We start from the raw sequence: 71,382 nt of genomic DNA, 5'->3' as shown, positions 1-71,382 counted from the left end.
TATTTTATTTTACTTCATTTTTTGAGACAGTCTTTCTATGCAGACTAGGCTGGCATCAAACTCACAGAGTCCCGCCTGCCTCTGTCTTTCAAATGCTGGCATTAAAGACGAGTTGTCCTTAATCCTGCCCCAGGATGCTCTGAGGAGAAAAAATTTGAGGAAACAGTGTAGAAGAGACCACTGAGGTAATTCCAAAGAGCAGTCAATGATGGTGGTCCAGATAGGACATGGGGCAGAGGAAGAGTGGATGCAGGGTGTTCCCAGTTGAGCTTAAATTCACTGATTTAGTACAATTGTTCTGTGATATAACACACACACCCTTCCTCAAGTTTGTCATCTGTGAGACAGGACCTTGTTGTCTGTGAAACAGCCAAAAAGCAGCTAAAAGTTTGGACTCCCTGGGAAGTGGTGCAGTGGCAGTTCATGGTGACTGTTGACCGGGAAGATGCAGCGAGGACGGGAACCATTGTGGGTGCCTTCAGTGGGAGAGTCTGTGGGTCATCTGGGTGAAGCTACCACTCAGTTTCTCACCCTTTACAAATTAGTCTAGACGAAGCTGGAACTACTGGACTGTACATGGTATCCCCAAAGCTATGGGAAAGGAGGAGCTGGCCTGGGTAGAGAGTGCAGTATGAAACACACAGGTGTCCAATTGAGCACAATGCTTTTTGTGGCATCCTGGGCCAGAGGAGGGATCTGAGACTTGCTTCCGGAACCTAGGGAAAATACTAGAGATGACAGTAGCTTTGGCAGTGCCCCTGGAGATATGGAGCAATTCATCCTGCCTGACCCCAGTGGCCTTGGCTGCTGGCCTCTCCCGGATTCCCTGGGGGAGCCAGGCCTGAGTCAGCTCCTCTGGACCCTGAACCTGTCTGAGCCTTCAGACCCAGGCTTAGGCAGCTAAGCCCCAGCTCGTGCTGACAAATCCCTTCTAATAGAGAGATCAACTTTTCAATACTACCATTGCTGCTCTGGAGACATCCCAGGGCAGCAGACAGCAGGCTGGGCCCAGGTCCTTGAGCTGCAGGGACTGGCACCCCAGCACTGGAGACTCTCCTCGAATGACCTCGATGGCTTGTCACCACCCACTCCAGCAGCTGCAGGGACCCCTGGTGCTCTGGTTTAGCGATCCCACTCACTGGAGCTCCATGGAGAGACACGGGGTACAAACAGGGAGTCCCTGGGGGAGCTTATGGACCAAATCACATCATGGCTTCTTGAGAAGTACAGCAGTTTATCTTGCTACCTCAGGACCTTTAAACTTATTCTTCCCTCTGCTGGAAGTTCTTCCTCTCAGTACTGGTGGGGTTTCTCTATCATCTCTCTCAAGTTTTTATCATGCTTCCGCGGAGTCAGATTCTACTAATCTGCTTGAAATGGCAGACATGGCCCCTTTGTGCTGACTTTACTTCCCCTGCCTGTTTTTATTTTCTCTGTAATGTTTTACTTCTCATTGTAATTGCTCACATCTCCCATCCCTGACCAAAGAGAAGCTCCATGAAGGCAGAAATCCTGCTTCTGCTGTCTCTGATGAATCCTCAAAGCCTGGAACTGAGTCTAGCGTGACAGACAACCAAATGTTTGTCTATGAAGGGACTGATTGAAGATGGGTAACTGGACATGAAATCAGAGTCCAGAGCTTGCATTCTAATTCCCTCTCCATCTTTAGTCTCCATATTCATAGGACAAGGAATACAACACCTGCTTGAATTTGAAAACCATCACTAAGGATGGGAAGCAGGAGCAGATAGGCAAGGCAGGGACTGTGGAGCTAGAGTGTGGAGGGGGGACTCATGGGAAGCTGGCCTATGAGGCTAAATCTGAAGTGTGTGGCTGTGAGTTGCTAGAGGACCCATTTGATCTTGAGTCCCCAGCTTCTACCTCCAGATGCTTCCTTCCCAGGCAGACCTAAGTCTTCTGGAAGGCCAGTGTTTCCAGCTTCCAGAGTTATCCTTCAGGAAGGGCCCCCTCAGCTTCCATGAGAAAGTTCCTAAGAAGTCAAGAGAGCTTAGAGAACACACCCAGATGGTTCCAGGTGCCACGGATGGGAAAACTTTAAATGACTGCTTGGAACGCAGGAAGGAGTGGCTACTCCCTACACTGAATAGCTAAGGAGACAAGCCTTGGGAGACCTGCCCACCACCCTGCTCTCAGCCTGACAAGCGCCCTGACCTCTAAAGCCGACTCTAGCATAGCCTCCTCTGGGAAGCCTTCACTGATGGCTCCGTACCATTCAGTTCACCATAAAGAGGCCCAACTGCTTCCTCACTTGAACACCCTGTACCCCACCGAGGCATTCACCCTTGGAGATCAGGGTGTAAGGTGTTGTTGTTACAACTATGTAAGTGCGTATATGTGTGAGAATACACACGTGTGTGTGAGTGAACACGTGGAATGTGTGTGGAAGTCAGAAGATAACTTCGTAGAGTTGATTTTTTTTTCACTTTAATACGGTTCCAAGGACAGAACTCAGATTGTCAAGCTTACACAGCAAGCCCTTTTACCTGTTGAGCCATGTCACCGGGCCTGGGGGTGAGTTCTCAGATGATGCTATTGCAAAGGCTGCACCCTGGGGGTACATGGTGAAGGGATCTTGTGACTGCAATGTCACGGTCTCCTGAGTTCACGGCTCCCACAGGCTTTTGGCCTCTCTTGTCAGAGTCTGTTTCTCCTGCTGTTCTGAAGCTGGTGTAGACTATGGAGACTATGTGCTAATCCTCCTCACTCCATCCCCATCTGCCTGGCTACCCTCTCTCTCCCTGGGAGCTGCAGACAAGCTTCCATCCAGCCTGGGAGCACATTATCTGATACATATGTTTACTGCCGCTCATTCCTACACATAGAAAGAGTTGGCCTATGTGAGTCTCTCTCAGTGTCCTTGTTGTTGTCTAAGTTCTCTGGGGTTGTGGTTTGTAGGCTGGTTTTCTTTGCTTTATGTTTAAAAACCACCTATGAGCGGGTACATGTGATAATTGTCTTTCTATGTCTGGGTTACCTCACTCAAAATAATGTTTTCTAGCTCCATCCATTTTCCTACATGGGAAGTAGAAAAAGACAAGATCTCCTGAGTAAATTGGGAGTGTAGAGATCTTGGGGGAGGGTTGAAGAGGAGAGGGGAGAGGCAGGGAGGGGAGCAGAGAAAAATGTAGAGCTCAATAAAAATTAATTTTAAAAAAGTTAAAAGAAAAGAAAGTTAGTCTATAGTGAGGACTTGCTTGGTGCTTGTAGGAAAAAAAGGTAAGGGGAGGAATAAAGGGAGCATTCTGACACCCAGTCCACTCATCTCCGCTCTCTCAGATCTGTCACTCACCCTTCTGAGATCCAAGGCCTCAAGCCGCTCATCCCATTACTTCAGTGTGGTCCATGGATCTGCAGCAAAACCTCAGGCCAGTTCCAGACGGGCTGAATCTGAATGCGCACATCAGCAAGATCCCCAGGTGCTGGACATGCACTTGAATACTAAGGAAACACAGTGCCCAGATCTAAGGAAGATGCTGCCAGCCTCGCCGACCTCCCAGGAGAGTGAAGAGTGCTAAATGGTGACTAATGAGAAAACAGTTTGAATCCTGGAATACACTGGGCAGATGAGATAAATTGCTATGACTATTCTTATGATTAATAATAGTCCTCACCAAAAAAACCACTTTATAGTTTTGTTTCTGAAACCTCATTAAACTCTGTTCAAATGTGCCATTAAGAGTTACGTTCTAGTCCACTGAGTTTTGTAAACGCCAAGCCTTCAAAACAGATTGGAGCCTGGGCTTGGGGACAGGAACATGGGCCTCGCTTGTGATGGTCGCCATGGGCCTGATTGAATGCAAATTTTTTTCCCACAACACCCTGCCAACTGATTGATCCTGGGGAAGCAGGAGATGTTGGGAACTAGTTCCTCAGAGAAAGGAAAAACTAAGTAAAGACAGAGAGTGGAAAAAGACAAGCATGGGGTTTCACGCTGGTTTGCGGGGTTGTACTGCATGCCTGTAATCTTCTGCCTTTCAGCCTTTGCCAAACCATGTGGAAGGAAAAGAAGAGAGCAGAAGAGAAGGGAGCAGACGCTGGTGGGGATTACCTCAGCCGCAGGCCGGGCCTCAGGCTGCTGCCAACAGCCTTTCAGGAGAGAACCACACGCGCAGCTGTGAGGCTCTTCGGGCTTTTGATGCCCTGACCGCACTGGGCCCATCAGCTCTCATCCCCAAGATAAAGGCGAAGAGTGAGTTGGGGAGAAACATCTTGGATGTAAATTTAGGGTGAAGCAGTAGAGTCAAAAACATGATCGAATATGGTAACAATTGATAGCCAGTATATGCAAGAAAAGTAGTAAGTGCCCAGTGTCCAAGGCAGGACCTCTGGAGGGAGGTCCACCTATGCTGAGATCTGAAGGACCAGCAGCTTCCCTGACATTTCCACTGAGCCAAGTCTGTGTGAGCTCCAGAGATGGGGAAAGGAATTAGACCTGGAAAAGTCTTCAGCCCAGAGCAGAGGAAACACTGAGTAAGCTCTTTCATGGGGGAGATCAGGGTAGCAGAGAACATGGACACAACAGTGTCAGGGAAGGACTTCGGGGAGGAGGTACTTCTCTGTACTGAGACCTGAAGGACCAGTAGCTTCATGGATAAGAGGGAGTCACAGGCATTGGAGCCTCTAGAAACTCAAATTCAGAGGTACTCAGTTAACACGGTGAGGTCCGACCCTGAGTCCATCATCACCCTGTACATATTGTAGTTGAACACCTGAACCCCTAGTGTGCTGTCCAGACCCAATCAGCCAGAGCTCGGGGGACCTCTAGAGCCCTTGGAACTCTCCTCTGCTTGGGGACAGATGTCTAACAAAGACGCATGCCCCGACTCCTGGGAGAAAGGTGTGAAAGCACTTACTGAGGCACTGTTTGGGAAAGAAGAGGCATTACGTGGTTACAGCACATCCGGCTGAGAAGTGACTGACTAGGCCAGAGAAGAATATGGTGTGATACGGACAGACCTTAAAAATGTGTCAAATGAGAAAAAAATCAGAACCAGAAGGTGCAGTAAAGGAAAATGCCAGTTGCATAAATTAAAAACACACGTAAAGAAAACAACACCCTATATTTTTTCAGAACTACGTGCATTTTCAATGACATGCACCAATACAATCTGATAGAGGACAGAGAAGTGGGGGGAGGCGGGAGCCGTGGGGGAGGGGAGCAGGAAACACAGTGAACTGAAGCAAGACATGCAGGAAAGATGAGGACCCTGTGTTGGCACACAGAGGAGGGAACAGAGTACATTCATTGGAACTACCCACGACCATTTAAAAAAGAAAAGTAACAGGAACAACCTGGAGAGAAGCAAAAATCAAGGGGTGCAGGACAACCTTGAGGCCACAGAGTCATCTGCAGATGGAAAAGAACATAAGTAGTTCCCTGAGAGCAGGATGATGAAGCAGAGGGAGGAGGTCATGACGTGACTCCTGGGCCAGTAAGGGTCCCTGTGCCATTGGAAGGATTCGGAATTTTATTCTATGTCCACCGAGCTCCCCTGAAAACACCTTTAACCAGGGAGCGCATGCACGCATTTGGGTCCTCAGGATTTCTAGAGAGCCACAGATATGTGGGATGTCAGGAACAGATGTGACCTTGCAGCTCCAAGGACAGGAAGGTCACCTCCGTCTTCGTTGCGTAGAAAGATCTTTCCCACTCAGACTGTCAGTGGACTCCCACCACACCTGTGGAAGAGGTAAGGTCAATGTTTCTTTAATGTAGAGGAGGTCACTGAGGTTTGGGGAGTCAAAGAGACTAAAATTCTGGCAGGGGGGGGGGGGAATCAATCATCCTTCAGCAGCTGTGAAACCCAAACACATCCTGTCGATGAGCTGAATTCAAATATGTCAAGTGAAATTATGCTAACTCAGTTAAAACTAATTTGCATGGTGCTCAGTTGAATCCATTCATTCACTGAAGAAAAACAAGTTTCGTGCCTACTGTACATCAGGCTGTGCCAAAAGTGAGGGCTCCAGCTGTGGGAAAGACAGTCCTGACTGCCCAAGGCTAACAAGAGCAAAGGGAGACCAGCTTTACACAATTCTCTTGGATCTCACCCTGTTCTAGAACATTCCTGCCTCCCAGTCCTTGAGCACACCAGCCTCGTTGCTGCCCCAAAGCCTTGGGACTTGTTTGCTCTTCTGGGAAAACATCGGCCCTAGAAAACCAGAGAGCCTTCTCCTTCACTTTGTTCAAATGTGTGCGCAGCATCATCTTGAGGAGGTTTTTTCTGTGACCACCATATTCTTCAATGGCCACCACCCTTTACCCTGATTTGGCCACAGTATTCTGACCACTGTCTTATATAAAGTACCTATGAAGTGTAAGGTCAAGCAGGGTAGAGATCTCCAGCCCAGTACTGTAACATTCTCAGCACTGGTACTCCTGGCACAGAGCTGAACATGTCGCATGGTTGATAGTAATGAACTTGAAAATTCAATCAAACTGAGTTAGAGTTGGGTCGAGTAAGTATGGAGTAGGTCACAGGAACTGGGGTTATTAGATGAAGTGGGGAACAAAGCAAGGCTTCACCAGGCTGGTTGAAGTAGGAAGGCTTTGTTCGACACGCCTGTTCATAAGTATATACTGAGCTTCCACTATGGAAAGCATAGGTGTTACATATGCACTTGGGATACAGAATAACTTAAACAGATAAAGCTGTTGTAGCGCTCATATTGTCTTTTGAATCAATTATTAAAGATCTACATAATCTTTAATTGTGTGTATATGCGTGTGGGCAGGGTGAGTATGTGCATTTATCAAGCACAGGTGTATGCAGAGTCCAGAAGAAGATATCCAATCCCCTGGAGCTGGTGTTACAGGCAGTTATGAACTACCCAACCTAGATGCTAGGAACTGAACTCCGGTCTTCCGTAAGAGTAGTGCATGCCCTTAACCCCTGAGCCATCCCTAGACTCTGTATTCTCAGGAAAGGTATTGAAGGGTTAAGATAAATCCAAGTGAGGAAACCTCAAGTAAGTTTCATGGTGTTAACCCTGCCAACACCTGATAGACTAAATTGGTAGGCATGGTTGGATGTTCCACCTCCACAGCACAACCAGTCTGTGCAAGCTGAGCCACACCGAGCACTCTTCAGTGGAGTGAAACAGCCTGCACACAGCTGAACCAAATTGACTGGAATCAGGTGGAACTAAGGAAAGAATGGGATGGAGCTGAAGGCATCGTGTGTGCTCTGAAAGTGCTTTGCTCTTTCAGGAATGGAGTGGGAGTGGGGTAGGTCGGAGGGGCTGGGCTTACATTAGAATGGATAGCCTAAGGAGGCAGGGGAATGAGGCAGAACTTCACTGAGCTGGGCTGAAGAGAAGTTAGGCTGAGTTTCTCAGATGGCTCAGGTCAAATCAGGGCACAGGCCCCTTTCTCTAGAGCAGAGATGGGGGGACTTGAAATTAGAGGGACCAGGATCAGAGCTCTTGTAAAACGTCCTCTGAGCCAAGTGAATCTGCTCTGGGTTAGCTTGCCCACACTTGCAGGGTCTGACGTGGGTAGCACAACCGGCAACAGAGCCCAGGCTCAGGCGGCTCAGAGGATGCCATGGTCCTTGGATGTTACCCTTCCACTATAGGCTGGGACAGCCCACGCCTTCTGGCTCCCCAGCCTCAATGATAGCTAAGGACTATCCTTTTGAGAAAGGGGAATAGTGGGACCCAAGATGCAAGAAAAGTCCTGTTGGGTCTTCAAGACAAGAAAACATTTCCCTCCCAGCCACTTTCTTCTGCTCCTACTCCACATGAACAAATAGGAGAAAGCAGGATGGGAGCACCTTGTCCTCTGGGAGAGATCTTTGCACACATCCAATGAGATGGGGAGGACGTGGCAGGGCACTTGAGTGGCAGAGCCTTGTCAAGCACTTGTGCTCGCTCTTCCTTCCTCAGGACCCTTGTACACATAACTTTCTGCCAAGAGTGCTCCCTCGTCTTTCTGTATACATCGTCTAATCAATTCCTACATATTCTTCAGGGCTCACTTAGGTGTCACGCTCCCCGGTGCCTTCCTGACCCTCTCAACCATCTAGTGGACCTCAGAGCACCTTGCACTGCCCTGCCATGCTCTCATGACACATTGTGCACCTCTCTCATCAAAATGGAAGCTCTGCAAGGGTTGTTGCCTGCTCTCCACCACATTCCAGCACCTTGTACATAGAAAGTGTTCAGTTCGTATCAGAGAATACATAAATGCAGTCGATACGCACGTGTGCATTACACAGAGGGTTTACAGATTCCAGAGTTAGGGAGGGCCACTCTTCACACTCAGAGCAGCTCTAGACAAGGTGCTATGATCTTCAAGGAGTGGGCTAATACCAACAGAGAGGCTGCTGGCGTGAATTAGGTTGTTCTCTCTACTCCGCCATCCTGAACATCTATCTTTCTCTTCAAAGTGCTGCCAAGGACCAGGCTTGGAAACTCTGCCCAGCCCTAATCCACTACATCTGCCTTCAAAACCTGTCTTGATTTATGCAGAGCAGAGACATGGGCTCAGAATGAAGAGGAGGGAGCCATGTGTGCCTCAGAAGCAACTGTCTGGCAATCACCCCTGAGCCTTGCGCTGTAGTAGGCAGGCAGCCTCTCAGCCCTTAGAAACTGTCTTTCTCTCCTCTTGTCCTAAGAGGCATCCATCCAGTGTGTGCCAGGTCTCCAAGGGCATCTTACCTTCTCAAGAATGTGCAGAAGTACTATAGTAATATCCCACTAGACAAATTAAAAAACTGGGACTCAAAACAATCCTGTACAATAAAGGAACCTCTGAAGATGTCATCTTACACCAGTCAGAATGGCTAAGATCAAAAGAATCACTGACATCAAGCTCTGTTATAGAGCTACAGTCATGAAAACAGCTTGATATTGGCATAAAAACAGACAAGAGGACCAATCGAATCAAATCGAAGACCCCGATATTAATCCACACATATGAACACCTGATTTTTAACAAAGAAACTAAAATTATACCATGGAAAAAAGAAAGCATCTCCAAAAAAGTGGTGCTGGCATAACTGGATATCAACATGTAGAAGAATGCAAATAGATTCATATCTATCCTCATGCACAAAACTCAAGTCCAAATGGATCAAAGACCTCAAAATAAATCCAACCATACTGAACCTCACAGAAGAGAAAGTGGGAAGTAGACTTGAACGTATGGGCACAGGAGATCACTTCCTAAATATAACACCAATAGCACAGCCACTGAGAGCAATAAATAAATAGGACCTCCTGAAACTGAAAAGCTTCTGTAAGGCAAAGGGCACAGTCAATAGGGCAAAATGGCAGCCAACTGAATGAGAAAAAAAATCTTCACCAACCCCACATTGGACAGAGGATTGATCTCTAAAATATATAAAAAACTCAAGAAAGTAGACACCAAAATACCAAATAATCCAATTAAAAAATGTAGTACAGTTCTAAACAGAATTCTCAACAGAAAAACCCCCAAATGGTAGAAAGACACTTAAGAAAATGCCCAACATCCTTAGCCATCAGGGAAAGGCAAATCAAAATGACTCTGAGATATCATCTTACACCAGTCAGAATGGCTAAGATCAAAAACATCAATGACAGCTTATAAATGGAGAGGATGTGGAGTAAGGGGAACACTCCTCCATTGCTGGTGGGAGTGCAAACTTGTATAGCCACTTTGGAAACAAATATGATGACTTATCAGAAAACTGGAAATCAATCTACCTCAGGACCCAGTAATACCACTCTTGGGCATATGCCCAAAGGATGCTCAACCGTACCACAAGGACATTTGTTCAGCTATGTTCATAGCAGCATTATTCATAATAACCAGAACCTGAAAACAACCTAGATGCCCCTCAACTGAAGAATGGTTAAAGAAAATGTAGTACGTTTACACAATGGAGTACTACTCAGGGATTTAAAAAAAAGACATCTTGAAATTTGCAGGCAAATGGAAAGAACTAGAAAAAATATACTGAGTGAGTAATCCAGACCCAGAAAGACAAAAGAAAGACAATTATACTATGTACTCACTCGTAAGTGGATATTAGACATAAAGCAAAGGATAGTCATCCTACAGTCCACGGTCCCAGAGAAACTAGGTAAAAAAGAAGAATCCTAAGAGAGAGATACATGGATCCCCCCTGGGAAGGGGAAATAGACAAGATCTCCTGAGAAAATTGGGAGCATGCGAGGGGCGGGGGGGATAAGGGAAAACAAAAAGGAAGGTGAGAGGAGAGGCGAACATGAAGGAACTGGATAGCCGAGATGGAGGAAGGACAGAGAATGAGAGAAAGAGCTCTTAATTGAGGGAGCCCTTATGAGGCTAGCAAGAAACCTGACAGCAGCTAAAACCCTGAGCAGTAGTGGAGAGGGTACCTGAACTGGCTTTCCCCTGGAATCAGATTGATGACTACCTTAACTGTTATCATAGAAACTTCGTCCAGCAGCTGATGGAAGCAGATGCAGAGATCCATAACTAGCACTGGGCCATGCTCCCAGAGTTCCAGAGAGGGAGGAGCAATAATTTGAACAAAGGGGTCAAGACCATGATGGTCATACCCACAAACACAGCTGACCTGAGCTAGTGGGAGCTCACTGACTCCAGACTGACAGCAGGGGAACCTGCATGACCCAAATTAGGTCCGCTGAGTGTGGGTGGCAGTTGTATGTCTGGGGCAGTCTACAGGGCCACTGGCAGTGAGTGGGACCAGGATTTATCCCTAGTGCTTGAACTGACTTTTTGGAGCCCATTCCCTATGGAGGGATACCTTGCTCAGCCCAGATATAGGTGGGAGGGCCTTGGTCCTGCCTCAGAGTGATGTGCCAGACTTTGTTGACTTGAGAGCCTTACCCTTTCTGAGGAGTGGATGGGAAGTGGGGTGGGTGGAAGGTGGGGGAGTAGGGGAAGGTGAGGCAGAGGGAACTGGGATTGGTATGTAAAATGAGGAAAGATTGTTTTTGTAAAAATTTAAAATGTAAAAATAAGTAGATAGGTAAATAGATAGATAAAATTTTAAAAATGGAAAAAAAAAAAAGAAACTGGAATCAAAGAGGTCAACCCCCCTTACCCAGAATCACGCAGCAGGAAGAAGCAGGGTAAGATCCACCTGCCTGCAAAGCCACCTGTCATGCTGCTGTGACCCCACCCCTCTTCCCCTAGAGCTAACCCACGCAGTCCATATCTTGGATGTCTGTGGAGTTCTTCCAACCAGTTGGCCCCAGGGACTCCAAGAAAGTCTCCAGGGAACTGTCAGGAACAGGGGGAGTCTGAGAGACAGAGATCAGAGCTTAAAGCACAAGAAGATATGGGGGGGGGGCGTACAGGCACATACACCACACATGGACAGAAGCACACACACACACACACACACACACACACATGCATCACACACAGCACCCTTCTGTGAGGGCAGTCTCTGTCGCTTTGCCTCATCAGACAGGTCTCAGGAGAGGCTCTGCTGCTCCAGCTGTCTGAGGTGCACCACAGCCTCAGAGCCTCAGAAGGTGCAGGTCCACAGGTAGCTGAGGAGCCATTCTAGAGGACATGTCGCTGTCCTGGCTCCTCTGATTCAGTCCCTTGATGCCAGAGCAGGACTTTCTGCCCTCCAGAGCACGAGACTGGACGGGGCAGAGCAGGTCCAGCACTAATGAAAGCCAGAAAAAGCTTGGGGGGGGGGTGCTAGAAGGAATTATCTAGAAAAACAGATGCCAGAGTCAGAGGGTAGCTCTGCCCACGGTCACTCTCAGCCTGTTCTCCAGGAAGCATGCAAGTTCACATCCAGAGGTGTTTTTGCTAAATAACCGAGCTAGGCTCCTCACACCTGCCACTGTCAGGAAAAAAAACAGAAAACACAAACAAAAACTGGGAGAGTGTTTGCGATTAAAGGAAACTGAAGAGACAAGGTAACTAGAATGGATTGTTTTAGAAGGTATTATTTCATAAATTGAAAATTTTGAAGGATATATATCAGATGATTGCATAATGTCAGAGTTACAATTTTCAGAAAATCGCTGTGTCGTGGTAATGGAGAAGCATGCTTTTTGTCAAGAGACATGTGCCAGAGTTGGGAGATAGAACAAAGAGAGAGAGAAGGAGAGAGAGAGAGAGTACTGGGGAGAGATGAGGGAGGAAAGGAAAGAAAAGGCAAACTATATTAAGCATTACTAACTCTAGAAAAAGGGCAAAAAAGTACTGATTTGATGATTTTATAATTCTTCTGTTCTTCACCCTTCCCCCACCACAAAAGTCAAAGACGGTCTAAGATGTGTGTGTGTGTGTCTGTGTGTGTGTCTGTGTGTGTGTGTGTATTTGTGCACGCATGTGCATGTGTGTTGGTAAAAAGGTAAGCCAGGAAAGCAAAAGGATGCTGATGAAGAGGATCCAGGCTGGCCCAAGAAGCAAACCAAGGATGGCAGAAGAGGGTAGGGCAGCAGGTGTGGCCAACCTTTCCAGAATCACTCTGCTCCAAAGCTGACACAGATTGACAGAACTCAGGTTGAACTCCCTAATAATCCCAGCATGAGATGAAACATACGGCCTCAGCTGACAGCAGTGAAGGCCAAAGAGAGGTTGAATAGTAGATTGTTTCCCCTTTTGGGGACAGTCTCAGCATGTTGCCTAGGCTGACCTCAGCTCCAAGGCTCAACTGACCGTCCAGCCAATGTCTCCAGTAACCGAGGCCACAGCAGTGTCAGCACGCCTGACAGAGGAATACATTTTTTGAGGCAGAACCTGAATGGACAGAGGTTCCTATGGAAGCATATGGCTGTCTTTCCTGGTTCTTCCGAAGTCTAAGGCAATCTTCGTGAAAGGTCACCAGTGTGTGGCAGGGCAGGAGACACGTGGAACCTTTCCAGGGCAGCATGGAAAGCTATAGATGAAATCTTCTGCCTTGCAGGTCTCCCCAGAGCCCATGGCCCCTCCCCAACCACTCCCTGCCCAGATGGGCCCGCAGAGGCCACAGGTTACAGAGAGGGAGTGCACACCCCGGCAAAGATTGATGCCTTTTAAACAGACCCAGAGCGAGAAGGACAGAGAAAGTCAATATTTGTCCGAGCAAGCCAAACAGGCGGGCTCGCCCAGGAATGTGAGGGAGGGGGAGGCCAGCGCCCAGAGAACATTATTTCAACAGACAGATATTTGGAGACCGTCGCTGTCCTGGAGGTGGGGGAGGGGCTGGTCTTCCAACTCTGTTCCAACTGGGAAATGGATGGGCCCAGGCCAGGTGGCCAGAGGCTGGCAGAAGAGCTGACGCACCGTTTCCCAGGCCTGGAAACAAGGAAAGGGGGTTGGAGCAAGATCCACAGCTTCAATTGTCCAGCATCTTCCAACCTTTCAAGATGAGCTTAGGTCACGCTGACTGCCATCCATGCTACTGGAGCCGAATCCTGCCTAGCTGTCCCATCTTATCTGGCTTTGTACACCAGCCAATCTTGGCAACCCCACCCCACCCCCAGCAGGTGTTAAGCCACTCTTCACCATGCTTTTGCTTGAACCAGTCCTCAAGATACACCTTCAAACCCTGGTTCAAAGTTCACCCACAACCATCTTCCATGCCCAACACACATACACAGCCTCCTGGTTTTAGGATTAGAACTTTGGGGCTGAGCTCAAGAAGGACTAAATTTACCAGTTTCTGGTTGATGATTTGAACATGTTCCTCCATCCTCCTGAGCCCTAATACTTTCATCTATGAGTTACATAGACCCACACACACACCCGGGATGCCTAGGCCCTTCCCCCTAAAGCCAGGGTGTGACCAGTGGGATCTTGCAGATGTGATTCTGCCAGGGACATTGAGATGGGGAGATGATCCTGGGACATCAAGGCAGATCCAGCATCATCATAAAGGCTCCAGGAGAGGGAGCAGAAAGATTACCGTGAGCGTAGGGATGGCAGAGGCAGAGACTGGAGTGTGCAGGGCCCAAGAGAAGAGGACACAGGTGGCCACTAGAAGCTTTAAAAGGCTCCCTCCAGCAGCCCTTGCCAACGGGATCCTAATCTGGTGAGATGTGTTGTAGACTCTGACCCCGAGGACTGTTAAGGTGGTAAACTTGTTCTGATCTACACTGCAGCTCCGGAACTGCAGGTCGCAACCTTATATGGGGTCATATAACTCAAGGTTGAGGTTGTGAAATTTTTGGCAACATTAAAGGTTTCTGAATCCACAACCAACAATTAATTCAAAATGATGTTTCCAGCAGTGCTAATCATGCTACATCATGTGACTTTGCTGCAGCCCTGACTGCACACATGTACTGCACATGCTCCCATACCAAGAAATGCCAACCAGTGCTGTCTGCAACACCTCAGCAGAGACTACCATGGGATAAGAACTGCAGAGTTTGTATTGTGTGTACACATTCCCTTTTGCTTTTATAGACATAGTGGTTATACATGAAAAACAAAAACTTATGACATTTTCCTATCATCATTTTTTAACATGTAAGTATCAGACTAGTATATCTTTGGATTGCATTGTGTTAGAATATTTGAGTTTTTAAAATACTGTTTTCAGGCAAGTGAGATGGTTCTATGGGTAAAAGTTGCTGCCAAGCCAGAGGACCTGAGTTTGATTCCTAGAATCCACATGGCAGAAGGAAAGAGTAACAGATCCAGGTTTACAGTAAAGAGTAAATATTTTTATTTATTTATTTTGGTTTTTCGAGACAGGGTTTTTCTGTAGCTTTGGTGCCTGTCCTGGAACTAGCTCTTGTAGACCAGGCTGGCCTCGAACTCTCAGAGATCCACCTGCCTCTGCCTCCTGAGTGCTGGGATTAAAGGCGTGCGCCACCACTGCCCGGCTGTAAATATAATTTTAAAAACTTTAATTGTTTCCATTGCTGGCTTAGATTTCATTTTTTAAAATTGTTAGATAAATTCAGTTTGGGATTAGGACATAATTTCTAACAACCTCTAAAATGATCCAAAACATATTTTTGCTGTTTCATGTTATGTATTTATGCAAAAAACATTCTCAGCATTGACAATTATTAAATCAAAATATCGGTCAACTCTGAAAAACACTGGAGAAGGTCTTCATCCTACATGATAAAATATTCAGCTAAGCTTTAATTGTTTTTCTTTCTTTAGTTCTAATGTGTGTATGTGCAGGTGTGTGTGCAGGTGTGTGCATGCACATGTGTGTGCATATGTATGTGTGTACATATGCATGTGTACACATGAGCATGTGTGTGCATGAGCATGTGTGCATGTATGTGTGTGCGTGTGTGTGTGTGCATGTGCATGTGTGGGCCACAAGACAACCTTAGGTATTGTCCTTCCTCAGGCACTACCCATCTTGTCTCTTACTGAGACCTGGGGCTCACCAATTAGACTAGGCTATCTGGTCAGCAAGCCCCCGGGATATGCCTGATCCTGTCTCCCTGCTTTGGGATTATAAGCTTGCACCACCACACTCAATTTCTTACATAGGTGCTGGGGGTTGAACTCATGTTCTTATTCTCAGAGGGCAAGCACTTTACTAACTTAGCCATTTCCCCTGCCCAAAATTTAATTATTTTTTTAAATATTCTGGCTCTTATCTTCCCTCTAAATAGCCTAATCCCCTTTCCAATATTTTTTTTCCCCTTCCACCTCCATAGCCTTATTTTATCTCTAGCCCACTGAATTTGATTAGTGCTGCCCACATACGCAAGGTTGTGGGTCATCCACTGAGGCACAGACAAACTACAGCAACCAAACTCCCTGAGAAAGATGAGTTCCCTTATTCCAACAGCTGTTAACAACAACAGCTCTTGTGCCAGAGGCAGAATCTCATGAGCATCTCTCCCATCCATGCTGAATGTTGCCTGGTTTGATCTTATGCGAGTAACCAGAGTTGCTGAGTGTTCATAAAACGCAGCAGTGCTGTGGTATCCATAAGACAGCATTTCATAACACTCCTCTCCACCCTCCAGCTCTCACACTCTTCCTGCCCTCGTCTTCCATTATGTTCCCATAGCCTTGAGAGGATGGGTAATGTAAGTGTCCCATTTAGGACTGGGCACTCAACAATCACATCTTCCCAGCACGTTGATCATCTGAGTCTCTGCATCAAATGCCCACTGCAAAGAAGTTTCTGTGACCAATGCTGAGAAGAGCACTAATCTATTTATATAAAATGAGCATTTAGAAGGCAGTTAGATGCGTACATTTAACAAAACAATAGCTCCTTCTAGAGCCTATGACCTCCTCAGTCATGGGCTTTTGGCAAGTTATCAAGCATAAATTTTCTCCTTTGGAGCACATTTCAAATTCAATCTGAAAGCAACTGGTTACCCCTATAACAGTCATGCCATTATTACACCAATAGGTACTTACTTGCCTGACAGGTCAGCATTATAGCATGCAAAGCCCACCCACTGGGCCAACGAGCTTGTGTCTCCTCATCCCTGCCAGTGTCCTGCATAACTCCTTCCTGAACTGTGAAAGCTAGGCAATAGCGAAGAGGTCTCCAAGGTGAGTTCCAGCTTAATTTCTCTAAACCCCTGAAACCAAAGTGTGGATTGTCCTTAGCAATAGACTCTTACCATCTAGCTAGAGTGGGCAACCAAGGGTAATGAAACAGTTTGTGTTGTTTGGGGTCCTCCCTGACCAATAACTTTAGGAAAATATCTCACACCTGGTACTGGGTTTTCATTTAATAATTTATGTTCTGAAGGAAGCATTTTCCATCCATGCAGGGTACCTCCATTCAAGCTCTTCCTTTGCTTTTTACTTGCACTGTTTTAATTAGCTTACAAAACAGTGAGTTTTCATACAGCTTCAGTTTTGATTGGCCCACCCCATTCCTTTCTCTTATTGCCCTTCTTCTCCCACTTCCATCTTTATTTAACCAAGATGTAATTCTTTATGTAAAAATAAATAAGTACATCCACCTCATTAGTATACAAATTTACTTTCACCCTTAATAAATGGTACTATGACGTGTATACTAAAGAACTGTTTTAAGTAGATGTTTTTATAATTTCCTATCATAAATGTTTGAGGTGGGGGCTGGAGAGATGGCTCAGAGGTTACGAGCATTGCCTGCTCTTCCAAAGGTCCTGAGTTCAATTCCCAGCAACCACATGGTGGCTCACAACCATCTGAAATGAGATCTGATGCCCTCTTCTGGCCTGCAGGTAGACACATAAAACAGAATATTGTATACATAATAAATAAATAAATAAATAAATAAATATTTTTTAAAAAAATAAATGTTTGAGTTGTATATGTTATTTTATCTGGCTATATACCTGGGGTTAAGTAAAAGTTTCTCAGGAAGAAGAAGGGCAGGTAGAGAAAGTTTAAGAAGCCCTGCTCTAGTCCAAGAAATTTGTGCTAATATCAGAGCTATAGCAGGAAGCTAATCCATTTGAGCATCATCTTCGTGCCGCCAGGTTTCTGAAAAGGCTAATGGCCTTATACTTACAGAATGCCTAGCTCCCAACAGAACAAAAAGATAGGTAGCTGCTGGGTGTCCACATTGGTGCAACCATAACCCTGGCCCCATCATGATCCCCATGATCCTCCTTTGCTTGTTTCCATGTCTGCCCATCCCTCCAAGATAAAAACAATTTGAAGGCACACATGAATCAACACATTTATCTTGGTATCAGTAATTCCAGCCACTTAGTAGGTGGTCAACAAAATGTGAATCATTTATTGAGTGAGTGAGTGAGTGAGTGAGTGAGTGAGTGAGTGAGTGAATAGATGCTGCTATTTGTCCACACAGCAAAGCTTTAGTCAGACGATTAAATACAGTCATATCCCAGAGACAAAGCAACAAAACTCCACAGTCCATCAAACTACGTGCAAGAGTGTACATGCTGGAAGAGGGACTTGGCACCACTGGGACTTGCAGGGCAGATGGGTAGATGTCTCCCTTGTCTACATCACATTTCCAGGAGGCTTTTCCTTGCAGAGGCAATGAAAGGGTGAGGCCTCTCGAAGCAGGTTTCACACCTGCCTGCTTCCTCTGGTCAGAGATGGAAGAACACACGGTCAGCAGCTCCAGGCATGGATATCTGAGATGCGGAAGTGCAAGGCCAGTAGTCCTGCTACATTCTAGGCACAATAAATCATTATTGCATTTCATGTTCAAGAGTCCATTAATATTTGTCAGGGAATACATTGAAGAGCAGACTGGTAGTGCGATTTGTGCAGAGTCACACAGTTCACCAGCCTCTCCTGAACAACCTGAGTGGAATCCCAGGATAGGAACGGCAGCCTGAGGTACTTATCTGTGGCTTCATTCAACAAATTCATTCAACAAATACTTGTCAAACTTTCTCTGAGTCCAGACTTGCTCTATGAGTCATGAACAGAGAAATGGCCCAGTCCAGTGGAGAGACAGACCCTAAAAATCACAGTACAATAGTGGGACATTGGAGCCCCTGGAGACACAGATATGGCCATCCAAATCTGATGAGCATCAGAGTGAAGCGCTATTTCTAACAGCTGAGCGCATGAAAGTGGGCAGGTGAGGTTGTTGGAGGAGCAAATTTCAAACTAAGCAGAAAGCACGCACACACACCCAGAGGTAAGAGGAGGACACATTTTTAAAAAACACACACATCAGTTGGAATGGCAGGAGGGTAGAGACCAGACAGGGACAAAATAGAAGAGGAGCAAGGGCCAGATGGAGCCCTGAGGGCTGAGAAAGCCCTCACACCTGAGGACAATGGAACACTCTGTAAAAGATTTAAGTGGCAGAAAGCCTTGGTTAAATTTTATCTTTCTAAAATAACTTTTATCTTGTAACCAGATTTGGTGAAATCACAGCCATTTTTTTCAATTGCATTGCAAGGACTTGTTCATTCGATCCTCTCTGCAACATCAAAATCCTCTTGCGACATCTAGGTTCACAAATGAGGAAGCTGCAACACAGAAAGATTGTGTACTGTGCCTGAGGTCACACAACTAGTAAGTGGCAGGAATGAGAATTGAACACAACAGTCTGGAGTCTAAGTGCTCACCCTGGCTGAAGTATTCTCTCAGAAATCCGGGTTCTGACATGTTTGCATAGTACTGGAGCCCAGCACGGGGCCAAGCAAAGAGAAGGCATCCATCCAGGCTGCTGGGCAAGTGGCCTGGCTCAGAGAGAGAAATACCGCTCTCCAAGAAGTCCCTGGACATAGGTCAGTTGTTCTTGGGCCGCTGCTGCCTAGGCAACACTCCCAACCCCACCCCCTCACTGCTTCGTGCCCACCAGCCCACCGCGCACCTACCTCTGAAGCACTTATCAGCTTCCCAGGTCTCTCTGGGGTTTCTCCCAGCACGGATTTTCTGGAAGTCCTTTCCGCTGCTTTGCTGTTGATCCTATCTCCCCGTGTGTTTCCCATTAGCGAAGCGATTAGCACTCATCCATTTGCATAAGCTCAGAGGCCCCCCACACTCAGGAGCCTCCACCTCAGCCTGGCTGGTGAGGGGCTGCAAAACCTGCCCCCAAGCTTTCTGGGAACCCACTTGACCTTGTTAGATGCCTTAGTTTCCCCTTGAAAGTGGAGACCGTGACAGCATGTGCCCCACAAGGTGACGCACACAAAAAATGTTGAATCGGTAGAGAACCCGACATGGGTGCTATGGATGACCCTCCAAGGCAGAACCCCAGCCAAAGGGAAGCTGCCCAACATTCCCACACTTTTCATTTAAGAGAACAGTATTTGTTGAAAATTTTAATATAAATATTCACACTACACAGATGTTTAAAATATATACATTGCAAAAAATTACCACAATTAAACCAATTAACATATACATGTCACAGAGTTACCATTTGTGAGAACGTGTAAGAATTATCATTTGTGAAAATGTCAATTTTATGTCCTGTGATGTAATTAGCCATGGTCTCCATGCAGTCTTTAGCAGTCCAGAGCCTATTTGTACTGCACTCTGGAAACATGATACTCTCTGCCCAATACCTGCCCCCCAGCCTCTGAGTTAACTTTTCTGAATTAACTTTTCTGAATTTTCCCGGCAAAGATCTTGACGAACTTGCCTTTCTGTGCCTGGCATGTTTTGTTAGCATGACGTCCTCCAGGTTTGCCCACATTGTCACAAATGACAGGCTTTCCTTCTTTTTCAAGTGTGTGTGTGTGTGTGTGTGTGTGTGTGTGTGTTTCTGGCTCATTCATCTGCACACAGACTCATGCTGTTTCCATATCTCGGCTGCTGGGAGCTGCTGCAATGAGCACAGGCATCCTCTCATCGTGCTGACTCTCTGCCTGTGCACTGGATCATGGGAGGGCTGGGTCTGCCAGCACAGGCAGGAAGGCACTCCTTGTTTTCCAGGCCTTAGAAATTACCCTGCTGGCACGTGGTGAGCCCATGATGTTCTCTCTTGTAATTCTCATCTCTTATGAGAAAGGAATTGTTACCATTTTACAGACAGGAAAATTGATGTGTGGACATGTGCGGTTACTAAAAGGAAAGTTACATGAGCTTGAGAGCCTGGGTCTCCCTGGATGCTCAAGCCTAAGATGGTTGTCTTAGGTCTACTGCCCCACACTCGGCCCTCCTCGGATGCAGGTCTCTCCAGAAATACAGGGAAGGCAGAGAACCCTTGTGACCTGTACTACCCATGCCAATGCATAAAATAAGCTGCTAGAAAGTACCCTGTGCTCATGAACATAGGCAAGAGTCAACATTTCTTAACTCATGCTAGACGCCAGCCTTCTCAACTGTCTGTCACGTACGTTGCCCTTTCTGTCCACTGCACACACGGATAAACCGAGGCACACAGAAGTAGAGTCCATTGCCTAAAATCATGCAGCTAGCAAACAAATGTCTGGGCTGGGATTTGAACCAGACACACAGAACCAGAGATGCAGCCATGTGCAAGGAATGGTCCCCACGCCACACGCACACCCCACCCAGGTGTTCTCAATGATCCAGGCCACTATAGTCATCTAGCCTAGCCGGGCCCCACCTACTTTGCCACATCCTGGACGTCCCTGGGTGAGGATGCCTGGGGTGAGGTAATGTGGCCTTTCCAAGAAGTCAGACAGTCCTGCTGAGGAAGGAGGTGGCTGGCACATGGGAGGTGAGCAGCCCCAGGGCAATCTCCCTATCAGGGCTTGTTACTATTTACATACTGTGGGCTTCAGATCCTGCTCAAGATGGGGGATTTGCTGCCCCCTCCCCATGATCCCTTTCAGAAAGGCCCCAGTGACCCTGACTGAGTTGTTGGGAGAAAACAGGAGACTCCAGCAGAACTCGCCCTGCCACCCTTAGGCTTTCACCCCAGAAAAGCTCTCAGATTCTCCATGTCTTCCATGACTACAGATCAAAAGTATCTCAGTAAGGTAACAAGCAGGTTTCCTGAAATGGCCTAAAGAAAATGCTCCTGACCCTCTTGGTAAATTGGCAGGTCTTAAAGATGCTCAGAGTAGCCCTCTGTTCCCACTCAAACTCAACCATCCTTCTGGATGGCCAGCAGAACCAATAGTGGATGGGGTAGACGAAGACACTGTCTACACTAACAGCCCAGATGGAAGCTGGGTAGTGAGAGAGAAACCGTTGTCAAGAGTGAACACAACACAGCTCCTAAGAGCTGCACAGGGATCCAACCTTCTTTCCCTCCTCCATTTGGTCCTGGGGCTTCTGGACAAATCAGCCAAGAAACTGAACTCAACGCCAGGGTCAGAATTCAGCTTCTGCATGCCATCCCTGGCTTCCTGCGTGACCTGGAGGAGGTTTGCAGGGTGTGGGAATCTTCCCTTCCAAGGCTATGGTGAAGGCTTGGCCCTGCAGCCATCTAGAACTGCAGAGCCCAAGGGCTCTGGCCCAGAGTGACTACAATTCTGTCAGCCCCGCTTTTAAAGAAGCAGTCACTAGGGAGAGAGAGCATAGGTCATCACAGAAGTTGTTTCCAATCAGGCCTCCTCCATCCCATCCCATTCTGACTGGCCTTTAGTCTGTCCCTTTATGTAAGAAAAAAAACAAAACAAAAACAAGAGGCCCAACTCTGGGACAGGCTTAGAGAATATTCCAGAACACCTTAGGTTTGCCAGGGGGAAGCAAACCTGCTAGCTAGAAGCCCTCACTCCTCAAGACAAGCAATTGTTCCCTTAATCAAATACATGCTCAAGACTCTAGAGCAAGCCAGGGGTAACTGACTCACTTACACTCCGACCTGCTTCCTGGCTCAGAGGAGAAAGTAGACCTTTTAACGGAAATGACTGAAGCTCCCCACCCCACAAGAAAAACAATGTTTTTCTAAATAATAAGAATATATTTAAATTCTATTGAATAAATACAACAGTTTAGTCAAGTTAGGGATTTGACTATGGATTGCAAACCCCGAAGTCCAAGGCTCATTCCTCCCGATGTCCCTGGGTTTCTTTCCTCTGTGGTGATAGGCCATGGGTCAGTGATTACTGCTCCAGGAAATGACAAGTCAAGATGGATAGATATGCCCATCTTCTCCTCAGTCTCTCCCAACCCCAGCCCTAGTGTCCTGCCTACTCCAAATCTCCATATAGGCTGAGTCTCAAACTCCTCATGTACGTCCACAGGTATCCATTCAAAATTCAACAAAATCTGAAAAAAATCCAAGGACTTCTCCCCTCAGTTCAGCTCTGAGGAAAAGGTAACCCATTGTTTTTCTCCTGGGGCACTGAAGTACCTGTTCACAGAGAAAATACAGTGTCTGGTCTGAAGGCCAAGTTCAAATGAGTCTCATCCTTGTTTATTGACCCGTGCTTCTGCGCCAGCCTGGGAGAAGGGATGACAGTGGACCTATGCCTGAACAGCACTGTGGGCCCATACATCTTCTGCTGCGTGTGTCACACACAGGATGTCGTAGCTGAGGAATCTACTTTGCAGCTTCCCCACCCTCACCCTATTCCATGCTGTTTCTACAATCTCTTCCCTCAGCCAGGAGCATCCCCAGATTTGACTTTGCCTCTTTCAGAAGACCATCCCAATACCCAGGTGGGAAGAGAACCCAGCGTATACCTGAGGAGCCCAGGGTGAGCTGTCAGTGCACAAGTTCTCACCCCTCATTGTGCTTAGCAACAACCTGATACAAAGTTGGTTCTCAGAAAAGATTGGTTAAGTCTGGCTTAGGGGCACGTGGCATGAGTTCAAGGCTAACCTGTGCAACACAATGAGACCCTACCTTGGATGGGAAGAAGAAAATGGAGGTGAAGAAAAAAGATTGGTTAAACTGAGCTGAATGTTTTCAGAATCAAGTAGGGATAAGATGGAGTAGTTGGTGAGTTTATATGTTGGATGTAGAACAGTCCTGTCATCACTGAGTGCAGGGTCTTTGCCATGAGTGCCAGTTGCTTCCACATATGACATAATAATATGGCCAGAGTAGCAAAGTGCTATGAGACAACCACTGCCTGATACAGACTAAGTGCATAAGCCAAATCTGAACACACGAGAGATGGACATATAGATAAACATGTGGATGAATGGATAGATGGATGGACAGACGGACGGACGGACGGACGGATGGATGGACGGGCAGATGGACAGGTAAATGGGTGGATGAGAAGACAGATGGATGAGATACATAGATAGGTATGGAATAGATGCATAGGTGGGTTGGTGAAATGGCTAGCTGCTTTCACCCTGCAGGTCATTAACCATCAGGAGTAACCAGTCTTTAGTGTTTATTAAGGAGTCATGAGGAGCTGGGTAGTGGTAATACGCACCATTAATCCCAGCACTCGGGAGACAGAGGCAAGCAGATTTTCGTCTGCCTTCCCTAACTTCAAATGAACCCTGCTGAGGCAGCACGGAGAAGGATTGCTTTCCCTCCCTGTGTGCAGGCTCACAGGGTCTAGGGCTGAGGGACTTGCCTCAGCTTCTCTACCCTGCTTGCACACAGCAAGCAGCACATTACTAAGCAGAAGTGGCAGGAACCCTGTACCACACACTGACTGCAGAAATGATAGCTCTAACTGCAGTCAAAATGGAACTTGGGAAGCTGGGGGCTTGAAATGGGTGGAGGATGGCCCTGTTCACTGTGCCACCAGTGACCTCAGCAAGAGGCTTATCAGACCCACCTCCCACTGACAGAGCAATCAAGAGAACCACGTATATATTTGCATAATGTTTGTGCTCAATTTGCTTCTTATTTGCATAAGTCCCCTAGCCCGTTCTCCTGGGAAGTTCTCTAGGTGAACACATCTCTCATATCCTAGCAAGTAGAAGCCTGTCTTCTAGCCTCTGGAGGATCCTCCTTTTAACCCGGCTGTGTCACCTAGGGTGTGGGCTGGGGCTGGATCCCAAGAATCAAGCATCCAGGCTGATGAGAGTCCTACATAAGGACATGTAGATATGTCAGCGCTCAGGGAGAGGTGGGTGAGGAGAGGTACCTGTCAGTCTCTACTTATTCCTTATTCTCACTCTTTCTCACCATCTTCCTTTCAAAAAGAATCCCTGGGACAATAACAAGAAATGGGGCATTCCAACAGCAGTAGAAAATTCAAGAAGGAGCTTAGGAAGTGAGTTCCTGAGCTAGGTTTCCAAAGATGAAAGGAACATGGATAGGCAAATGGGGACCACAGTGGTGAGGGCAAAGGCTATGCACTCATAATCATGATCTGATTATTCATTCTGCAAATTAGGGGATGGATAATAGATGACAAATGATTGACAAGAAGTAAACACAGAAGCTGACTCAATAAACGATAACTGATTGATAGACAAGGTAATTAATAGCTAATTAATAAATAGTTAAGAAATGATAAACGGTGGCTAGATAATAAATTCTAGGTTGCATAGGTGGATTGCAAATGAGAAATGATAGACAGTACACATATGGATGAATGTCTGACTTTGTGCCACAAGCCAGAGAAACATTGATGGGTTAAGCATGCTTCCTCCGGCATGTGAGACAGACAAGCAAGCAATTAATTAAAATTCAGTGTGGAGAGAGCTATGCTAGAGAGATGTGTAAATTGTTGTTGGGGTACAGAGATGGGAGCTATTAATTCAGCTGGGAAAAGATGTGGAGGAGACAGTGTCACAAGACTGACATTTGAGCTAAGGGTTCTAAAGAATGAAAAGAAGGTGACCAGCAGCTCAGGGTGTGGAGAAGAGAATTCAGGAAGAGGAAATGGCCTGAAACAATGCATGCAGTAGAAGTGGAATACAAAAGGGAGGTTCTAGTAGGAGATAAGAAAAAAAATCACCATACTAGGCAGGATCATAGAAAATGAACAAATACAGAATCTGGACCTCTTCTCCCCTTTAAAGGGAGACAAAGTACAAATTGTCTTGTCCAAAGTACCAGAGTACCTATTTGGATGAATGTTCAGATGGGGGCATCAACGAATGGATATATGGATGCTAGGTAGGTGGATGGGTGGGTGGATGGATAGGGTGGGTAAATGGATGGTAGACAGAATAGATGGATGGGTGAACGAATGAGTAGGTGGGTCTTTAATGGCTATAGAGGTGAATGGTGGATATTTAGATGGATGTTTGGCAGGATGAATGAAAAAATTAGATTCATCTGACATCATTTTTCTAACAATTTGACTAACTGAACCACTGAATGAGTGGTTGCTGCGAGAGGAATCAGCATATATGACAAAAGGAAAGAGGGAGGCTGGCTGGCCAGCAGAAGAGTGAGCGACACTGGAGTCAGAGAAAAGACTGCAAATACATTAGGACATCTGGACAAATGAACTCTGCTTGGTAGAGAAGACAAAAATCTCATCCGAGAGAAGTAAAGAGACCCTAGTTATTATTTCAATGTAATTTAATTTTTACGGCAAGTTCTTACAGATACTTCAGGCTGATTGGGATCATGCTATGTCACCCCGGCTAACTTTGGACTTGAGATCTTCCTGCCTCTGCCTCTAGAGTGTTGGGATTGCAGTTATGTGTCACCATGTCTAGCTAACAGATGTCATGCACAACAGCAATGGTGATGGGGAGAGTTTGCATTCGAAGGTAACGTTTGCACTTTCAAATGATAACTGCATACTTCTTTTACAAAACAAAGCTTGCAAAGATGTGAAGCTTGGGTCAGAAGCTGCCTAATGGCCTCAGTTCAATTTCCAGGAGCCACGTGGTAGCTCACAACTGTCTGTGACTCCAAGATTTGACACCCTAAACACAGACAAACATGCGGGCAAAACACCAATGCACACAAAATAAAAATAAATTATTTAAAAAAAAAGAAGAAGTTTAAGCATTTGGTGCTCAGGAGAGCCAGTTCTCCTCCAAGCCCAACCTGAGTGAATCTGCCTCATCACATCCATCAGGCCTTTCTCCTGTCTCCAGTTTTCTCACTAATAATGACAACAAAAAGTCCCACGTATTGTACATTACCACCTGTCCTTCCAAACATCATACTCCCAGCTCCTAGCGGGTGCATAGTCTCATTCTTCTTTGTTACACAAAGAGAGGAAGACACCCACCTAGAGGTTGAATGATGATGCACTCAGAGTTACAGAGCTGGCAGGCCATGGAGGGAGGCTCTGATCCCAGGCAGCCTGGCGCTGGCTTTAGGACCAGATACTTCCAGACGCTCACAGTCAGCCTTGGATATTTCCCTGGCTCCAGAAACACACTCTGTCCTACAACTTCTTGGGGCCTGCCCCAGGCCATGGATGGTGCCTCTAAGACCTGCTTTTGTTGTTCTAACTGTGGTCACCACTTACAAAACTGAAGATCCCAGCCCTGTCTGCCCTCCACCCATGCCAATTCTGAACTTTGTACCTTCAGCTAGATTTTTGTTTCTTTTTCCTTTTCTTTTTTCGTTTTTTGGCTCTTGACAAGTGGAAAAAGTATCATTCTTAGAAATAGTGTGTGTGTGTGTGTGTGTGTGTGTTTCCTTAGCCATAGAAATAAAATGACATACTTGGCTCTTTCCCTAATTCCCAATTGTATAACACTGGGCGAGACAAGGAACTGGACAGAAACATAAGGAGGTGGCCACGGTCTCCTGCCCACCCTCCCCCATCCCACCACAGGCCACACAGCAAAACCCTCTGTAGCCAGATCCCTTCCCCTTCCCTTCAGCAAGGAATGACTGCTGTGGCCTCCCAGCCAACCTGGAAAATGTAGCATTCCTGCCCACCTTCCAGCCTCATCACCCACAGTGCCCTGGCAGAAGCCCCTTTTTCCAGACAAACCAGGCTCCTCATTGATCTCAGCAAATAGTTCAAGCTTTCCTACCTCTGTCTCCCAGAGGCATCCTCCCCTCCTCTCCCTGGAGCCAGACCTATCACCCTACAAAGGCCTTGCTGGAGACAAGCACCTGCCGGAGAACTCACTGCAGAGTGCCAGGTGCTGGGACAGAGTGACCAGCTCCAAAGACGGAAAGATGACTATAAGCTGTAAATGATGGCAACACAGCCATATTCTTCTGCTCAGACACAACCCCTCCAGCGCCCTCCTCCTGCATGGGGTACCACCATAGCCACCAGCAGTGATGCTTGCTCAGAACAAGTACTTTCTCTCTCTTCTGTTGCCATCCTCACTTAGAGAAGGTAATGCTACCAAGGCGTCAAAGCATGAAGCCATGCCTACCTCCTCCTCCAAGGAAGCCTCCAAAACCCTAGTCTTCTAAACCCTAGGTCAGTGGGCTTCTCCCTCGGCATCCATTTGTCAAATCTCATTGACTTACTTACTCCACTGGTTCTGCAACCTAAGGGGTCTTCGCTCTGTAACCTGATCTTCCTCCTGTCCCAGGGTGACACGCTGCAGCAAGCCACACAAGCACCTGAGTGCTGCGAGGTGTGTGCAGAGCAGTGGAAGCTACAGCATGTCCCAGTCAAGCCAGAAAGGCCCCAGTGTTCACCGCACGCATTGTGCTGAGCATTCCTATGGTAGGGGAAGATGGTTTTTCACTTTCCTACTTGGCCCAAAAGCATTCTCTTGGGTAGCTTTCAAATGTCTTTTTAGTACTTTGAGTGTGGGCTGCTTGAGAGACAGACAGTGCAGCAGGCAGATGTAGCTTCAATCAGCAAATTTCCTCACTTGGACTGGGGTGCAGCCCAGTGGCACAGTCCTGGCTTAGCGAGGGCAGGACCCTGGGTGCCATCGCAAGCACCACAAAAAAAAATATATTAATTAATTAATTAAAATTATCTCTCCACTTACTGTCTGGAAATTAAGATGATGGATATTTTTCATTAATTACTCTAGATTTAAAATAATTTGAAGGCCAAAAAGAAAAATCCGGGAAGTGGTGACACATGTCTTTAATCCCAGCACTGGAGAGGCAAAGGATCTCTGTGAGTTCGAGGGCAGCCTGGTCTACAAGAGCTAGTTCCAGGACAGGTTTCAAAGCTACAGAGAAAAATCTATCTTGAAAAACCAAAATAATAATAATAATAATAATAATAATAATAATAATAAGAAGAAGAAGAAGAAGAAGAAGAAGAAGAAGAAGAAGAAGAAGAAGAAGAAGAGAAAGAAGGCGGCTGAGAATATGGTTCAGTGGGCAAGAGCACCTGCTAAGAAAACATAAAGACCTGAGCCTGAGTTTGAATCCCCAACACCTACATAAAATTCTGGACATGGCTATGGGTACCTAAGTGACAAAGACTGAAGAATCACTAGAGCTTGGGGACAGAAAAAATGGCAAGTTCCAGTTTCAATGAAAGGCTCTGTGCCAGAGGACTAAGACAGAGAATGGTAAAGCAGGGTACCCACAACCCTCCTCAGGTCTCCACAGGGAACACTACTAGTAGTGGTGGTAGCAGCAGTAATTTGTGGACTGGGAAGATGGCTCAGTCATAAATATGCTTGCCACACCAGCATGTATATCTGGGCTCATATCCCAGGACCTATGCAAAAACCCAGACGTGAGCATAGCCCTGTAATCCCATCCCTGGGAAGATGCAGGTGGGACTACTGCCCAACCAAGTTGGCCAAACTGGTGAGCTCCAGACCAACGAAGGCCTTATCTTAAAAGATAATATTAAGATTGCAGTGGATAAAAGGTCAAATCAGTGAAAGGTGGTGTTCTTTATGGAGAACATTTAGGAGGTGAAAGCTAAATGAAGCTCTCATTCTGACAAACGCAGAAAAGAGGCAGCATCGTGAGGCAGCATCGTGAAAAGATGATGCCAGTCACGGGTGAGACTCAATCCGTCTCATATTGTTGAACTAATAACTTGATTTTGCTAGAGCGTTAGCTCCCCAAAGGGGTTAATCCTCCTGCCTCCAAAAGGATGATCTGTGCAGGGGAGAGGAGAGGTACCAAGGGCTTTCGCTATTGTAGAGTGGTGGCATCATTCATGAGACGGAGTATGATTTGGCTCTAGCTCACCAAGGCTGTCTCCTATAAAACTCCCACAATTACACCTCAAGGACGCGGCAGAGTGGTGTGCACTTGTCTACTCAGCCAGTTACTTTCAAAGCCACATAGGGTAGGTGCAGAGATTCACCTGGCTCCACATCAGAAGGACAGGTGTCTTGGCTCAAGGATTCACCATCCTTTGTAGACCTGTGCTGGGAATGATCTCCCCTGGGACTTACAAGCAGGGAAGGCTCAAGACTCATCTGACTGAGCTGAGGCCACACCAAGGCTTTCTCTCTGTTGCTCCCTGCCAAATACCTATAAAGGCCGTGGCTCCAGGAAAAAACTTTACATGGGTGAACTCAAAACCCAAAGACTAAGCATTGCCGGGCGGTGGTGGCGCACGCCTTTAATCCCAGCACTTGGGAGGCAGAGGCAGGCGGATCTCTGTGAGTTCGAGACCAGCCTGGTCTACAAGAGCTAGTTTCAGGACAGGCTCCAAAACCACAGAGAAACCCTGTCTCGAAAAGCAAAAAAAAAAAAAGACTAAGCATTGGAAAGAAGCAGGACCTCTTCCAAGAGCGTCAAGAAAGAAGTCCTCGTGGAAGCTGGAAAGCTGCAGAGGATCACAAATGTCATCACTTCTACACTCTCAATTATTGTCGTGAGAAGGAATAGAGAAATTCACCGCCTCCTTACAAAAGGAAGTATATACTCTGGAGGCCATCAACTGACTCACCCTGGGGAATAGGGCTGCAGAAAACATCTCTTTAAACATTCTAGTGACTTCCTTCCTCGAGTCTGAGAGGGAAACACTGAACACAGAGTTGCAATAAAAGCAATGTATTAGAGAACTTTTCGTTGCTATAACAAATACCTGAGATGATTAACTTACAAAGAAAAACAACCTCTTTTGGCTTGTAGTACCAGAAGTCTCCATCCATGGTCCACTGACTGTGTTTGTTGGTTTGGGCAGTAATTCTCCATCTATGTTTAAAAGGGGGTTACCTGTCCAATATGTAACCACAGGTCCCACCCTTCTGAATAGAACAAACCCTTGACTGGTACAATCCAGAAGTCATCAGGATCCCAGGGCCACAGAACATCTAACCCTGCCTTGCAAAATTAAACGGCTCTCAGAAAAGTGGAGGATAAGGTAACAAAACCCCGACAGCTTCTGAACCTAAGCAATGAGTAGAGAATTCACTGTGCTCTTTGAAACTGTTCCCATAAAGTTAATTTTTCCAGACAACACAGTCTATACCCTGCAGCACTCACGAGGCAGAGGGAGCCTGTAAGTCCAAGGCCAGCCTAGTGATAACTTTTCTTAAAAATCAAGGGACTGGAGAGTTGGCTCAGCACTTAAGAGCACAGGGCTCTTACAGGGAATTGGGGTTTGGCTCCCAGCACCCACTCTGATAGCTGACAACCATTTGTAAGTCCAGTTCCAGGGAATCCGATTCCTTTGTCTGGCCCCTGCTAACACTACACTCATGAACACACACACTTAAAAATAAGAACCATTAAGATGCTCTCCTTAAAAGGTATTTTTAAAAAGACAAAAATCCAAGGACTAGGGATGCCGTTCCGTGTCAGAGCGCTTGCCCAGCATCCTCAAAGCCCTAGACTTGATGCCCAGCACCGAAAAACAGCAATAGTTTTTAATGAGTTCAGAACTGCAGCTCCTGCTTTTAAAACCTCTGAGGTTGGGGTTGGAGAGATGGTTCAGTGGTTAAGAGCACTGGTTGCTCTTCCAGAGGTCCTGAGTTCAATTCCCAGCAACCACACGGTGACTCACAACCATCTGTACTGAGATCTGGCACCCTCTTCAGGCATGCGGACATACACAGAGGCAGAATGTTGTATACATAATTAATAAATAAATAAATAAATAAATAAATAAATAAATAAATCGAACCTCTGAGTCTTAGCTGATCATGAACTAAGCAAAGGTGGATTTGGAGCTCTTTGGTGTAGATGCAAAATAAAAATTCCTGTGTGTGGAGAAGGCAGTGGGGTGAGAGGAGGAGGGGAAGCAGAGCCGACCCAGCAGGAGGAGTGGGAGCCTGCGTGGGAGCTGTGCCAGCTGTGGGTGCAGGAGTGTGTACCACTCTCTGTGTCTCTGTTTCTTCTGCTAGAATTCAAAGGTTGCCCCCATAGGCTTGCTGTGGGCTATCGTTACCTAATGAATGAGTACTTGGCACGTAGTAGGTGCTCAGGAAATCTGGTGGACTTTATAAAATATCTGTACTTTTCAAAATAGATAGGCCAAGGAAATTCCTTTCTTTACAAAAGAATTCAGCATGGGGTCCCTTTAAGCCCTCAGCCTTGTGAGAGCATTTTAAATGGAATTGTTTGCAGAAATCCATTTACACATGACTTTTCAAAAACACAGCCAAGGCTCTAATGACGGCAGGAGGATGGAGTTCCCGGGGCACACTCTCTCAACCTCAGATCCTGTCCAGCAGGATTCTCTGAAAGACTGGAGACTAAAAACATCTCCTCTGAAAAAACCCACAAAGACCCAACCGGTTGCCCTCTGGGAAGTCTTTTTTCCATGCATATTTGGAAGGCTTGTGGTGTTTTCAGCTATGGGTCCAAGCTTATGAGGACAAAAGCAATAGGCTAAGGACATTAGCTAACATTTATAGAGGCTTTCCTATGAGAGAGGCACCGTGCTAATTCCCATGCATTATCCCACACAAGGTGAGAGAGGCTAATATCTGTAGAATTGCAACATGTGCTTGTAGATTAAAAAAAAAGAAAAGGTTCCCTAGACAACAATGAGGACCCTAAGAGAGACATACATGGACCTAATCTACATGGGAAGTAGAAAAAGACAAGCTCTCCTGAGTAAATTGGAAGCACGGGGACCTTGGGAGAGAGTTGAAGGGGAGGGGAGAAGCAGGGAGGGGAGCAGAAAAAAAATGTAGAGCTCAATAAAAATCAATTTAAAATATTAAAAAAAATAAAAGTTCCTATATTCCCCACAAAGAAAAATCTCACAGGCTTTTTATCTTTGTTGTTGTTTTTCAGGTAGGGGAAAGAGGCAGAGAGTAGGTAAGTTATTTGCCCAAAGTGGCCATCTTTAATTAATGAGTTATTTTGAACAAGTCTAGCTCTGAAGCCCCCCCTGATCATTACTCTCCATCCACGTTCTCTCCCCACTAGCAGCGAATCCAGCAGAGCCAGGACTGCTGGGTAGGGTCCCTATGGGAGGCACTGGCCCTCCCTCTGCCCCCTCCCCATCTCACTTAGCCCTCCACAAGCTGTTGTCAATTGCACTGAAGTATTTACAGCAACCAGCGACTGCTGACACCTCTGTCCACGTGGGCTCTAATTTGATGCTCAAGTTGTTAAGCAGCAGCTTTCCCAGTAGCAGCTCTTCATCCACGAGTGTCTCTCCCAAGAGCCATGCTGCCTGTCTCTCCACTGTTCCCCATGCCTACATACCTCTCCTGCTGGTCCCTGGTGTGTACAGACATATGTACCCTTGCCAAAGGCATCATCACTCACAGAAGCCCACACATGCTCGCTCGCTCTCTCTCTCTCTCTCTCTCTCTCTCACACACACACACACACACACAAGCACAAGCACAGACTCCAGCACAAAACCATCACAGTCCTCTCTTAAGGACATACCTGCCAATACACACCATGTGTACCACAAATTACTAACCTCGCCCTATTCACACAGTTTGTGACACCCACCCACACAGGACACCACAGAGAATGGCCGGGGATATTCTGTGAAGCAGCCTTCCAAAGTGATGACGGCTAGTTAATGCCCACCCCAGATGTAATTACAGGAAATACATTCTCCATGTAATAATTCATCAGAACATTATTTGTACATACATCACTTGTACAACACTTTACTAGGGGAAGCATGTAAATATTCAACATGCTTTTTCATGGGCTTGAGTTAAACGCAGCTGTCACTCACATGGGCTTGCATCTGTTTGCTTCCAAGTTGGTGTGTCTACCTAAACTCCTGGATGGCAGAGACTGTGTGTACATATCCGCCTTTATGTGGCTGAACACAGCAACAGCAGAGCCGGCACTTTGGCTCTGTTGTGGGCCATCTCCTCAGGAAGTCTGCAGAATAAAGCTTCCTTCCACATGATAACCCAAGAGCAAATATCCCCACATCCCAGAAACCCATGGCCATGCCATTTTCATTAGTGGAACAATGGAAAAGATGGCAGAAAGGCAGAGGAGAAGGGAATGAAGTGGGCAAGGACCATGGAGAGAAAAAAGAATATGCAGGCTCTGCACCCAGAAAACTGTGGAGTCGGGGATACTTCACCAACACGGAAGTAGTCCAGATACTGGAGGCTAATCCATTGAGGGTCAGAGGATGATGCAGCCTCCCTGAACCATGAAGGCCAGGACCAGCCTTCAGCCCCTTTCAGAAGGCTGGAGCAGCATTCAGGAGGCTCTGTGGGGTTAGAGTGGAGCACCTGTACTACACGGACTACAGGTCAAGAGACTGGAAATTGAAACACAGACAGAGACAGAGACACGGGTCATCCTTAAAACAAGAACGCCCCTTGAAACAAGAATGCCAATTTTATTGTGTTCCAGGGCAGCGTATATAGGGCTCTCCTTGTCTAATGGCCATGCCCTAGCTCTCGGGATTTTTCAATTGCAAGCCCACCTGAAACCACTCCCCTGCCATCAGGAACTCATGAGGGTCTCATGCTCGGAGCAGCTGCAAGCACAGGAAAGCAATTTGTTTACTCCAGCAGGCAAGAAGTCACGGGAAATTCAAGGTCTGAGAGTCTGCAGCTCCCAACATTAGGTAACACGGTGATCCAGAGCAGAGACAGCACACCAATCCATACAACCGCCTTCCTTTGGAGGCCTGGACAGTCTATCCCACACAAGGAGTTTCCCTCTAGGCCTAGAGCTAGCCTGGAAAGAAAAGCTGGGTAACAAAGGAGGGACGAGAGAAGTTCTGAGTCCCATGGGTGACAACACCGTGACTCCAGGACACCCAGGGCTGCAACAGAAATGAAGAGCGGGAACCAGTTGGAGAGTTGTAAGGCCAACCTGACTTGCATTGTGAGATCCTCCCTAAAAGGGAAAAACTGAAAAGACAGTAGTCCCTTGAACTGCTGAAGAAAAGGTTCTGAACCAGACTTTGTTGTTTGTTTGAGCTCAGCTTTCCAATGGTTGCAAGTCCTCTAGAAAACTCTCCTAGAGCAAGGACAAGCAGAACAGGGAAGGCAGCTCTCCGGCTCTCCTTTAGAATGTAATGGGCCAGCCCAAACTCTTTTTGTCTAGAGGATGGAGAGGCACTAACCTTGAAGAAAGGTTATACTGCAACTCTCTCGCTGCTAATGCTGTTCCCATTTCCTCTCCTCACCAGGCCAAGGACCAAAGGTCCTTACTTCTCACTAAATGGCTACATTTCTAAATAAAACAAACTCCCAATGCAGCACGCTTTGCCCTGTGTGCTAGGAACAGAACGATGCAATAGACTCAGCTACTGTTCTCAGGTGCTCCCAACACGGAAAGAGCGGTGAGAAGAAGGTAAGGTGACAAAGTTAGTTCATTAAAGCACTGGAAGGGCTGAGAGTGTAGCTCAATGGTAGGGCACCAGTCCAGTATGTGCAAGGCCTTGGTGCTATCCACGGTCAAAAATAACACATTAGAATCATAACAGCCCTGGGGACAGAATCTACCCACAGAGGATGGGAAAGAAAGATGGGCAGGGGAAACATTATCAGAGGTGAGCCAGGAAGAAGAGAAAGAAGTTAGATCCATAAACTATAGAGTCATTAGCCATTGGGCACATTGAAAGGTATATCCCTGGACTTCTAGAATTGTTCTTTGACAAATACCATGATAAGGAAATCTCACCACTGAAAGGCTCTCCTAGCCTAGACCTAGGCTGGTTTCCATCCTCCATCCATAAAGGGCAGGCTGCCCCTTTTGACTCTGAGGAGCTAGGGAAAGGAAATGGGTCTGAAGAGTTCTGGGTGTCAGGATGAAGGTTGAGTGCCTCCTCGCTGTGTTCAGGGAGGCTGTACAGTTGGCAGCTGTGTTGGGCAGAAGAACTCTGAAAAGGATCCTGGTTCCCTGGAGCTGTAGGGGCTGAGCAGCCCAGGAACCGGAACTGCTACAGAAGTTAGACTCAAACAGGAAACGGTTGTAGTAGTGTCGTCCTTGCCATCACTCCAGCCCACCAGAGTTGGGACGAATCTCGCCCTGAATGCTATCCTTCAACTCCAAGGCATCTGTGCTCGGAGCCCACACCATAGCTTCAACTAGATCTGGTCTGTGTCTCCACAGCACTAGACAGCCATCATCCTGAGGACAGGGACCACATTTGCTTCGCTGGCCATTGCAGCTTCTGGGTAAAGCAGAGAACCAGGCATAAAGTGAGTCCTGGAAGACTGTCAGAATTGAAGTCTTGCATCCAAGGGGTGGGCATGGAAGCACGGCCCAGCAGATAAAGCAGTCTAGCTATGAGCTACTTTCATCTTACAAAAAGAGGGCCCGAGAAAGAACAAAACAGGAACTGTGGTTTCACTTCATTGGGAGGGCACCTGCTTATGCATGAGACCCCTGAACGTAAGGGAAGGAAGGGGGAGCAAAGAAGGATAAAGGAAAGAAGGAAAATGAGAGATCTGTCTGTGGAGAAGGTGAGAGTGTGGCAAGGCACACAAGGACCAGCATCACAGATAGAGAAAGAGACTCGTAGTTCTGGTCTCTAAGGTCTTCGTCAGAGACTGGTCCCCTTGAGGGCCCTCTTCTCCCCCACCCCACCTTTTAGGGGTATAAACTGTCCCAGAACCATAGGAGGCACCTAGCCATGCCACTACTCTCAACCAGGTGTCTCTGGAACTGCAGAGAGGGCAGAAGGGGGGAGGAGTGGAGCAGCTACCAGTTTGAGAGGAAACCCATCTAGGATACAAGAGCCCCTAGGGCAGCCTCAGCTCTATCTGAGCAGAGCACACTTTGAGAAGGAGAGCACAGAGACATCCGGACAGCTCAAGCACATCCCTGTTAGCATGGATCTGCTTCAGGGTCACGTTGGGGTCATCTCTGTGAGCAGAGGGTCAGACCCATTTGCAGCAGGGTCACCTTTGTTGGCTTAGGGTCATCCCTTTTTAGCACTAGGTCACTGGCTTTAGAAGAAGGTCCTTCTGGCTTACAGAATCAGCTTCCAAGGAGGGTCAGTCTAGTGTGAAGCAGGGTCACCCCTTAGGCCATCTCTGTTAGCTCAGGGTAAGTCCTTGGGACCAGTGGCGCCCCCAGGTGGCTGGTCTGGGCTTCTACTCTCTCAGTGTCTCTCACAAATGGGGGAGGGGGAGTTCAGTCAGATCCTGGAGCCCTCAAGAATTACACTGCTACAAAATATGGTTGCACGCTTCTTTAGGATTCCTGGTCACAGAACAGAGTCTAGATGCTGGAGCATATTCAAGACCCAGAATCATCACAGTGAAGAGGAAACAAGCCACAGGTAAAGTCACTTGGTCAGGCCACACACACACACACACACACACACCATACACGCACGCACACAAATGCACACACCATTCCCCTGGATCTGGACACACAGATCCACCCTACCAACTAGCCTCTGAGAACTCTATCCCTCCTCTAAAAGTGGGGGGAGCCCTCAAATTCTCAACTTTGGTCTCAGCAAAGACTTTGTGGAAGAAGGATTCACAGCCACTTCTGTTTCCGGGTTTTGGATTGCCCGGGTGCTCCTGGGAGGATTTCTGCCTCTCAGCAGCCCTCCTCATTCGCGTCCTAACTGGGCTTTGGGGAAAAAAAGAAAACTTGGGAAGTGTAGGAGAAAACCCAGTGCAGGCAGAGGCGGAGGCTCCCCTTCCTGCTTTGAGCTGTGCTCTTGCTGTGTCCCATCCCCCCTGTCTCCCCCCCACCCCACACACCTTCTACTGTAGAAATAATAGTTGGTGCTGAGCCCAAGGGCTGCCAGGTGGCCACTCCTCCACAATGGAGGTATATTCAGTCCTCTCTGGTGACCATGGCTTCCATTTGGCCCTGCTCTACCCTTCAGGGCCCTGCAGAGGGAGAAGAAAGCCCAAGGCCCCACATAAAAACCCTACCACCACCAAAGGAGGAAGTGTGCCACTCCGTGCTGACCTGCGTTACCCTGGGCTTCCTGCAGGGTCCTGCACAGTCAAATTCAGCATCCTCACTGCCCTAAGAGAACTGGGTTTGGAGAAAGACTTTTAAGCCTACCAGGAGGAAGAGGTAAGACATAGCCACTGACCACAGGGCAGAAAGCAGGGTCAGGTTTCTTCCAGCTCCATCTCTGAAACAGAGAAACTGAGGCCCTATGAGAAGTCCTAGTCCAAGGTCACAGGGAATCAGCATCCTTGATAGATTTGGGTCTCCTCCCTCTCTGCTCCTAGTATAGATAATCTTCATCTCAGTAGATGCTGAGATGAAGCCCCAGGAAGAGAGAGAAAGAAAGCCAAAGCCTACCAGATTTTTTTTTCAAAGACTGAGTATAAGTCAGAATCCCTGTTACCACATGAATCTACATAAGCACATTTACACACACACACACACACACAGAGAGAGAGAGAGAGAGAGAGAGAGAGAGAGAGACATCCAACCCAAGAAACAATGGTTACAGCCAGAGCCATCTTTATCCTCCACTTTTTGAAAGGCTGAACAGAGGATGAGGCAAAGCTTGGAGCATCCAGGTGGTCCAGCTGAAGTTAGGATCAATAGGATTTATCTAACTGGAAAATGGGCGAAAAGAAGGCAATGCCTCCAATAGTCAGCAGGAAAGAGACAACTGACTGGCAAATTCTGATCTTATCTTCTACCCTTTCTCCCCTCTAAGAAGGTAGAGCAGTGGTTCTCAACCTTCCTAACGCTGTAACCCTTTAATATAGTTCCTCATGTTGCATTGACCTCCAACCATAAATTATTTTGCTGCTACTTCATAACTGTAATTTTGCTACTGTCATGAATCACAATGCAAATATCTGATATGTAGTGTATCTGATACGTGATCTCCAAAGAGGGGGCTGATACCCACAGGTTGAAAGCCTCTGAGGTTGAGGAAGGATTTGGCTGCCTACTCCAACCTTAAGATGAAGCAGTACCTTCCTCTCCTCTATCCTCCCCTCTACCATCAGTGCCTGGCTCACCTAAAGGCAAGCTATTTCATCTTGACTTACCAGGACCGTTAACTTCTCTACTTTGCCTTGACCCTGCTTGATGGAGCAAAGGGGGATTTAAAGGCATCAACAATCCAGTGTCTTGGGATTTCCCAAGAGTTTGAAGACAGCTGATGAGGTTTGAATTTCTTCATAATAACCAGATGAATACTTGGTCTATGCCGGTTCATAAAGGATGTAGAGTTCACCTGTAGACCCAGGATGCGCCAAGAAATATAAGCAAACTCTGACCCTCATCCTCCCTTCCCTGTCTAGACCTGTTTCCACAGCCAAGAGTCAGCCTTGGCCACTTTGAAAGCTCTAGTGACTGTACTTGTCTGCACCTGCACCTTTGACACTGGGAATTTCCTGGAATGGAGCAGGGACTCCAAAGCTACCTATGACTGCTAGCCAAGTCCCTCTATGCAGGCTGGAATAAAGGAACCATCTGGCAGCCCTGCATGGGAGCCAGGCGGAGTCTGTACAATGGTACCTGTTAGCTAATCTGGAACAACATGGATGTCCAGGTAGGATACAGTAACTGGCCAGAGTGGACAAGTCTGAGGAGGAGATCCCCAGCTTTGCCTGCATCTGGGGAGGAAGGTGGGAGAAAACAGACAGGTCTCAATTGCTGACTGGGAATAAAGGGCAAGGGCAAGAATCCACCATTCCGCCCCAGTCACATTCACTGCACTCCGCAGACTCACACCGGCAGAGTCCCAACTAGCTTCATTAGCATATGCAAATCCACAAATCCTCATAAAGCACAGAAACGGGAGCAGAATCATCTAACCCTACACACGTGTTAACAGGAATTATCACATACCTCCCAAACAAACAGTGCGCAGACCTACAGTAGGATGTGTTATCTAGAGCCATCATCATGCAGTGAATGACTACATCTTTAATCCTACTTGCACACACACACACACACACACGCACACACACATGCATACACCCTACAGATATAAGTCACTTATTCTGGCTCTCCAGTTCTCAACTACCAAGTTAGGCAGTTTATCATGAGGCCAAGCAGATGATCAATCAGTACGGCAACATCAGGAGTATATAAAATGCCCAGCACATAGCAGATGCTCAGTAAATACGGGGTGAGAGAGGGAAGGAGGAAGCAAGTATCCCAGGCTAGGTTTAATTAAGTCACCTGTGTTTAATCTTTACCAGACTGGAAAACTGCTCCCGATTCTGGCCTCAGACTCTGTGGATTTTCGCAGGCAAAGTAGGTGCCAATGCTTAGATCAGAGGCGATCACCCGGCACATCAGATCCCAACTGGAAATGGTTTCGAAATCTATATGCTTATTGATTTGCTTGGGTTTTTTTGTTTTTGGACAGGGTCTCACTGTGTAGCCCCTACTGACCAGGAACTCTATATGCTTTACCCGGCTCCTCTCATCTCAGACACCCATCTGCCTCTGCCTCGGGAGCACTGTGATTAAAGGCATGCACCACCACTCCAGCAAACCTAATCTAGTCGGTTTTTTCAGGGCCATGTTGAAGAACAGTGGGTTTGTAAACAAACCCTGTGAATGATTCTAGACCCTCTCTTGCAAACGAATCTCCACCAAGTAGGGCTGGCTGAGGAGGCCAGGGATTGATGAATCAACATAAAGACGGCCCACCAGCGTTGAGCACCAGTTCTGGGTTTTCGGGTCCTTGGCTTCTCTTCCCAGGTCCACGACTAACTCTCTGGGTGACTTCAGGCTGGTCCTTTTAGCTCCGATCACAGAATCTTCTCGCTCTGACAGTCTGCGTCCGAGGCTAATTTAAGCCACCGTCTCTCCAGCGGCTTTCTTTAACCGTAAGAAGCGGAATCAATTCCCCAAAGACTGAAGCGTAGGAGAGTAACCTGCAGTTGCGGCGGCAAAACCCCAAAGAGCTCAGAAGAGGCTGACAGGCGGGAAGCCAGTCTTGGCTGAAGGCTAAGAGGTGGGGTCCCTGCTCCCATAGGCGCCCAGCACATCTACATCTGAATGGGAAGCCCTGCAGTCCGCCGGGCGGCGTCGACACCTGCTGGAGGAGGGGACCTCAAAGTAAGGGGCTTCGGTTACCGTCGGCTAATTAATTTGAACAATAAAGTCCACTCCAGTGTCCTCAACACTCCGAACGCATTGTACCCACCCTACCCCCAAACACACACACACACACACACACACGCAGGCAGTGTCTACACGGGTAAAAGGAAATATACTTCTCAAATCGGCAATTCGTTTCAGGAATCGAAGGGATGGGTTTAAATATTTTGCTGCCCCACTGAAGAATTAGCTTTCTCCAGTCCCAAGATTCAGATTCATGAAACCCCAATTCCAAAGATATTTTATGCCTGCGTAGACAAAAATGACTCAGGGTGAACCAACCCTGAGGCAATTTCCAGTTTCCAGAGAAACTGAGCACAGACCTCCAAGACGCTGGCTTCGGATGCTGAAGCTTACAGGACTCCAGCAGCCAAGACTGAGAGCATCCTTCCTAGTGGGACACACACGCCAAGTCTGACGCGGGTTTCTCGATCCCTAATGTCTAAGAAAAAGTTGGCAGGGATAGCGGGATAGTGAAGATTCCGACCTACGGAGTTCCTCCTGGACCTCAAATTTTAGATAGACGAGAAGTGTAGTGAGCACGGAGCAAAGTTCTCCCGGAGGAAAATTCAGTCGAAGAAGAAAAGTGGAACAGCGATTGAGAGCCATTTCTACTTGAGTCCGCGTGGAGCGAAAAGATCACGCGCCGCAGGGACCCAGGACACAGAGCTCAGAGTCCAACGAGGGTGGGAAACAACCCTGAGGATATTGCGTCGACACCAGCAGCAGAGCGCAGGGCGGAAGCCTTTCTTCCCTCTCCGACCCGAGCCTCTCGGGTCTAGCGCGGCTGCGGGGCTGTTGCAGCGCCGGACGGATTGGAAGGAGGCGGTGCCCGCTCCGCCCCAGGGCGCGTCGCGCCCTCCAGCCCGCGGAAATATTCGTTCTCAAAACCAGAGCCCGGAATCTCTGCCTTCCCTATAGAGCTCTCCGTCGGTGCGCATCTATGCCAACCTTTAAAAAAAAAATCAGAAGTGCTCGCTCCCAAAATCCAATCATTTGTTCTCAAACACTCTGATATTTGAAAGGACTGAATCCTCCCACCCACCCTTGCCCACCTTTAAGTGTCTATCTTTCCAGAAACCTCATGGTGCCAATCCTAGGGACAAGTGTGGGCTGGGTCTCACCGTCCTGGTTGACCCTCCCGGACGCCTCCCCGCCCCAGGCCCCAGCCTAAACAACCTTTGAACTATGCATGGAAATAATTTAGACACAAACCCAAACTCTCCTCGCCTCTCTTCCGTGGAAAGCGCAGGGTTCGGAGGAAACTCCGAATCCTGCCACTGAAGACCTAGGCGCACAGCCTCCTCCCTCTGCTGCCTAAGCCTCCAGCTTAGGAGGCACGCTCCGCACTCCAAATCTTTTCTCTCTTTCTCTTGCAGGGACCCGCGTTTAAACTGCGTCGGCGCCTTTATTCGCCTGACCCTGGGCGCGGGGAAACCAGCCTGGTCTGTCATTGTCCTTTCTGGACTGCCCCCACCCCCGCCCCAATCAGTGTCACAAAACGCCCCTTTCAACAGATTCCAAACCCTCTTCACCCCGGCTCACCGAGCCTTCAACTTCATTGAGTGAGCGCCACTGGAGGAGGCGAAGTTTAAATAAACCCGAGCGAGCGCGGAGGGAGAAGGCGGGGGTCACGGAGGGTTGGTAGCTAAAGGGGAGGGTAGAGGTAGAAGTGTTTTTGAAAAGAGGAAAAAAGTCATCGGGGAGGGAAAGGCGCTTTGTAACCACGAAGACGCGCCTGCTGTGGCGAGAACAAATTGGATAGGGAGGGGAAATGTCCCCCTCTAACTCTGGCTCCGGGGTGGTCTGGGGGAGCCCCTAGAGAAAGAAAAAGAAAGAAAGATGGGGTGGAATACGCAGTGAAAAGAATTAACCGCTTTAATTGGGTTGCAGCAGACTGACCGGCAGGCTCGCCCATGGGCCTCGATCACTCAAACCAAATACTGGTCGATAAAATAAAATGTCTGCCCTTAGTCGCCGCTGAAAAACGTCTGTCAGAGTTGGAGAACCAAGGCTGTTCTTCACAGCTGTAGAAAGTAAATCTGCAAGAGGGAGAAATTCTGTCCGGAAAGACCCCCCTCCCCCTCCTTATGGCCTCGGGCCTCCCGGCGCCGGATGAAAAGGAATGAAATTGAACGAAATTGAACGAAATGAAGTGAAATTGACCAGTGAAATTCGCCAATTTTCTTCCCCTTTAAACTGCCCGCTCTCAACAGCACTCTCTGAACCTCAGACTGATTTTTTACCTTTTTTTTTCTCACCTTGGAGAGATCAAGGTATGCCCTGGATATTTTCTGATTATTGTCACCAATTGTTGGTGCCTATAGGGCGACAGACCTCAGCTGCCTCCACCCAAGTAGGGTGGGAAGCCTGGTGAGCCATTCAGATGGGAAGACCTGTTTCACCTCCCAGGACACTGGGCCCCTAATTGAGCCCACACCAGTCGGAGGAGCCCACAGATTGGGAAAGAGTTGAGCACATCCAGACTGCAAGGGCAAGCCAGGAGGATGCTAGCATACAAATCCCGCAGCTACACCCTTTTTGCATTCCAGCTCCCAACTCCTACAGCTTAGCTCTGAACACAACCTAAGGGAGCCAAAATGTCAAATACCTCCCCTTCTCCCTAGCTTTTAGCATCTGGAACCTTCTCCAGGACTGCCAGCTGAGCGTGGGTGGTTTCTCTGGACCAGGCTTGGCCTTGTTGATTCACTGGGAAATTAGAGTCTGAGTAGAAGGCATCCGTAGGGTCCCAAGAGACCTAGCAAACTCTTTTACATCTCATCCTTTTCTGCAAACCCCTATTTCTACCGTTGGTACACACAGAAACTAAATAAGAAACACACACACATACACACACATGTACACATATGCCGAGACAGATAACAACTCATTCAGAAGAATCTTCCACTTCTCCTGTAAGTAGCAGCGAGTTATGGCCAAAGCTCACCTACCTATCTACCATCCAATATGAATTTTGTCTGATGACCTCTTCGAGACATAGAAAAAATCCAACTAATAAGTCTTTTACTTGAAAGTTTAAAATAATATGTGGAATCTACTGTTCCAAACTAATATCAGTATTTAATATTCACAGCAAAAGAGATCGTGAAGTTGAAAGGTGCTTATTTTTGAGCAAACAGACTCTCCAGCATGTGCACACACACAAGCATGATCACTGACTTGTGTCAGTCACACACACCCCTCCTCAAGTAAAAAGAAACGAAACCATACTCATCAAATCTGGAGCAATGGAAGTCAGTGGAGCACCCAGCCAGAGGCCATTACCCCAGTGCTGGCATATATTCCTCACTCCAGACCGCTGAACCTAAACTGACTTCTGGACTATTTGGTATAACGGTCGGTCGAGAAAAGGCAGACCACTGCATTTGATCTCCCCTGATCCCTTAGTCTTTCAGAGATGAGGGAGAGGGACCCTTGGCCCCTGGGCTGAGGAACTCTATTGACCACACGCACCTGAGCCTAGTCTCCTCACCTTTGATGAATGGAAACCTAGATGCCTGGACAGTCGTTCCGCAGCAGCTCCCCTGGACAGTCGTTCCGCAGCAGCTCCCCGTTGGTATTCTCCCCATTCCCACCGTGCATAAAGCAGGGCCTCTGTCTGACACCTGCTGTGACGGACACTGCCAGCTGTGGGATGCTAACCAGTTTGGGGTAATTTCTCTTGTCCACACCCTCAAGCTCTTCGCAGCTGGGTCTTTAACACTGTCTTCTTCCAGCCCCTGTCCCAACTCGTGTCCGTTTTCTGAGGCTGAATGAACTTTCTCTTCCTGCGCTTCCATACATGTATCTCTTCTATGATCTCAGAGGATACACAGAAAAAGGAGTAACCACCTTTGCTCCTCCCAAAGCATGGCCCTCACCCCTGCTTTTGCAGATCTGGCTATTGGGAATTCCAAGCACAAGGCACAAGGCAGAGGGCTGCAGTTCCACTGTGCTGTGGATGGTCTTAACCAGAAGATTGGTGCTCAGGCAATAGCTTCTGGCTGTGAATATGGCTCCAGGAACCAAGGCCTTTGCCCTAGCAGAGTGAACCCCCCACTCACTCTTTAGTTGATCAGATCCTCTAGCCCACTTAAGCTGGGTGAGGAAGAGGTTTCTAATTCAATTTGGAGAGTCCCTAAATAAAGCCTTCCACCGTCAAAAGTGTGTGGGAGTGGGGGTTCTAAAGGCCCTCTAGGGGGCAAAAAGAAATGCCCTCCTATTAAAGACAGTGACTGATAGTCATAGCACACATCATAGACGCACAGAGAAATAACAGCTCAGGCATCCCTGAAATACACAGACGACCAAGACAAACACAAAAACAAACCACCAAGAGCTCCATAAAAGGTCCCTGCACACACAGAAGCACAGATGCACACAAAATAGGCTTCAGGAGACACAGCCTTGTTCTCAGTGGCCATAGTGCTCCAGTACTTAGCTCTCCAACCTGATCAGGCCACACTCAAACCTAAACTAGAAGAAGGCTAAGATTCCTCTGGTGGTAGAAACAGAATCCCTCTGCCCAGCCTCGGGCTTTTGCCCTTCCTTGTCCCAGAGTGAAAATGAAAGTGCTGGAGTGGTCACAGGCTTCTAGAGACCTGGTCCCTTTAGAAGCAGAAGGCCACAGTGGTGTGCAGAGCCTCCCTCCGCCATCTGACTAGCCCAAAGCTTCGTTTGCTGGTCTAACTCCCTCTCCCTCTGCTGGGGAGACTGAGGTCTTCTGCGAGAGCTCAGACAAGGACAAGGGAATGCAGGCAAGCAGGGTGAGCTGGAGACTGCTAAGTTCACATACATTTATTCAATTGACACCAAGGAAAAGGGAGAAGACAGTTTTCGTTTCTTCCACACAGACCATCAGACGATTTCACAGAGTCTCTCCACTAAGTGGAGAAGTCTAAATCAATGCACACCAGTGGACAGAGAATGCAGGGGGCGGCCCACTGTACAGATATTTACACATAACTCTAGGACCCCCTGCCATAGCTCTGTGCCCTTGCCCACCCAATTCCCACCTCTCCAGACCCTCTTCTCCCACCCAAATTCATTGCCTTTAACTACAATAAATATCACAGGGTCTGGGGCAGAGCAGACGGCCAAGAGGGCTGCTAGTCCTGGATTGCTGGACCTATGGACCATGGGAAAGGCCAGAGGGAGCTCCTTAAAAAGCAACCAAACACCAGAGAAGAAAAAAAAAAAAAAACATTTTCTTCGGGGCAGGAGAATGGACTCTGCGGCTTACTCGAGGATTGTAGAGACACCCCCCTCCCCGCCCCGTTTCACTTTTCCTCTTAGCTTCCCGACTGTGTAGATACTGCCTTATGCTTGGAGAAAACCCGCTTCCTTGAAGAACAGCAAAAGGAACAAAAAATTTTGAATTTTTCTCTTAAGCACAAAGCAGATAACAGAAGTCTTTAAATTATAATATTGGATGATAAGCAGGGTCTCAAAGTTGAGGAAGGAATGAGGGGCAGGGGACTTTTCAAGCCATAGGTGTTTCTGGTGGGATCCACCAACCGACAGGCGTATCTCTGCCAAAGCATTCTTCTCCGACTGTGAGAGACGCAAAGGCAAGGAAAAGCGAAGGTTCCTGCCCCCCCCCTTTTTTGTTGCTCCAACATAAAAGGGATCTCCGCTTCCAGCCTATTGCGTAGACCCGAACCTCGCCCAGAGCCGATGAGCCCGCTTCGTCCCAACTGTCCGTGACATTCTGAGCGTGGAGCTTGATGTGCCCGATCACGCGCGCCGGCCTAGGTCTGGAGACTCTTCATAAATAGACTCCCTGAATTCCGCTGGGACCCGCCGAGCTCCCCAGAGAGGTTAAGGAGTGAGGGCCTAACTGACCCCGAGCCCGCTGCGGTCAAAAGTGGCAGCCACTGAGACCGGCGACTTTGCTGGCAAACGAGGGCCCTGAAGACAGGAGCGCGTCCCCCGGGTGCGAGAGGCGGATATGGCCCGCCACCGGAGCCAGAGCCGGGGCAGTCAGCATGGCCAAGACTTGGGCTTGACCCCCAGGACCCGCGGCTGCCGCGAATGGCGATCCCGGGGAACCGTCGCCGCTGCCTGGTGGTGCGGCACCGCCACCACCGTGGCCCATGATGTGGTCTATAGAGAAGGAAGGCCTCTGGCCTGCCCCTGCACCCCCGCCACCCGCACCACCGCTGGCGTCCGTCTTGAGGCCCTGGCGCAGGAGTGCAGTGGACAGGCTGGCTGCTGTACCAGCTGCGGGAGGACTCAGGGACGCGGGGTAGAAAGCCTTGGCGCAGCCCAGCTCTGCGCCTAGGAAGGCTGGCAGCCCTGCGTGGCCTGGGCCAGATCCCGGGGCAGGAGCAGGGGCAGGCGCTGAGGCCGCGCCGGCGAACACCGAGGCCGTCGGAGGTCCGGGTGGAGGAGCAGCGGCGCGGCCCGGGGGAACTGACAGCTGGCAAGGCGCGGTGGCAGCAAAGGCGAAGGCGTGCGGGTGTGGATGCGGGTGTGGGGCCGGCCCCGGTGGGGGTGCGCCGTAGGCTGGGAGTGCCAGCCCGTAGCCATAGCCGTAGGCGCCATAAGCGGCGAAACCCGGGAGGAAGGCGCCAGGGTCCCCGGCCGCGGCAGCCCCGCCACGCAGTAGCAGCTCCGTGTGAGGATGCGGGTGTGGATGCGGCGGCGGCAGCGGCTGCCGCTTGAAGCGCTTGCGGCGCCTCAGGAAGCTGCCGTTGTCGAACATGTCGGCCGACTCCGGGTCGAGCGTCCAATAGTTGCCCTTGCCCGGGTTGCCTGGCTCGCGGGGGATCTTAACGAAGCAGTCGTTGAGGGAGAGGTTGTGGCGGATGCTGTTCTGCCAAGCAGGGAACTTCTCCCGGTAGTAGGGGAAGCGGCCGCTGATGAACTCACAGATCTCGCTCAGCGTCAGGCGTTTCTTGGGGCTCTGCAGGATGGCCATGGTGATGAGCGCGATGTACGAATACGGTGGTTTCACTAACGGGCTCCGCGACGCCGCGCCCCCCGACGGCGGCCCGGGTCCCGGCCCTGGCCCCGCTGTGCCCCGAGCTGCCTGCACACCGGGCCCCGGGCTTCCCGCTGCGGCCGCCGCCCCCCGGGGCGCTAGAGCGCGGGGCTCGCAGTCCGAACAACCTCCCGACTCCTCTTCGTCCTCGGCTACGTCTGCCTCGGCTTCCTCCGGGGGAGGCTCGTGGCCGTGCGGGAGCACGTCCCGGGGGGCGCGGGGCCCGGAGCGGGCTGTGAGCTCCCCCCCACCGCTGCCGCCGCCCACCACGTCTATGTCTGCGTCGGGTTCGGACAGCGCGGCCGGGGAGCTCTCGGAGGACATGATCTCGCAACAGCAGCTGCCCAGGGTCATGGTGCCGCCGCCGCCGCCGTCGCCGCTCTCCGGCTCCGCTCGGGCCGCGGCTCCCGCTCCGCCGCGCTGCCTCCCGGACTAGTGTGTTTTGCGCGCGGGCGGGGAGGGGGGAGGATCGAGGCGGACAGGGAGGGGTGCCCCCCCCGCAGCTCCTCAGCGCCCTCTGGTGTTGAGACTTTACGACTCTCACCCTGCAGGGCGCACCCAACCGGTGCTGCCCCGGGACCAGTAAGCAGAGCACAGGAGGAAAAACATGATGCCACCCGTTACCCAGTCGAATCTTGGCCCCTGGGCCCCTAGAGACAGAAGTGGGACTTCGGGAGATTAGTCCCTCCCGCCTGGTGGCCGCCTAAGGCGGAAGAACCGTGGGCCCGGGGCGGAGCTCCCTGGGCAGGGTGGGGCGGGGAGGAAGGGGGCGGGCAGAGGTCCTCCGCACCCCGGCCCGGCGGGAACAAACTGCCGCGGTGGCGGGAGCTAGGCTCGCGTGGCTGGAGGCGGGTCATCCTTCTCTTCGCAGCTCCCGCAAACCCATGGTCCCCTGGAGCCACAGTCTTCAGCGCTCTCAGCCGCTGGGAGTCAAGGCTTACACTGGCGCAGCTGCAGCTAGTGGCCGCGGCTACGGACCTCCTCCCCTCATCTCCCCAAGGCGTCACCCAGGCCACCCGGGTAGATGTGCCGTCGGATCGCGAGTGAGCCAAGGCGGACAAGGCCTTCCTAGAGTTCCAGGAGTTTCCAGCAGGCTGGATGGGAGAGTGATCTGGAGGAGCAAACTTGGCGCCGGAAGATCCGACTCAGAGAGGTGAGAAATTTCTGCTGTGGTCTTGTCTTTCCCCTCCGAACCCTCGGCCCTACCACTATTCCAGGGAAGACCCAAGGAGAGCACCGCCTGCTCCGGCTCCCCATAGTGACTGGTCTCCGCTGTCGCCGCATTCTCCGCACGCCTATAGTCCTTAGCTCGGGTTTGCCTAGCGCTGTTTTCCATCCCACCATCTCAATCTCTGTAATCGTCTCTCTTGACCCCTGTGAATCTGTCTGCATTTCCTGCGGAAACTGTGTTTGCCTAGATGTTTGTATCTGAGTCTGACAATCCCGCTCATAATTTCTGGATTTAGGTTTTACAACAGAGCTCCCACAGAGACCTCCCCCCGTTGAAATTTAACCTCAGCCCTGGGTTAGTGTTGCCTTTTTAATCTGTGGACCTTTTGCACAGAAAGTTGGTCCATGGTGCTCTTTCCACCAGCCAGATTTCTGCCCATTTTGTTAGGCCCCTCTTCCCTATTCTCCCTCTAGGACCCAGAAACAAGTCGCTCCAGTTTATAGTGAGCCCATTTCAACCTCCTGGGGCTGGAAGGGTTCGGATGAGGTGAGGCTAAGAACTGGGCAGTGTACTGACTGTTCCCAACAGCGCCGCACAGTGGCCAAGGCAGCGGTGGCTTCGGTCCCTACTGCGCCCCATAGTTCAAAGCCTCTGTGACCCTCATTAGGTAACTTCCCCTTGGAGTCCAACTTTCCTGGTTTGCAGCGCAGATAAGAGCAGGGTCAGAGGAGTTAAACTGCTGGGATTCCAATTTTGGCATCGCCAGTTACCCTTGTATCACCTGGCTAATTTTATTAACTTTTTTGCCTGTCTATTCCTCTAAAATAAAATTTAGAACACCTACCTCAAGCCTGACTTGGTGGTAACTCCAGTGCTCAGAATGCTGAGGCAGGAGGTTTGCTTCATGTTCCAGGCCAGTGGTACAGAATGAGACCCTGTCCCAGAATTAAGTTAATAAATAAAATAAGATGAATTTACCTTGTAAGCAGTACATAAAAGCAGTCACTATAAGCCACTGATTATGTAGGTTCTAGGTGCCCTATTCTCTGGGAGAGAAGGGTGTCAGAGAAAATTCGGTCTCCCATCTGGTTCTCAAGTCCTGGTCCAGATGGGGACTATTTATTAATACTATAGTAACATCTCCAGACATGGTGCTGAACTCTCTCTCTCTCTCTCTCTCTCTCTCTCTCTCTCTCTCTCTCTCTCTCTCTCACACACACACACACACACACACACACACACAGAGAGAGAGAGAGAGAGAGAGAGAGAGAGAGAGAATAAGCTGAGGCTATAAGGAGGAAATCTGCAGCCTTGCTAGGCTGAATGCAAGAAAACACATATAAGAATGGAAGAATTCCTTTATCTAAGAGCAGCCTGCATCGATGAAGGCAGGGAAAGCTTCTTAACTTTTGAGAACAAATTCTCCAAGCCCCTCTGGGACATCTGACCAAGTGGACCCACTTAGTGTGCTGGATTTGCATAAACAAAGTATCTCTGGGAAACAGAATAGGTCCAGCCCTCAAAGCAGGGACAGTAAATTGGACAAGAGACTGGTGGCCCTGGAATTGGAATGTTCTGGCAACCACACACATACTTCAAGTTTGCTCCCTCCCTCCCTCAGGAACCCACTCAGATATTCTACACCACTAACCACATCCTTACTCCTACCCAGCTATATTCATCTCCACCCTGGGATACTCAACTAGTGTCCACTAAAGAGAGGGGAACCCCTGCTGACTAGTCGGTTTCACCTTCACTTCAGAAATGGCAAGCTCATAAATAACCTCCTGTGTTGCCAGGGTTTTCTGATTTTTCAGAGTCGAGCTACATGTTCGGCCTCAGGGTGGTGCCGGCTAAAGTGTTGTTACCCAGATCTCCTTTAAAAGACTTCATGCAAGACACCACCAGCTCTTGCTGCCAGCCACCACATCCTTGCCCTTCCTTCCACTCATTCACTGAGAATGAAGCTCAAGCTGGGAGAAAGCAGCCAAGACCCTCCCAGCTTCTATTCTGCTAGGCAGTAGTGGGGCACCACCTTAAATCAACCAAACTTCACCAACACTTCAACAGTAGTGGAAAGGAATGGCCCCAGCGGGATGAGATTTGGCAGGTTTTTGAGGTTCTCTACCTTACAGCCCACGCATCCCAGAACTCATCTACTAATCCAGACAGCTGCTTTTCAGACCTTGCCCCTTGCCTAGCGAGACGTTTCTGTGGCTCTTTTACCCCGTTTAAGGCTCTAGACCAGGTTGTTTTAAACACTGCCCAGAGCAGAGCCACCAGAGACTGGGAGAAGCGCTACCCTAGGAATCCACGGCCCCTGCCTTTCCTACCTTCAGACTCAGCCTGTCACACAGTGGTGCCTTCACCCTATGGGAGTTTGTTGTTCTCTTGGCAAATATCTGTGCATGGTCTGTGAAGCCTGGACTCCCATGCGTAGGACAACCCCAAAGGAGCAGGAAGCATGGGAGGGAGCAGGTCTTGATTACATCTTTCTAGTTAAGCCCCAGAAGCCTCCACCTGCCTCATGGCCTAGTGGCCTAGCTTGAGCCGCCTGGAACCATTGAGAAGTAGCTCCTGGGGAGATGGTTTATCTATCTATGCAGAGTCTTTCATTCCAAAATGCTTTTTAAAACCGGCCAGGAGTTGTGTTCGTTGTGAAGCATGTGTTGCTCCCACTAGCTTCTAAGCAGTCTATCTCTCCAGTCTCTCTCAAGGTCCCTACAGAGAAGCCATTCTCCGTGGATCCCAGACAGGAGCGCTCTCCCAAGATTGTATGGATACAATTAAGTCAATGACAAAACTGCTAAAATACTGAGCAGCTGACAGGGAGTTTGTCCCGACTCTAGGGAAGAATATAGCCTGCAGTTTTCGCATCTGGAGCTCTAAGAGTGAGTGCCCTGACCTGCCCCGGCCACTGCTAGGCTGTGGAAAGAGGCTGAAGCTGCACAGAGCATGTCCACGCACTTGTACACACTTATTTACCAACCAGCCAACCTTGGGGAAAGCTGCAGAGTCGATGCTAGCCTCCTCCCCATCTCCAACAGCCACAGCCTTGTCCTGAGAGGGAGACGATTGTTCGGCTAAAAATCCTAGCTCTAAACCTGCTTTGGAATCTAAATTTCCCTTAGCTGGATTTGGAGGCAGAGACTCCAGATCCTGTGACTACAGAGACGGACTTAAGGAGACTGGGGACCCTAGACATAAAGCTGACAGATGGCTTGTCTCCAGTGTATCCACAATGATTTCAGCAGTCCAGCAGCCCAACCCCAGGCGCCTCTGCTCTATCCCACAGCTCAGGGTAACAAAGTCGCCATCTTTCTCTGGTTCCATTACTCCTGGCCAAGATCCCCTCTGAGCCATCTATTCTCAGACAAAGCAGTGAGAGGCTTGCTTAAAGCTCCTTTGACTTACTCTGCTGCAGTGGTTGAGACCAGGGCAAGCTATGAATCCTGTAGATTCCGGTTCGTGGGAAGAGGGTTGCAGGATCGAGAGTGGGTGAAAACAGCGCCACCCCCAAACCGTTGAGCTGAGATGCCCGCTCAACTTACTGAAGAGCTCAAGGCTACTGGATTATTGAGAGAACTGGGTTGCGGTGGGGTCAGTAAATGGGGACACTTCCAGGTGTGCTGGAGTGGATGCCGCGGGTCTACACCTTCCCTGGTGGATTTTATGGGTCCTAGGTCTGAGGGTCCGGGTATATGTCTTTTCCCTCGTCGAATTTGCTCAGTGTGATCAATAACACCCCCAGAGCGGCCAGCGCCGGTCCCCTTGGAGACTTCCACTGCGGACCTCACACGATGTTCACAGGGCCAGAGTGACCTGAGACTTCCCTGAAAGACTGGCTGTTCAAGCTTACAGCGTTTCTCTACAATCTGACGAGCAGAGACTAGGTCTGGGACTAGCTGCTCAACGTCAGAGGAAAGGACTCTGTGCTAGCTTGCAGATCTAGAGAGGAGCGATAGAAATCTGGGAGATGCAGAGTGCGGAAAGCTACCACAGAGCCGGGTGAGCATCGGCCGCGACTTCCTTCTTACCAGTTACTAGAACAACGGAACTCCGGAATGAAACGCTCTTCCAGCGTCATAAATTGGGGTAAAGCAGAAGGGAACTGTGCCTAATCTTGGGCACTCGGTTACATTTCACCTTCGCGAGTGATTGGTGAAGTGGTAGGCTCTCGTATAGACAGGGAAGTACTACAGAACTCCCAGGCTTGGGAGGTTTTGGCGGAGCCTCTTGAACCCAGAGGAAGGTGAATGAGGGACCAGGCAGAGCCCCGACCTAGCTGCTCAGCCGCTATGATGGGAAACAGCGACCTCTGGAGGAGCGTCGCATCCACGCAAAGTCAGGAACTGCTCTCCAGTTTGATACCAAATCACCATTTTCCCATTCCACCCCGATTCACTTCTTTGGCATTCATCCAGAAACTTGGAATGGCTGAACTCTACGTTTGTTCACCTTGGCGGCCTTTCTCAACCTATCGGCATACTTCAAATCCCTCCGAAACCTCCTGAGAGAAGCCCATCCTACCCTCTTCCTGCTCTGAATTCTTCAAAACCTAACTGCCTGGACCCTCAACTCCAGCTCAGCTCACCACTGCGGAGTCCACCTGCTTCTTGCCCCACCCATTTTCAAAGAGACCGTTCATCTCTCCACACCCACCCCTTGCGTGCCGTGCGAAGTGTGCTCCCCCCCATCTCCGTAAAGGAAAGCTGAAGTCTAAAACTAGACAGTGAAGTTTTTTTTTGATTGTTGATGTGTTTATTATTGTGAGGTAACATATACTTATTAAAGAAAAAAGATAATACTAGAAAATAATTGCATATACCAAAAGTAATATGGTGTTTCAGAGGTGAAGGGAGCAGCTGAGTTTATTTCTCTGTGTGTGGAAACCCCATAGTGAGATTTTAAAGACAGTGATCTTGCTGTCTTCTAAGGACCTGTATCCACAATGCATTTAAAGACAGGTCGTTTGGACCAGGTCTCTTGTGGGCCTGTGAGTTCTGCTAATAATAAAATCCGGCATCCTCGGGAATTTTTGGTGGGTCCTGCCCTGGTGGTCTGTCACAGAATGTGGCATGTTCTGAATTCCCTATGGATTGTAGATTTTTCAAAGCTCGGTTTTCACATGAGGAAATGGAAATGCAGAGACAAATGTATTTCTTGAGAGTCCCACAGCAGATTGGCAGTAGAGGTGGGAACTGGAAGCTTAGTACTGAATTTCCCAGGCCAGAGTTCTCTCCCTCTCACCAGAAGGAGAGCCACATACTGTGGGGATGGGGTTCTTCTGGTGGGGAGCCTAGAGGGGATGAGGCGGGAACTGGGGAGGGGGCTCGCTGCTCCAGAATAGGACCAGAAAGAACACAGACAGGGCAGTCGGGCTGGGATGTCAGAATCCCCCCACCCTCACCCCCAGCTACAGACCAGAATGAGTTGCTCTGAAAGGCTCCAATATTCAGGATTTGGCTGAATGTTTTATGTGAGCAAGTGGCCGGGGCTGGAGATTGGGAACAGCTTTAACATAGATAAACATCACCGTTTTCCATCAACCATGACTTCTTTTGCCCATGGAAGGAAGGGCCCGAGATCTTTTCTGCTAATTCTTCCTTGGGTGGACCCAGAACCTTTGAAGGCGGCCTCCTGGTGCAGAAAGGGAAGTGTGACTTGCAGTTGATTTGCCTGGGCCCTCAGGGATCCCTGCCCAGTTTTCTGAACCATTTGCATGCTTACTTCTCAGGGAGGTATGCTTGTGTCCAAGCACAGGAAGCCACAGCCTGGTGCCGCCTTCTCATCCAGCCTCACCACCAAACCCTGCTCTCTACCTAACCTGATTGATTTGCCCTTCCCTATTCACCTTCAGCCTGACTCATTTATTCTTCTTGGTCCTTCTTAGTCTATTTTAAAAGTCACATTTTTTGAGCCACTTCCCCTACAATACCTCAGGCCTCCCACTCTTTGAGGGGCTCCCACTCAAAGCCATAGCTTCCCTGTTGTCGGGTGTGCTGTCCAGTTGTTCTTGTGGACTGTAAGCTCCTTGAGAACAAAAATTATATTATCTTCATCCTTATCTTTCCTCTATAAAATGAGAGCAATGACTGTACCTACCACGGTGAGATGTTATGTATACCAAATAAGATAATGTGTGTGTGTACTTAGGCCAGTTCCCAAACTTTGAAAGGGCTCCGTACGTATCATGCATTGTTATTGTTAATAATTTTGTCCTCTTCCAGGTACAAAGCCCAACACACACTAAGCTTTCAGTGGTGTCGGGTATGTGCATAGGGAATTAAAGGTAGAATGAATTTTGTGGCTGGTCTCTCCTGCTTGGTCTCCCCAGACAGCAAGTTTAAACTATAAGCAGAATTATGGGTGCTTTGAGAATAGAGTTGTTCCCTTCATCACCCAACATTGAGGGGAAGAGAAACTCGTTTCCCTGAACAGACTCTGTAGCAAAATTTCTGGTTTTAGAGCTAGAATCCTTTCGTCAATGGCAGAAACAGGGCCAGCCCTTATGCCCTGTGCAGGAAGATAAGCGATCTCAGGAACCAAGAGTCTTCTCTCTGACTCCCCTATTTGTGAAATTAAACTGAAATGAGCAGAGGGAAACAGAGAGAGGTCTAGGTACATCGCCCCAAGTCTGCCTGAAACTGGAACCCTTGGCCATGATTCCTGGCCCCAGCCTTTGGGCTTCTCATTTGTGTGCTTTGCTTCAGCCTCTCCCTGTTTTGTTTTGGTTTGATTTGCCATCTATGTGGTCTAGTGGGTGTGTCCAACTCTATTCTCTTCCCACTTAGCTCCAGGAGCAGATAAGCAACCCAGCTGGGTTCAAGCATAGCATTGCCAGTCCGAAGCCCAGTGACCAGTCAAACAGTAGATGACCTAAACTGAGCCAGTCACTCCTACTGTATACCTAAGCTGAGCAGGCCACTCCTACTGTATACCTAAACTGAGCCAGTTAATCCTACTGTATACCTAAACTGAGCCAGTCACTCCGACTGTATACCTAATCTGACCCAGTCACTCCTACTGTATACCTAATCTGAGCCAGTCACTCCTACTGTATACCTAAGCTGAGCCGGCCACTTGTACTGCAGTTAGGTGAATACTAAGATGTGAGGACCTCTGTTCTGTGAGACTCCAAGATACATGATTCCTGGGATTCTGGAAAGCATCCTTCTCATTTTGGACTGGAAAACAAGTACACAGGCTTAGAGCTGCCAAAAACCATCTTCGCTATCAGGTGGAAAATGCTATCAGACACTGAAGCCCACACCAAGAAAGAAGTAGTCCACAGAGAGTGATGGACGCTTGATAAAATAACAGAATTTGGGGGCCTGCAACCAGCTGTACCTTCCACTTTCCAGAAGCATGGTGGGTGGGCAATCCCTTATGCTAAGTGAAGGTGTATTGAATTTCTGCCAGTTGAGTTCAGTTTCACCAAGAACAAAGTTACAGGGAAGATGATCCCTGAACTGCCTGCATAGACTTTTGTTTCAAGGGCAGAAAAGTCCGTGTGTTTTAGCCCCTGATAACATTGGAAAGCAAGCTGTTATTCAGCTAAAACCCAACCTTAATTAATATAGGAAGGATGGCAAAATGTCCTATAGACACAAAGGAAAGGCCCAGGGTTGTCAACCTGAAGACTAAAGGGTAGACACAGCCGCCCTATCCAGTATGTAGAGGGTTAATCTGGACCAGAGACTTATTTGGCAAAGGAGACTCAGAAAGCTGGAATGAGACTTACAGTCCGTGACCCCTAATAAGGAGAATGTTCCTGGCAAATGCTGTGTCTTGAATGGCATTCGCTTTGGTGGGTGTGGGCTCCCTGTTACTGACATAGAAGCTGGGCAATCACTGAGTAACTGTATTAGTGGCCTCCAGTAAAGCAGGAAGGGCTCAGGTCATCCTATAGCATTCAGATAATAATCTCTGAAGGCTCCCATTTCCTTGCTTGTAAAGTAGGTAGCTGGATTTTGGACTCGGACCAAAAAAATTTCTAGCTCGTCACTTTAGAGACTTGTGAGACGCAGTACTGAAACGAAAGCTTATCGTAAGTCAAGATGTCTGAGCAAGGTTCTTTACCAGTCTCTCCAACCTTGCTGGACATGTTGCACAATGCCAGCCAGCTTCACCCTTCTAGGAGAATGCAATGCTTCTCCTTTTGGTTTGCTCTATAGCTAATGGGAAGCAGTGGAGCCTGGGACAAGAGACCCAGGCTCTACATCTGGAACTGGTTCTGTCTTGTGTGAGCTTAGCTGTGTCCCTACCTCTTCTAGGGCCTCAGTTTCTTCATCGGACAAATTCAAAATGCATATATCCCAGACAACCAGGCTCGAGATCAGAACTCAGTGACTGCGCCCCAGCTACAATTCTGAATGCAGCAGCTACCATTCAAAGCAATGCTAACTACTTTACTATATCACTTTGCCCTTTCTAAGCCCCCCAGATTCTGACAAAAGAGACTGCCTCGTCCTCCTGCTAGGATATCCCCAAAGGGCTGTGAAGTGGACTGATCCTACAGCCATAGGGGAGTAGTCACAATTGGAGCTATAGGACAAGCGAGTATGTCTGGAAGATGAGGGGCTTGAAAGATGGGGGTAAAAATATCTGCCACTCGATCCAGGACTGTGGACTGAAAGGGAGGAGGACCCATCATCGTAGGGCGGCAGTCAGCGCATAGACCAACCCAGAGTTGGGGAGGCAAGAACCCCAGCTGACCAGATTTAGACGCCAAAATATCTGACAAGGGGAGCTAGAGATAAACTCTGATAAAAGGCTCTGGCAGAAGAGGTGTGGAGTTTGAAAACTTCTGTGCATGGTCAAGAGGGGTCCTTCTGAGAAATAAGAGGAGGCAGTTATCCGAAGCGCCAGTATATGGCAAGTGGGTGCCCTGGCGAGGGCTGAGTAGGAACTCGCGTCTGTTTGCTTGTGTGCTGTACATGGGTGGGAAGTGGGTGCAAGGCTTCCTTGTGGCACTGGTTCAAAGGACTAGAGACAATATAAGTGCCCATCGGGGAGGGTGGGTGGTAAGTAAATGATGGCAGTCCCTAGAGCAGAAGAGTATGCAGTGTGAAACAGAATCGAGAAGTTCATACATTCGCCTGGAAGGAGCTCCGGGATATTTTGTTGTGTGAAAAGGATCATGAAATAGTAGAAACATTTATGCTTCCAATTGTAGGAAGTTTTGTTTGTTTGTTTGGTTGGTTGGTTTGGCTTGGGTTTTGGTTTTGCTGTTGCTGCTGTTGTTTTGAGTTTTTTGTTTGTTTCTCTGTTTCGTTTCTTATGTGGCCCTAGAACTTGCTGTATAGATCAGGCTAGCCTCACAAAGATCCACCTTCTTCTGCCTCCTGAGTGCTGATATTAAAGGTATACTCCACCAACCCTAGCCATGGTGGATCTTTTTTAGAATAATAATCTATCTGTGTTGGTTTGTGTATGCAGCCAAAATACCTGGCAAGCACTCTCCCAACTGAGGAGCTCCAACTGCAAAATAAAACAATTTTAAAGAGACAATCGGATCATTCTAATAAATAAGTCTTAGTGTACAGAACACAAGAGTAATAAATCCTGAGTGTGTGCTGGATATTTCCTAGGGCACTCCAACCTGGAAAGATAACTGGTGTCTGCGTGTCCTGAAGACAGGACATTGGGTAGCTAGGTCTAGGGGGTGCCAGTGACTGTGCCTAGGGGAACATCAGGTAGGGAAGCAGGCAGGTATTACTAGGACTGAAAATCTCCTCTGCTTTCCTCCTGCTCTGTTCCCTTCTGTCTTTAGCGCTTCCTTCCCTTGGTCCAGAATGCCTTGAAAACAGTGTTTTTTCCCATCCAGTTTTCTAGGCCAAGATTCCAGTGGATGGAGGAAGAGAAGGCTTCATAGGAACCAGTGAAGCTGTTCCTACTCTCTCTTTCTTCAAATCTCAACTCAGAGCCAAGCTCCTTCAGGAAGCCTGAGTCATCCTGATCCCCTTCCATCTCAAAACTGCGGACTGCCTCTGGTGGGGGCTGTTTTCCTCAAGTAGGACCCAGGTTTCTTGTCTCTAGTCTCCTCAACCCTTGAAGATGACAGGCAACCCAGGCCACAGCCTCAACATGTCCACCTCAGGCTGCCTCATAAGGAAGACATTAGAGCAGAATCGCCATGTCTTGTAGGAGCTTGTTCTCTCTTTCCACCGCATGGCTCCAGGGTTGAGCTCAGGTCATTAGACTTGGTGGCAAGTGTTTTCACCCACTGAGCCATGTCACCAGCCCTCACCTCATTTGACACAGAGCAGAAAACCCTCACTTGCCAGTACAAAGGCCATCATAGCATGGCAGAGAGAACTGGGTACATTCTTCCTGTTTTCATAGGAGGCTTAGGAGGAGGTCAAGGTAGAGTCTCAAGATGAGTGAGTGGCCAAGTTACTTTCCAGCTCTCTGGTCATGTGAAGTACTTGGCACGCTGTGTGACTGCCTGCCAGACTGTAAGCTGAGACAGTATCTGATTTGTCCCTGAGGTCTCAGCTGTGGAGCAGGACAGAGCCTGGCCCAATCTAAGAGTTAGGGGGAATTAAGAATTTCTATGAGAACAAGGAAAGTGGAAAACTTGACTGGGCATCTGAATTGTTTTCTGCCTCAGCCTAGCACCTTTTCCTCAGTTTCCCTCTTACAGCGCAGGGCATTTCTCTGCACCTAGACCTACACATCCTGCCCTCACTCCAAGTAGAGCAGTGCAGCAGCTACCAAGCGCTGCCAAGAGGAAGTGGAGAGGAAGTTGGAGATCTGACTGGGATTCTTAGAAAACGTGGAAACCAGCCGGGCGGTGGTGGCGCACGCCTTTAATCCCAGCACTCGGGAGGCAGAGGCAGGCGGATCTCTGTGAGTTCGAGACCAGCCTGGTCTACAAGAGCTAGTTCCAGGACAGGCTCCAAAACCACAGAGAAACCCTGTCTCGAAAAACCAAAAAAAAAAAAAAAAAAAAGAAAGAAAGAAAACGTGGAAACCACAGTCAGTTTCCTATTCCATACCAAAAAAGTGGGGTTCAGACTGGAGCAAGGACCTGGTCCCCATCATGCTAGTATGGCATCCAAGAGGGAAATCCTGGCTTCATTCCAATTAATTTCCTACCTCAGATAAGTGCATACAACGTGGCCAACAGGTGGCGCTTTTGTCCCCATAAACCTGGTGGGGAAGAGGAAGGAGACCAGGAGTCCAGGGGGAAAGACAAGCAGAGGAAGCAACCTGGGATGGGAATTGAAAATGAGTCAAGAAAAGAGAAATATAAAACCTGTCACTGGGCTCGAAATGACGCCTTTCAAGATTCAAACTAGGAGTGGGTACTGGGGAGGGGACACTTGGGGTGAGCTGAGGAATGTTACTGGTGGCTGGGGCTTTCCATCCAAATTTTCACTTCCACTCAGTTCTTCATCAGAGGAAGAAGATTGGCCTTGGAGTTAAGCAGACCTGCAGGAAGTCCTGAATCCGTCAAGTTAGTCGCTCTGTGGCTTGACCTGGGTAAATGACTTAACTTTTAGAAACTTCAGTTTCCTAATTTATAAAAGGGAATGATCACTTATAAAAGGAAGCTGGAGAAGTGGCTCATTGAGCAAGAGCATATACTAGTCTTCCAGAGGACCTGGGTTTGATTTCCAAAACCCTCACCAGATGGCTCACAGCCCCCTTACAACCTTAGCTCCAGGGGAATCTGACTCTCTCCCCCCTCTGGGCATCTGCACTCATGCACACACCACAACACACACACACACACACACATACACACACATATAATAAATATAAAATATCAATAAGAGGAAGCTAATAATTCTAAGTGAATGTGCTGGAATTTTGTTGTGGGGATTTTGTATCTTTCATAAGTGAGGTTAGATAATAACTTTAGGTTTACATAATATTTGTTAGGGTTTTTGTTTTTGCTTCTTTTTTTTTTTTTTTTAATGCAGGATCTTTCTATGTAGCCCTGGCTGGCCTGGAACTCACTTTGTGGACCAAACTAGCCTTGAACTCACAGAGGTCCACCTACCTCTGCTGGCATTAAAGACACATGCCACCGCACCCAACTTTATTAGGTTTTCATAACCTCATAAAGTAGATTGAATTGGGATAGCTTTCATTGCTTCTGTATTCTGGAACAATTTATATCTCTAAAAAAAAAATAAGTTTCTTGGTGGTTTGGCAGCATTTGTAGGTAAGTCAGCCTAGGTGTGTTCTCTGGGGGCATTTGAGGAACTGCCTCTGAAGGGTTTATTTGCTGTGCTCAAAGATCTACTAAGCCTAGCAGCCCCCCCTACATTAATCAAGCCAGACTTTAGTCAGTGGTCAGTTCTTTTTTAAAAAAAAAAATAATTTATTTTAAATTTGTTTTGTTTGTATTGGTGTGAAGGTGTCAAATCCCCTGGAACTGGAGCTACAGACAGTTGTGAGCTGCCATGTGAGTGCTGGGAATTGAACCTGGATCCTCTGGAAGAGCAGTCTGTGCTCTTAACCTCTGAGCCATCTCTCCAGCCCCCAGTGGTCAGTTCTTTCTGTGGCTTTGTACATCTGCTTTTCTCCCCCTGCCCCAAGCATCTCTTTCTGTGATAGCCTTTTAAGTGTCTCCCGTCTCCTCTAACACCATTTACATAGCTTGCGGTTACAAAAGTTTTTCTGAGCATAAGTTTGGCTTAAGGATTTAAAAGTCCACTTTTATAAATGTATGGTTTTCAATTTATATACTTATAAGTAGTCTGTAATATTAACTCTCTTCTAGCCTAAGAGTTATTTATTTAAATAAGTTTTCAATTGTTTTGGAGGCCATGGGATTGTTTTCATTTAAAAGTATACGATATGAACTCCTGTATCTTGCAAAATCCTCCCTGTCCCATAATATTAGCATCTCCCAGAGCAGCGAGGTACTTCACATGAGCTTCCATAACCCAGCCACACCGAAGGAGGGCCCTCCACTTTGCTCATTATTCTTTCTTAGGTAAACCCGAATTACATCCAGCGATCTGACAATTGCCTGAAGGAACTTTTCTGTTGACACGACTGTCAGGCCATGGTCACGGGTGTCACTTTCCTGTGTACTCAGTTTTCCATGTGCAAGGATAATAATGTTGGCTTCTTTCTTGAGCTCAATCTACAGGCCCTCAAACTAGTTTGACACCATCCTAAGTTCAAGCCATCTTCCTCACATTTCAGGTTCTCCTAGATCAGGAACCATCTCTGTCTGCGGGCCTTTTCTCTCAACTCCTTCTCAAGTGAGCAACATGACTCAGTGGGTGAAGGGCTTGCCACGAAAACCTGATAACCTGAGTTTGATTCCCCAGAACTTATGATGGAAGGAGAAAACTGACTTCCAAAAATTGTTCCCTGATCTGCACATGCACACTAAGACATATGCACACACTGTGGCATGCACACAATAGCACTCACGCATATACATCTCTCACACACAGAATAATAATAAAGAAATAATTTTCAGTGGTTCATCTTCCTGTCCAAACACTCACCGCATGCTGAGCTACCTTCCCAGCTTCTTTGAAGGTAACCCATACTAAACTGAGGAAGTACCTCCAAATTCTCTCGTTCCCTACGCCCTCCCCCAGGGAAAGTCTACAGAACACAGCTCTGACTCAACTATTTCACTGTCAAAGTGCATATTTAGCTTTTCATGTTAAAATAATCATCTTAGTTTCAGATATGTGGTTTCCAAAACAATTTACCTCTACTGGAACAAGGAAATAAACAAAGAGAAAGGATGATATGGAATCCAGGAAACAGAAGATGCTACACAGGACAGAGATGAAGGAATGGTAACGAGAAACTCCCGAGCAACATCTGCACAGCAGACATGGAGAACCACCAGTCCAGACTGGAGCCAGAGGACAGAGAAGTGTGGGAGAGCTTCCCCCAGGAGGGCAGACATGCAGCAAAAAACAGTGATGAATTTTCTCATACATTTGGTCTTGTGAAAATTGTAATATTGGAAAGAAAGGGGGAGATTTAGCAGTAGATAGAAAATGAGTAAATGAAAACAAAAGACATACTGGAAAAATTAAAACATGGAACACACAAAAGTGAGCATTGTATACTCGTGGTTTATCAGATAACACAGTGTATACAGTATACAAATTAATTGAATAAATGTTATTATAAATACGAATTCAGCCCAAAACTAGTAATTTGGTGGCAATAGGAGAGAGGAGATTTTAGAGGTAAATGAAAGTTAATCATTTGTGCCGAGGTGGCCTTTCGTTGACAGAGCACTTGATTGACATGCTCAAGGCCTAGATTTGATTCCCAGTACCATGAAAAAAAAAATGGGGAAAAAGGCATTTATTCCTGTCTCAAGAAAGGAACATAATCATGGAAATACCTTACAAAACAAACAAATTAGGACTGGATTTGGAGAACTGCACTGGAGTTATTGCTCGTAGGGTCAGATGCAGAGTTTTTAAGAGCAGTGAGAGACACCAATTGTGAGCTTTGATTGCTATTTGACTTGTGACATTATGTGCGAATTTCAATTGAACAAAAACCTAAGTTAAAGAACTAGAGATGTAGTTCAGTGGTACAGTGCTTGACCAGGGTATACAAGGCCCTAGGTTCAATCCCCAGTACCAATAAAATAAGCATTAAAGCATGCCTTCAGATTAAAATGACTTCTGATTTTCCTTTTAGTTTTTTAAAATTTTTTATGTGTATGAGTATTTTTGCCTGCATGTATGTATGGATACCACTTGTATATCTGGTGCCCAAAGAGGTTAAAATAAGATATCAGATCCCCTGGAACTGGAGTTACAGAAAATTGTGAGCCACCATATGGGTGCTGGGATCTGAACCCAGGTACTTACAAGACCAGAAAATGCTGTTAATCGCTGAGCTATCTCTACAGCTCTAACTTCTAACTTTTTTCTTTCAAAAAAAAGTTTTAATTTACGTGTTAGAATGTTTTGCCTGCATATTTGTCTGTGCACCATGTACATGCCTAGTGCCCAAGGAGGCCAGAAGAGGGCATCCTATCCCCTGGAACTGGAGTTACAGACACTGTGAGCCACCATGTGGGTGTTGGGAATGGAACTGGAGTCCTCTGGAAGAGTAGTCAGTATTTTTAATCACTAAGCCATCTCTCCAGGCCCACCTACCTTATTGAGACAGGGTCCCTCGGTGAAAAGGAGCTCCGGTTTCATCAAGACTGACCAAGCTGTGAGGTCCCAGGATCTAACTGTCTGCCTCACAGAGCTGAGGTGATGTGTGTGAGCCAGCAAAGTGACACTGGTGATCCCAGCTAGGTCCTCATGCTTGCGTAGGATGACGAGACATCTCCCAGCCCATCTCCAGGGCTTCTTAATGGAAGAGCTGGGTTACATTCTAGCTTTTTCATATCTGACAAAATGTCAAAAAGTTAAGGCACTTGACATGACTTTCCAAACTGTAAACTCTATGAAGACATACACAAGTTTTCTTGTTTGTATCTCTATTGGGCATAGCATACCCATGATGCTGTTGAATAAAGATCCTGTCCAAAAGAAAAAGGAAAGAAAAGAAAAAGAAAAAAGAAAAGAAATGGAAAATAAGTCATTCTAGGTTTTCAGTTCCACACTGACCTTGCTAGCATTTTCCTGAGTGCCCTCAAATCCTGGACACCGAGATGTCTGCAGTGGTAACAATGGGATTCAGAGCCAGGCATGGTGGTGCATGCATGCCTTAAATCCCAGTACCTGCGAGGCCGAGGCAGGCACATCTCTGAGTTCAAGGCCAGCCTGGTCCACATAGCGAGTCCCAGCACAGCTAGGGCTACACAGAGAAATCCAGTCCACAAGAGAAAAGAATAGAATTCAGAGCCAAGGGAGCATTTTTTGGCTTCAGGGTGGCAAGTGGGGTCTTTCCTTCCCTGGAGATGTCCTGAATTGAGGAGGCATTTATGAACAGATGCTTGGAGGCTGAGAGCTGGGCAGCCACACCATTTGAAAAAGAAGAAAATTTGCATTTTGATCTTTGTGGAGCACCCTCATCAGAGAACCAAAGCTGGATTTCCTGCTGCCTGTTGGGCCCAGGGTGGACAAGTTTTCTCAGGTGAGGAACAAAGAAATTGCCTCCACTTCCACCTCATTCTCCTTCTCGTGCCCCCCCCCCCAAGTCACTTTGAGGATGGCAAATAAGAATGGATAAGAAAGTGCCAAAATAGTCAGTATTCACAAAGGTAGACAGCATTAGACACTAAGGGGTTCAGTTGTCCAGTCAGTCAGTCCACAGATAATCAGGGCCTCAATGCACCAAGCAAATTGGATCTGACCCTAGCTCAAACACTAGGAGAAGGCACCACTTTTCTAATAATAATATATATATTATTATTACATAATAATAAATATATATTATTATAATAATATATATATTGTTTTTTTTTGTTTGTTTTGTTTTTTTGTTTTTTTGAGACAGGGTTTCTCTGTGGTTTTGGAGTCTGTCCTGGAACTAGCTCTTGTAGACCAGGCTGGTCTCGAACTCACAGAGATCCTCCTGTCTCTGCCTCCCGAGTGCTGAGATTAAAGGCGTGCGCCACCACCGCCCGGCCTATATATTGGTTTTTTGAGACAGGGTTTCTCTGTGGCTTTGGAGCCTGTCCTGGAACTAGCTCTTGTAGACCAGGCTGGTCTCGAACTCTAATATATTTTTAAAAGGGCCTTCTTGCCTTCTCAGATTCCCACACGCCTTTCTCCTATGAGCTAGCTGCTCACTGGCCACCCTCACCTTCCATCATCACCTGTAACCTCAAACACTGGTGTCCAGGAGATGAACATCAGGCATTTCCCATAAGACCTTGGGTTTGTGACACATTATCCTCTCCTCTGCCCTTCCCTATCCCAAGTCAAGATCTACTAAGCTGGGAGCTGAAGTGGAAATCTTGGAAAAGCACAGCCTTTGGTCAGCACCAGAGACCAGGACAAGGTCACAAGCCAAGTCCCTGGCTCACTCTTCAAGCTCTGAGGCAGCGATGTTGCTGCCCTGTCCTTGGTGCTGGGTATACCATGAATCAATTCAGTCGAAGCTGCTGCCCAATCCAGCAGGGAGCACAAATGGAAGGTGTGACTTAGTTTCTCCATCAGAGCAGGGAGTTTTTGTCTTTCAGGTTGAGGCCAAAGCATTGGGCCATTGCCTCTCCTCCAGCATAGTGTTCCTGAATCACTTGAGGATGTTATTAAAATGCAGAACGTGATGATTCAATAGGTCTGTACTAGGGCCTGAAACCCTGCGTTTCTGGCATTTCTCCCAGGGATAAAGGTCCATGGACCCCATTTTGAGAAAGGGACACTTCGCTTTGCTGAGAAATGATTAGATTAATGCAAATTAATGTGCGCCACCCCCCCCTTTTTTTTTGCATTGGGAATGGTCTCAAAGATCAAGCAACCGGCTTTCTAAATTCATTCATTCATCCGCCCACACCCCATTTCATCTCTACCGTCTGCAGGATGCGGGTGGCAGACTGTCCAGGCTGGGTCTGTGCACAGCTATCCTCCTGGATCCTACTTCAGGAGACTGAGGACTCAGGAAGGAGATTCAGGTCTGTCAATCCCAAGAGGAAAACCTCACCCACCGTCCTTCCCAGCCACTCCCCAAGTTACCAGGCAACACAATAAACCCAAAGGTTTCTTTGTTTTTTTAATTAAACTAGCTTGATTGGAAAATAACAACAACTTGATCAGTTCTGCTCTTTCCACGGGGGCGGGGCAGACACAGAAGCCCATTAATCCCCCCATTCAGTCAGGAGCCCCTGGTGCTGTAACCCTGAAAGGTCTGAAGAACTGTCCTCAGAACAGAGCAGCCAGGTGTGTCTGTGTGGGAGAGGGGCTCAGTAAGAAACCAAGGGCAGGGTAGGGGGACAAACTTGTCAGACTTGTTGGTAAATGGTGGAAGATGGTGTGGAAGTAATAAACCCAGGAGTCTGACCTCTGACATTGGCAAAACATCAGAGGTCGAGGAGGTGGCTTGAGACAAAAGCTTCCAGACTGGAACTCACCAGGACTCTTGGGGGTAAAGGCCCCACTAGTGACCGTCCAGCTCCAGAGCATGAGACTTGCCACTGTGGGGGTGCATAGGTGGGGCGTACAAGAAGAGGGAGGAGTGAAGGCCTCAGATTGGAGAGGACGCTTCAGTCCGGTGGTGAGATGGTCAGAGTCTTCCCCTGGGCTGGAGGAAGGCAAGGAAGGTTCAGCCCGAGGCAAGGGGATTCAGCAGAGAGCGCCACGCTGCGCGTGTGCCCCAGAGCCAAGCGCGCTCTGCTCCGGGCGGGGCTGGAGGCGCGGCCAGGTGCTCCCGCCGGGACGGCAGCTCACAGGTAGCGCTCCAGGCCCGGCGCGAAGGCCGGCTGTCTCAGGTAGGCGTCCCCGGGGCTGAGCGGCCCGAGCGCGCCCGCCGGTCCGGCCAAGGTCAGGAGAGGCTCGGCCGGTAGCAGAGCGGGTAGCCCCAGGCGCTCGGGCACAGCCGAGTAGAGCGGCTGCGAGGAGGCGGCGGCAGCGGCGCAGGGCGGGAAGGCGGCGTCGGGGGCGGCGCAGCAGGGTGGCTCGGACGCCACGGGCCCCGGCGGCTCGGGCTGCAGGCCCAGCAGGCTGTCTAGGCGGAAGAGACGCGCGGGCGACGCGGGCGCAGGTGGGAAGGGCGCGTAGGGGAAGGGCGGCGGCGGCGGCGCGGGCAATTCGGCGCGCTTGAAGCGCTTGCGGCGCCGCAAGAAGCTGCCGTTGTCGAACATGTCGGCGGCTGCGGGGTCGAGCGTCCAGTAGTTGCCTTTGCCCGGGTTGCCCGGCTCACGCGGCACCTTGACGAAGCAGTCGTTGAGGGTGAGGTTGTGACGGATGCTGTTCTGCCACTTGCGCGGGCTGTCGCGGTAGAAGGCGAAGCGCTCGGTGATGAAGCGGTAGATGGCGGCCAGCGTGAGGCGGCGGCCCGGAGCGTGCGCCAGGGCCATGGCGATGAGCGCGATGTACGAATAGGGCGGCTTCCCGCGCTGCAGCGGCCGCCGGCGCCTTCTCCCGGGGCCCGGTGCGCCCGTGGCCTCCACGTCCCCGCCGCTCGTCACCTCTTCGGGTTCGCGCCCCGGCTCGGCTCCGGCTAGCGGCCCCGACGGCTGCAGCCCCGACGGCGAGACCGAGGGCAGAGCCGGGAAGCCGGAGAAAGCGACGTGCGCATCCATGTGCGGGGTTGGGGGGTGGGGTCCTAGGGATGCGGAGCTCTTGCCCCAGCTCCGGGAGAGCAGGGGTCGCAGTTCGCCTTATATGGATACACACCCCCACCTCCCGAGGAGAGGGCTCGGACCTGCCCTCTAATTTCTTTCCCAGCCCCCTTCTCAGGCTAGCAGCCCATCTCTGTTTCTCCCCCTCCCTTGGTCTAGTCCCTTTGGGTCAATTTTCTCAGACCCTGCCTCATCCCTGAGTCAGTCTCAGTCCCATCCCCACTCCGTGGTATTTGGTCGCACTGCTCCTATTACCCCCGCCCCTTTGGGTCAATCCCAATCCCAAATCCACCCATTCAGCACACTCTATTGCCCTGTCCCTATTTTTGTGCCTTCTAACAGCCAGATAGCCCTCACCCTCCCCTGTGCTCCCATTCTCTGTCTTTGCTAACCCTCAGAACCCTATGTGGCTGATCAGGGAGGTATCCAGCTGCCTTTGGGCAGTAGAGAACCAGAGCATGGGTGATGGAGGATAACGCGGGCTGCCTTTGTTTTACAGGAAGATAGTTGGACAGTCTAACTCTCCCTGCTGCACCCCCTTCATCCTTATCCATCCCTGACTCCAGCCAGACCTTGTGAACTTTCTTTGAAGATATAAAATGGTAAAAAGTACTCCACCTGTTTTAAAGTACGAGCCCCTCCAAAGGCTTCCACATACCCCAAATGCTTCCACAGAGGGAGGGGCTGAAGGAACGTCTTTCTGATGCAGACACTATCATTGGGATGGAGAGATGGAAGAGTTTTGTTAAAGTACCATCCTCCACCACCACACACAGAGAGCCAAAGGGTAAATAAAGAAGACTTTTCTTAAAGCAGACAGACAGACAGACAAGATCAATCGAAGTGGAGGTGGAGCAGAGACCAGAGAGGCAAGTGAAGAGTTGCTAGGCTAAGTTCCAGAGGCTCTTACTGTCAAGGTCTTGTGAGTACAGTCAGCCCCTGAGAAAGTTTGGGTCTCCAGACTCCACCGCTGACGGAGTATGCCTTACCCCCTCCAAATGAGCAAAGCTAGCTTCACGTGATCCATAGCCTAGAATGTCGAAATCTGAACTCAGACATGGAGCTCAAGGGCTCCCCTCTTAGCTGTACTCTCAGCTGGTGACATCGCCATCACCACTGCTTAGGATTTTGTATTTGGTGAAGACTTTATTTCACTGGCATCTGAGCTTCCCTGGGAGATAGATACTCTTATCCCATTTCTTGACTACAGAAACCAAAGCTCTGAGAGGTTAAGTAGTATACCTAGCCTCACAGGGCTAATAGCAGGGCTGGAGTGAAACCCATCACCACTCTTCGAACCCCATCCCTTTACAGTGGAAGCTTTAGTCAACTGTGATAGCACACACGTAATGGCTAGGTTAGGCTGTGATTTGACACTCCATCTCAAAAATAAGTAACCAGCTGGGGGACAGCTTGCTGACTGAAGCACTTGACATGCAAATGTGAAGTCCCGCCCTCAGAAACTCAGTCCCCACCTGAAGCTGGGCTCAGGAGTGCCTCAGTAGTCCCAACACTTGAATGGCAAGATAGGAGGCAGAAACGAAAATCCTCAGAAACTGTGGGCCAGCTTGCTTACAGTAGGCAGTGGTGAGCAAGAGACCCTGTAGAAGGTAAGGACTGACACGTGAGATTGTTTCTGCCTCCACACATGGGCACCCCCAAACACACACATCCTACACATATACCCATCATTTACATGACGTACACACACAAAAGAGGAAAGACTTCAGAAATAAATTACAGTTTGTCCATCGACTTTAACTGCTAACCTTACTTCCCTCCTGCTCTCTATCCTGACCCCCTGGTCAACAGACCCAGCTGTTCACTGGACATAGCCACACGGATGTCTAAGACATCTCAATTCCATGTTCTAAATGAACAGCCACCCCACACGCACACAGCCCCAGCCTGCCATCCTATCAACATCCTAGATCTCAGCAAGTAGGCATCTGAGTGAGTCCCTACACACAGGCCACTGCCACGTCCTGTCCAGGCCACATGGATCCTAAATCAATTTCTCCTTCAGTTCTGAGCTCAGTTCAGCCTGCTTCATTCATCAAGGGCTTCTGAGCCAGGCCTTTTGCCATTGCTCAGGGCAAGAGAGAAATGAGACAGTCTGGTGGAGAGATGGACAACTGCACACTAAGAAATGGATGGAGGGGAACCAAGGAAGCAGAAAGAAAAAAGAAGCAGATCTAGAGACAGTGTCCCAAGCAAAACAAGGACCGTAGCGCCAGCACAGACCCTGTTCTTTCTGCTCTCTCCACCCTTCGTCCTGTGTCAGCACAGACCACATGGAACACAAGACAGTGCAGTCACACAGCACAGCTCACCACAGAAGAAAGTAAGAGAAGCCACTGAGGCAGCAGAACATGGCTTCCAGAGCTGTGGGGACAAGGCCACCTCTTGTTCAAGCCTGTTTTTGCAGCAGCAAGAGCAAGCAATGATACCTCCATAGAAAGGGATTGTGTAGAGGGCCTAGCCTGCTGTGGATCTTGAGGTTTGTTTGTTCGGTTGGTTTTGTTTAGTTGGTTTTTTCCTGTGTTAACCAGGGGATCAGGAGAGAGGCTGCAAGCCACCTTTCCAGCCAGGTACAGTGTTCTCTGCAGCTGGACTCAAACGCAGAACTAGTATTGATGGAGACTTCCCCTTTCTCACCTTCCCTTAGGGATGAAGGCTCTCCAACAAAGCCCCTGCCATAGCCTCCATGATGTACTTCTAAGGAGGAAATTGGCTGCCACTGCATCCTAGGACTGACTGAAGGTTTTTTGGAGGGCCCTGAGATTTCCCAGGTCATGTGTATAGTCTGGTTAATATGTGTTCAATAAATGATCCTGATTGTGTGGTTGGCTCTGCCAGTTCTGAGAAGAGTGCGCATGAGGAGCTAGTCCAAAGGGACGAGAACCCAGACTTTGCCAATTCTTTGTGCCTGTCTACCCCCTCTCCATTGGGCCTGCTTCCCAGAGTGGAGCAAACTGGTGTCAGGGGGCGGCCCAAGGGCTAATCCGTGTTTTCAGCGTGGCTGGGCCCTCTTTTCACAGGCCCTGGGCCGGACGTGATGCGGCTGAGCATCCGGGCATAAGACGGTCAGTGAAGGTGGCCCCTTTCTCATGGGCTTGGATTCCAGGCGGCCCAGAGTCTGAGTGGAGCCCCTGGGGCGGGAGGAACACAGTAACTGGGCCCGGCAGTCCTTTGTCTGACCACACTGGGTGGATATTCGGGCTGGCAGGAGGGATTAATGGCCAGGGATTGGCCCTGGGGCCGGCCTTCCCACTGCCCTTTGGAGGCCAAAGGCCCAGGTCAGGGCACACAACGTTGATGGCTCTCCTGATAGGAGTGGAAATTCCCACCCTTGTCCAAAACTGTTTGCGCTAGCCTCTAAGGCCCTCTGCCCCAGCCCTGGCTTCACGTGGCATCACTAGCTCAGATAGACTTGGAGGCAAGGAATGGAAGGTGTGGCCAGAACTTAGCAAGTGCTCTTGAAGAGAGAGGGCTATGACTGAAGTCATTTTAGGTCCTTCCTCAAGATTCTCGTCCCATAGAGCTCTGGGGACAGCTGTATTAGCCCAGAGAGATCCCGAAAGCCCAC

The 71,382-nt window shown here is 48.6% G+C and overlaps 2 protein-coding genes and 1 long non-coding RNA gene across 3 annotated transcripts; 1 reads left to right on the top strand and 2 right to left on the bottom strand.

Annotated features, from left to right (window-relative positions):
* Positions 1-45,677: 45,677 nt before the first annotated feature.
* Positions 45,678-47,845, bottom strand: Foxd2 (forkhead box D2). Its single transcript, XM_057784984.1, has one exon. The coding sequence runs from the start codon at positions 47,779-47,781 to the stop codon at positions 46,303-46,305; it is 1,479 nt and encodes a 492-aa protein (XP_057640967.1). The 5' UTR covers positions 47,782-47,845; the 3' UTR covers positions 45,678-46,302.
* A 385-nt stretch (positions 47,846-48,230) lies between these two features.
* Positions 48,231-62,732, top strand: LOC130883309 (uncharacterized). Its single transcript, XR_009057965.1, has 3 exons — positions 48,231-48,580; positions 58,428-58,613; positions 62,262-62,732. It is a non-coding gene; the product is annotated as an uncharacterized LOC130883309 (long non-coding RNA).
* Positions 62,733-66,896: 4,164 nt separating this feature from the next.
* Positions 66,897-67,754, bottom strand: Foxe3 (forkhead box E3). Its single transcript, XM_057785631.1, has one exon. It carries the CDS (start codon positions 67,752-67,754, stop codon positions 66,897-66,899), a length of 858 nt encoding a protein of 285 aa, XP_057641614.1.
* Positions 67,755-71,382: the final 3,628 nt, after the last annotated feature.

This window comes from Chionomys nivalis, chromosome 11 (genome assembly GCF_950005125.1).
Source record: "Chionomys nivalis chromosome 11, mChiNiv1.1, whole genome shotgun sequence".
NCBI classification, from domain to species: Eukaryota; Metazoa; Chordata; class Mammalia; order Rodentia; family Cricetidae; genus Chionomys; species Chionomys nivalis.
This window is presented reverse-complemented; position numbering and strand designations above follow the sequence as displayed.

What these genes read in the sequence shown, in the direction of transcription:
- Foxe3 (XM_057785631.1), bottom strand. Translation starts at nt 67,754, where the DNA reads ATGGATGCGCACGTCGCTTTCTCCGGCTTCCCGGCTCTGCCCTCGGTC.
- Foxd2 (XM_057784984.1), bottom strand. Translation starts at nt 47,781, where the DNA reads ATGACCCTGGGCAGCTGCTGTTGCGAGATCATGTCCTCCGAGAGCTCC.